Below are 72,089 nucleotides of genomic sequence, written 5' to 3' on the forward strand. Positions count from 1 at the left end.
AAAGGCAAGCGTGCTACCACTCAGCCATGATTAACCCTAGCACACTCAGTATTTATGGAAAACTGTGATGGAATGCCCTAAGCCTTCTATATATGAAGGGAATCTCTTGAAATGCAGTAGGCAGAATATCTTTCTACACAGGATTAGGTTGTCAGTGAGTTAGTGCTTATTAATTTGAGCTTGCAGCACTTATACTGCAGACTTTGTTGATTTTTTTTTCTGAAATAATTGCACAGAGGCCAGTACTTCATCACCAAGTCACCCTCTACTTACATGAGCACAATTGACCACTAGCTCAGTGGCAATCCCTAGAGTGAGGAGATTCTGAGTCTCCAGTTTATATCAGTCAGCCGCTGATTGGTCCCACATTAACAGCCCCAATCAGGGATCGCATACTCAATGGATTCACCTGGCCAACATTATTCCAATCACTACATTTTCCCTTCAATACATAGAATGCATGTTAATTGTTCACTCAGCTTAAAGCCCATTGAGCTGCTTGTGTTTGTATTCACATTTCGAATTGGCAGGATCTTTCAAGTTCCTGACAACTTTCTTTTAACTGTTGGCTTCCTTTTGTTGCTTCTCATGGTAAACACCCTCATGAAGGATAGAACTGGCAAGGTGTACTCATAAAGCTACCACTCAGTGAACTTATCATAAACAAGGAGAAATATATCTCAGACTGCACTTGCATTTGTAAACCTGTCGTGCATTAGAGAGCTTAGGGCCTAGGCAACTGAAGGCACAGCGACCAATACATGTTATATTACATTTGCCAACTATTTTCCCTCCAAATTTGGTAGTCTTTGCAGAATAGAACATAGAAGAGTACAGCACAGTACAGGCCCTTTGGCCCAAGATGTTGTGCTGAACTTTTACCCTAATCCTAAGGTCTATCTAACCTCCACCCCTACCTTACACTATCATCTGGTAGAAAACAGAGCAAGGAAAACTATTTAAAATGGAATTTTGTTAACAGAGCCTGTTTTCATACAAAATCTAGTAACTAAAGCCTAAATGTTATGCTTCAACATTTTGGAACGCAACGTGGTAATTTTTTGGGATTATGCCCATTGGTTTCTAACTACTAAGTTTTCTGCCAAGAAAATTGCTGAACCAAGGAGACCAAGCTTCAAGTCATTCATTCTTTTTTTTTGAGATTTTAATATATCATTTAATGGCTTTAATATTCCGTTATGATGGGAACTTTAAAGCCTGTTCCATTGCACTAAGTGCATACATGGAACATTCAATGAATTTGCCTGATATTAGAGCTTTCTCAGAGGCAAATTTCAGTATCTGACTCTAAGATTCCAGAAAATTTAGCATGAATACATGAATGGAACTTCCTCCAAGAATGTTGGCCGCTCTGATTTCCTGCTCCTTGTACATGTAATATGAGTTTTGATAGAATACTGAGAATCCACAGAACATTTGTTTAGCCATGGCGGAGCCCGACAAGTGACTTTCCTGTGGGTCAGGACCTTAATTACCTTTGAACCACAGTTGACGGACATACATGAGCTCTCGCTATGCTCACGTTGCAAATTGCTTTCCTGACGCCCCGGGGGTCGAATGTCTCTGTGATCCTTTAGACGTTGATTAAATAAATGTAATGTTAATGGGGTTATAAGGCAAAAAACTGGAATTGGAGCTGGAAATGTTCCCAGTCTATTCAGTCCATGCAGCACACAGCCTTGACCAATTCGTAAGAAACTTGTCCCTAGACTGTTTATAATAAACCCTGTCCTAAATGTGCGAATTGGTTGCAGGCAATAAATGACTCCTATCTGTGGATTCAACTTGTATATCATGAATGAACCTGACTGGTTCACGTGCATATTGTATACGTTGGCAGAATTATAAATTATACAAATATTTTAAACCAACTCACAAGACTTTTGTTTTACAGTTGGTAACGCGTAAGCTTATTGATATATTGAGACCAAAATTTTAGACCTTATTGTGAGTGAAATAAATAATTAGAGCAAAATCTCTATTGGAAGAGGCAAACCTGATAAATGAGGGACAAACATGCATTTATACATAGCTTGTCAGGATCTTAGAAAATTCTATATGCTTTACAGCCAGCATAATAGTTTTAATGTGGAATCACTGTTGCAATATAGAAACACAGTAACTAACTAATGCACAGGAATCTCCCAGAAACAGTAAAGTGATAATGATCCAGACACTTTGTTTTTGGTCCCATGGAATTCTTTATGTCATCCTGAGAGGGTAGTTGGGGCTTTGGTTTAACATTATCTAGAAGGCAACATCTCTGACAGTTTTCATAGTACTGCACTGGGACCATCAGCCCAAGTTATGTACCCAAGTGTTCTGAAGTGGGGTTTGAACTTATGACCTTCTAACTCAGGCCTTGACAGCACTGAATCATTTTCTTACCTTTCTGTCCTGAATGAATGACTGTCTAGTAAGAGGAATTCGGGGAAACCTGTAAATGTGAGAACATGTATGTGATGGAGTTATGTGAAGAAGGGCTTATGTGCAACCTGACTGGTTGGATGATGGTGCTTATCTCTCACAAGATTGGCAGCTACTCAATGAATTCTAGGCTGACACAACAAATCTATTAATTATAAAAAAAATCTGAAGATAGTGCTGAATGGCACAGAGGGTTAGCACATTGTCCCTTTACTTCTGTGGCCTGAGTTCAAATCTATTCAGATTGATGGATTGATTTCCTCTGTAAGGACTACAACGGTCCTAATGATGTGAAAATAAAACAAACAACTGCGGATGCTGGAGATCTGAAGCAAATGAAAGCAGAAATTGCTGGGGGAACTCAACAGGTCTGGTAGTATCTGTGGAGAGAAAACAGAGTTAACATTTTGGACCCTGTAACCCTTCTTCAGAACTAGATGCAGCTGTGAAAAGGTGATAGTTATGCTGATGACAGGGTATTGGGGTGGGGGTGGTGAGCAGATAGATGGAGAGGGAGCCCTGAAACAGAGACAGAGAAGAAAGGATAGACAGCCAGGATTGTTGATAGTAAGCCAGGGATAAAGAGAAGGTAGATAGTTAATAATTGGGACTATGAGCTTTTTTGCCAAGGAAAATAATTTTAGTTTGCAGAGTCTCAACTGCCTCTGGTCTAACGGGTAACTGGGAGTCTTGCCACGCAATGACTGGCAAGCACAATTGATTTGAATTTTGAGAGAGAGCACTGCCAAGATACATTTATTCTGTGTTAGACTGGCAAATGTACTGAACATTGTGAGTAACCAACACTAGAAAAGGAAATTTATGTTCTCTTTTACAGGTACTACAATTTCATACACACACACACTATATATATATACACGCACAGAGCAGGCTATGCTATTATTGAACTCAAGTGGTCTAATACAATTTTGTTTAGAAATAAAAAACATAATTTTCTTCATACTGATTCTTTGACTCAGTGGGTATGGCTCTACTTTTCTCTGGAATGCATGCCTGTGCTTGTGCACGGGTTAGCACTCTTTATGCCAGTTGTGATTTAATAGATGCGGTTTTTTACTTACACTGAGAAAAAATTCACTGCATGAACTTTTCTGAAGGATACAAAGATTTACTTGAGACGAATGAGACATCATCAAGCTAGTATCAAGCTTAAGAGCCAAACCTTCCAGACGAACACCCCTCCAAATGTGGTGCATATAATATTTGCAGCAATTGTACCAATGGAAATCAGATAACAAAATTATATTTGAAACAGCAGTTGCTCCAACATCAAGAACAATAAAGCATCTGTGAGAACAACGTATACGATGTTCCATTTTCGTGTACAGCACTAAAGCCTGCCAAGAAAGAACCTTATGCTCTCTTATTGTCAGATTTTTCATAACATATTCAGAATTGATGGAACAATATTGTTGGGAGATAAAGCAACATAATTGCTGAGCAAAGCAACTCACAGAGCAAACGTGTTCCCATTGTCTCTAGATACAATGCAAAGCAAAACAGATAATCATCAGTCAAAGTTTTCTCGGTTGAAGGCAACAAAGATCATTGATTTCTATAATAGTAATTACACTTCAAAAGTCCTTTGACCGTAAAATAGCTTGTGACGTTCTGAGATATGAAAAATGCCCTTTAATATAAATCTTTCTTTCTACTGTACAGACTTTGGTGATGTGGGAGTGACTGCACTTGACATCAAAGCTGCACTTAACTGAATTTGGAGCCCTTGAAAAACTGAAGTCAATGGGAATCATGGGAAAACTCCCCACTGGTTTGTAGTCATAGTTAGCATGAAGGAAGATGGCTGTAGTTGTTGGAGGTCAATCATCTCAGTTCCTGCACTTCACTGCAGGAATTCCTCAGGGGAGTGTCCTAGATCCAACAATCTTCGGCAGCTTCATTAATGACCTTCCTTCCATCTTAAAGTCAGAAGTGGAAATGTTCACTGATGATTGCACAATGTTCAGCACCATTTGCAACTCCTCAGTACTGAAGCCGTCAATATCCATGTGCAGAGAGACTGGGACAGGATAAGTGACAGGTAACATTCATATCACACAAGGGTCAGGCAATGACCACCTCAAACACAAGAGAATCTAACCATCTACCTTGACTGTCAATGGCATTACCATCACCGATTCCACCACTCTCGGCAGGGGTGGGGTTTACCAGTGACCAGGAACTGAACTAGATTAGCTATGTACTGTGGCTACAAGAACATGTCAGATGCTGGCAATTTTGCGATAAGTAATTCACTTCCTGGCTCCCTACAGATTGTCCACCATCTACAAGGCACAAGGCAGCAGTGTGATGGAATAATCTTCAGTGCAGATCCAACAACATTCAAGGAGCTTGACACAATCCAAGACAAAGCAGTCCACTTAATTAGCATTCCATCTATTATTTTTAATATTCACTCTGTCTAACATTGATAGTGGCAGCAAGATGTATCATCTACAAGATGCACTGCAGCAACTCATCAAGGTTCCTTCCACAGTACCTTCCCAACCCATGACCTGGAAGAACAAGAGGCATAAGAATACTGCCTGCAAGTTCCCTTCCAATCACACACCATCCTGTTTTGGAAATAAATCACTGTTCCTTCATTGTCACTCCCTACCAACAGCACTCCTACACCACACAACACTGCAGCGATTCAAGATGGCTTGCCACCACCTTCTCATCAGCAATCACAGCTAAGCTGTAAATGCTGGTCCAGAACCACTTACCATCCATCATTTCTCTTCATCCTTTTTGCCTCTATATTCTCAAATTTCCCCAATTCCGTACATTCTTCCTCCTTCTATCTGTCCTGCATCCTTCTCTTCCTGTCACCAATTTCAAGTACATCTCTCTCCACGTCCTGATTCCTCTAACTCTCTGTCCCCAATTCTCGGTCCGTCTCTGTCCATCCTCAGTTCAAAGCTCTGACTCTTTCTGTCCCCTGATTCTATTGCTCTGTCACCATCTCCTGTTTCTCTCTTTATCCATTCTCAGTCCCAGCCCACTCCCTCTCAATGTCCAGTAAACTGATGGTCTGAATGACTTGGAACAAGAGCACATCACTGCTCAACATCAGTCTTTAATCCTTATCTTGAAGCCCGTTTTTTTTGCATTGTCCTCTATGTTAATTTTTTTTTCTTTATTCATTCATGGGATGAGGGCGTTGCTGGCCAGGCAGCATATGTTAAAACACATTGCATTTCTTACTGAGAGTCTTAATGATCCAGATGACTGTAGTAATTTAAATAGCAGCTGGATAACAAGCAAGGAATTTGAGGAATGGAGCTGACACAGCTGTCTAGAGAAGAACCCAAGGTACCATGCATCACCAAGAAGAGGGGAAACTGCAAGGGGCTGCCTGGGTACTGAGGTCTCTAGAACGGCTGGATATGTGCATTACTCTCACTAACGTCATATTCTGAATAAAACTGCTTCCTCGCTTAGTTGCAAAATGGTGAATTCCTTTCTAAGGACTATTTAATTTGATCAATGGAGGATAGTGGAGCTAACACCAGAGACAGATTATTACATAGACAGACAGTTCAATAATACTTTATTATTTCTTTCAGTTCAATTTATTTCCTCTCTCCAACTTCCTGCCTGTAATCCCAATTTTCAGCTCCAAAGAGCATTGACTCAGGTCTCACTACAGTTGCAGGAACATCCAGGTGACAACTTTTTAAGTGTGAGGATGACTGTGGCGCACAAACCCAATATCAACACATGCACAGCAACTTTCTGACAATCACCTGAATGGTGATCAGGAGAGGTGAACCAAACAAAACTAATGAGACTTTCAGCACAATTTCAATGGAGATGATTGCACCAGAGCTAAGGGATTGAGGAATAGATGGGTAAATCCCCTCATCAAATGATCATACCATCATTCTCTGCCACCTTCCGAAGCCAGAGGAAGCCTGGTTGCTCTTAAAGCACATGGTCCCTCCTGCCCCTACCTCAGCAATTTCTTTTATAATCATTTACATCTCCTCTTGATCCATCGTTTGCTACTTTACTTGTGCCATTAATGCCCTCATTTCCACCTGGCATTAAAATCCCTTTTTGTCATTCCTACCCGCCACCTTATCAGTGACCCTCCCTTTCGATTTTTCCCTCTTCCCTCCTTGATTCAGAACTTCTTTAAAAGCTCTCAAAGTTTGCAGCAGCTCCCACCATCCAGAAAACACGAACTGCCATCCCATTCATCAGTTTAAATATTCACATCCTCCTCTAACCACACTGCATAGTGGCAGCAGCAATGTATATACCATCAAGCTGCACAGCAGCAACTTGCCAAGACACCATCAACTGCACCTTTCAAATCTTTGCCACCTAGATGGACAAGGCCAGGAGACTCATGGAATGCAACCTGCTCGTACACCCCCACTAGCCATGTACACAGCATGTTCTGCAGCAGTTCAAGAAAGCAGCTCATCATTACTTTCTCAAGGGACAAAGTAATGAGGGACAATGAAACTGCCAGGAATGCCACTCATGCGTGACAGAATATGTTTCTAAAATTGAATAGTCATTGTTTCCTTCTCCACAGATGCTGTCTAACCTGCTGTGTGCCTGTTCAAACTGGGGCTTTCTTCAGCTGCACAGGCAGTGCACCAAGCCAGGAGACTATTGAGAGATCACTCACCTCTTACATTCTAATTGGAAAAGAATAAACAACTATTGTGTTGTGTTATCAAAAATATTTATTCATGTAGGAATCATAACTTTATCTATTACAATCTGTATTTTGGAATATGTTGCAATATTGCTTAAATAAATACAGGCAGCTGGGTTAACATTCTACAGTGGATGATATAGGCTACGTAAGACTTTCAGATGTTTGTAAATTTAAGAGATTTAATGACTTGCATGTACACTTTTGGTTATTATTTGCAATATCATGTCAAAAATTATCTTCTAAAAAGAAATGTAATAATGCTGAATATATCAAGAAAGTTACCATTCATTCTATTTACTTCAGAAAATGAAGTCAATTCTACCCAGGAAATGTAAACAAAATTTCAACGTCTAGCAGACGCAATATAGTTACTCATAATCCCAGATATAAACCTATGGATTCCACCTCTTACTAGAGTGTCTTGTTCACTTATGACAGTATGTTCACAAACTTTTTTTATTTCTAGAGACAAGCATGAGAATCTCATGTTTCTTTAAAAACATCATTGCAATGTTGTCATCAGCATTTAATATTTTCAGTTGCTATTATGTGTGTTACGCCCATAAATGTGCTGTAGAAATGTCAAGTCGTCACACAGAAGTTGAGGGGACTACAGCTGGCACCATGGCTATTGACTGTATTGTCTTGCCATATATCATATAACATTTTTTCTAAACTAACGCTTCCTTTCTCATAGTGGTATGGGATTATTCCACAACAATCCATATAAATCCATTCATATTTTTCAAGACGTTGGAAAAGAAGAATCACTTTGTCAAAATTGGTATTAGGTTGGCCCACAGGATTTTTGCTTTTGCATTTTCACTTTACTTCAGCAGACAAGGGTATGTTGAAACAGACTAAGGCTACAACATCCTTCCCATTATAAACTCACACTTGCAATAGTGTGAAGGAAAGCAATTTTGATTCTTCCCCACATCCCCTTTGCTCATCCCTTGACAAGTTGGGAGAGCTGAAACCCCCATGTAACACTCTGCAGTCTAGCCAAGATATGATAAAGCTCATCCCACTTGGAACAGTTAATGCCAAGTGGCAGTTAACAGTGGGATCTTAATTTCAATTGCCTAGCTTGAAATCTATCACAGAACCTGGCACTGACCTCTTTCTAATAGCCCCTTTAAGAGCAAAAAAACAAGAGACAGATCAATCACAAAAATGTTCTCTAATTCCACTTTAGTCCACATCCAAGGCCCATTATTCTCTTGTCGACACTGGACATTTCTTACTGCAATATGTCAAAATTGTCATTGGTATAAAACAATTCACATTTTCATTCACATATTCACATAAGTCACTCAAGGAAAAGTTTAATAATGACAATAAATCTTTGGTTTGATTATTAAAATAGAAACAAACAATCATTAAGATAGGCAGAATTCAGTCTGCTGGTTCCCGTGAAAATACAAATATAGGTAAACTTACACAAAATACTACAGCGTCAGCCTATGTTCTGAAAAACATACATTAAAAAAGAGTCAACTTCCAGGCCTGAAAGCCAATAGTTGTGAAGGAGGAAGTAAAGTCAGGCCCCATTTACTTGCACACAGTCAATATGGCTTGGTTCGAAGAGACATCAGCTGAGGTTGAAGAAAGGAGTGGGCAGGAGGATTGTTTCAAGAGTTCAAATGTTAAGGTTCACCCTGCCATCCACAAGCACTGCCGGTGAGGTATTCAGAGACACCATCAAGCATTTTGCCCAATGAAAGAAAAAAAAGTGCAGACATCAAAATGGTCACAATTGTTCCACACAGATTGGTTCCTTCAGCCTGAATTGTATGGTAGATCAAAGGTACTTTTCGTTTCTTTGGCACAACCATATGAATTCTTATTGCATTTCTTTGAAGTGACAGCAGCAATGATTCATATCCTTTGGTGACAACCACCTGTTAATGGCACCAGATGCTCGAGATTTTGTGATGTGTCTTAAGAATGATACATGTGCATGTAAACATCATACGTCGAGAACCATGTCATATTGTTGCTCGCTTCTCCGCCGGCAACATTTGGTGATAAGCACGACGTACAGAGTTAACAGCAAGACCCAGTAGCAGGCATACAGGATTGCCCCAATAATGAGAACCGTCTGCTCAGAATCAGAGAAGGGATCTCGGGTCTCGTTGTATATCGTATACATGACCCCTCCCAGAAGTATGCTGAACCACACCGAGACAGGGATCAGCCCAATGAAATTCACCACAATGGTCTTCCTTCCCGACGTCCCCCAGCCCGCTTTGTTTATGGTGGCAATTGCAAACATCTTTGCCGGCAGTAAGCTGGACATGTACAGTACTGAGTAGAGAGACATGAAGATCATCACAATGTTGCCCCGAAGGCAGCTCGCAAAAGAAGACTTGATGAGACCCACGAGCTGGACAGTGAGGAGAAACAGAAGAATATTCCAAATCCTTCCCCTGTAAAAAAGTTGGATGACAGTGGCTATGAGGAAGAAAGGGAAGAATCCAGTGATTACTGCTTCGTACGTCATCCACAAATGATGCTTGTGGAACCACAGGGCATTGTACAGCCATTCCCTGAAATAGGATTTACTCCAGCGGGTCTGCTGGTTTAACCACCTCAGGTATTGTGTCGGGGTTTCAGTCAGGCATTTCGATCTCGCTGTGTATTTTGTGGCATATCCTAGACTGAGGACACGGTTTGTCAAGTGCCTGTCATCCCCAAAGCTGCACTGTGAACCCAGGAACTTCTGGTTGTACCAGTCCTCCATAAATTCATGGAGTAAGTCATTTCTGTACATGCCTAAGGGACCACTAATGCACTGCACACAGCCAAAGTAGGACTGACAGGCTCTTTCAATGTTAAACGCCATCCAATACCTGACGCTACTAAGGAATGAAATCCAGGAGTCATATTTGTTGAGGATCTGTCAATTGATAAAGAGAAACAGAGGTTATTAGGTCTGAAATAATTTATTTGAAGAACAATGTTACAAGAAAAGGCACAAGAAGTAGGGGGAAATTATTCGTCCATGATTCTCCATTTGTTCTTTTTTGGGACAACAGATTGACTAACACCACTAGCCTTACACAAATAATCATGGTAGTCTTGGATGCTTCTGTAAATGACAATAGGTTTTGCTGTCAGCAGTATTATAAAAGCCTATCAGGTGAACAACAATGATGGCATCCACAAGAACCAAATTATCCACTTCTGCAGCTTTTGGCACATCTGGTTGGCAATATTTGTCAGAAACTTGTTTTCTCTCAATTCACCTTAAGACCAAGCAGCATCATAGGAGCAAAAAGGCTGACATTTCGGGCCTAGACCCTTCATCAGAAAATGATGAAGGGTCTAGGCCCGAAACATCAGCCTTCTTGCTCCTATGATGCTGCTTGGCCTGCTGTATTCATCCAGCTCTGCATCTTGTTGTCTCGGATTCTCCAGCATCTGCAGTTCCTACTATCTCTCACCTTAAGACCAGCTGCTTACGAGTCACACAGCTTACAAAGAGCAATTCAATTTTATTCCCACTTTCACCCTGCTTTTTGTTCCCCATATCCCTGCAATTTTTTTCCTTTTCAAATATTTATTCAATTCCCTTTTGAAACTTGCTTTTGGACCTACTTCCAGTATCCTTCTGAGCAGTGTATTCCAGATTATTACAGTTTGTGCAAAAGAAGAAATCTCCTCTCTGGCTCTTTTGCCAATTCTCTTGAATCTGTGTCCTCTGATTACTGTCCCTCTTACCACTAGAAACATTTTCTCCCTATTTGCGCTGCCACAATTATTCACAATTTTGAACATCGCTGTTGAATCTCCCATAACCTCCTCTGTTTTAAGGAGAACAGCGCTAACTTCTCCAGTCACTTCACAGAACTGAAGTTCCTCGTTCCTTGTACAATTCGAGTAAATCTCTCTCTGCAATCTCTCCTAGGCCTTAACATCCTACTTACACCCTTCAGGAAAGGATAATGGTCAAATATAATTACATATCTGCCGACTCATGAAAATTCAATTGAATCGTCCGTAGTCATGATATGCATGTTTTACTAGAGCAATTTGTTTAACAATCCTAATACTTTATCTAATTATTTCTTAGTTATGGTACAGGAATTGGACACATACTCCAGCTGAATTCTAACCAGTCATCGATAAAAAGGTTAGTTGAGTTTACAAAGAGTTGAGTTTAGTAAGTTTCAGAACAAAGGGGAACCAATTTAATGCTGAGATGAAGAGGAATTTCTTCTCTCACAGAGTTGTGAAACTTTGGAACTCCCTACCACAGACAGCTGTGGGGGCAAAGTCCTAATATACGTTTAAGGCTGAGATAGATAGATTCTTAATCAGTAAGGGAAGCGAGGGTAACTGGGAAAATTCAAGAAAGTGCATATGAGGAATGTCAGATCAGCCACGATCCTATTAAATGATGCAGCAGGCTTGAGGGGCTGAATAGTCTCCTGTTGTCCCTATTTCTTATGGGCTTACGGTTTTATTATCTGCTGCAAATATCATAACTGTATCTAAGTGTCTGACTGAGTAATGATAAATTGCAGCCTGAAATTTGGCTTCATCTTTTTACAGGATGATCCAATGCTGACCTATAGAAATGGCATCGCAAAATGCAACAGTGCGCTGCACTCTAAGTACCTAAAACAGGAGGTCTGCCACTTCCAGGAGCCATAATATGGTGAATTCAGGGCTAGGGGAGCAGATAGAGAATGGGAGTGAAATAGGTCAGCAAGATCCCAGCAATCTTGTGCTTTGTGTCTCCATGCCCATTCAGCCTTGCCAACACGTGCCATGGGCTGAAATATTAACCTTGAATCTCTCCTCAGCTGTACCGATTTCTCACTTTTCACCTCCCCCCCCCCCCCTCCCCACATTCCAGCACTTCCCTTCTTAATCATCTTAATCCATTTAACATTCATTTTCCCTTTTTAATAATTATTGTGGCTCTATACATAGCCAAATCAGCACCGGGAACTATGCATAATTATTGCAATGAGCTAAATATGGAGATGTGGGTCATAACAGCACACTTTCATTTGAATCAGTATTGAACTCATTTTAAACAGGTTAAATGTTGGAAAAATGAAGTCCCTTCAGGGTCCAACATTCAATAACAATAAATTAGAGGCTCCATCTTCCCTATACTTACATGTTTTCCTGCAATGACTTCTAAAATTCACCCACTTTCTTCTCTAACTTACAGACAATTTCACAATGAGCATAACCCAGTTTTAGGAAATAGACGAAGTCAGTGCTCTATACCTGAACATCACCACCAACCCCTCCAACCATTGGATCCTCCTCCAGAATTTTAACCATCTCCACAGTTGCTGCAGGATCTAGCATTGTATCTGAGTCGCACACCTAAAGAAAGAGATGCAGGCATGTTATACACTTAAAGTAGACCCATAAAATGAATGCACCTTTTTACTCTGATCCAGATCAATCTGCAGCTACAGAAACTAACTGGTCTATGCTGGCACTTATGCTTCATACAAACTTCCCTTCAGCTATCCAACAATTATCTGAAATAATGATTTATAATAACATACTCTGTGATTTGCAAGGGGGTGAGGTGCGGGAGTGGGTTTTTTCCCTATTGATGGATCCACTGATAACTAAGTTGTGATATTTTGTCCATATGTTTAAATGCACCCAGGTCCATTTCACCTCAATCCTCCATTAGAGAAAGAGATTTAAATAATAGTAAAAAAACATAAATCACAGTGTTAATTTATGTTCTGCCTCAAATATTTCTGCCTTGATCTTTATTTTTAACAATTTCTTTGTTGAATTTTACTAAGATTTCTCCATGGTTAAACTACACTATTACCCTACTTTCAACTCACATGAAAGCATCACAATCCATACAAATTTGACATGGGGCTCTTATAGATCAGCAGGTTAAAATGCCTTAGGATTTACAGTATACTGTTCTGGAAATAACTGAGTAAAACATCTAAAAGGTAAGACTGTAATATCTTGGAACTTGTCAATAAAAGGAACCCAACCCACTCCTGATCACTGAGATTTCCATGGTTAAATCTCATGAGTTAAAAAGATGGAGCATCAGAAAGAATTTTTGCTCATGATTCCTGATGGAAATTTGAGTGCAAGTGGGTATTGGGATGCGGGAAGAATCAGGAGTATCTTACGTGGCCTGCAATGTCAGAAAGGTTCCCAATGCCTTGGCTTCCATCTGAAGAAAATCCATTCAGGTGAGCACTATCTCAGTAGCTGTGTCAATACTCACTCCCTTCAGGAAATCATATGGGATAATCATAATATTGTACCTGATAATTAAAGACAATTGAATTGTATTGTCTGAAATTGTGATGTGTAAGGTTTTCATGAACCACTTAGGTTAAAATTCTCAATAATTATTCTAATCGTTGCTTCTTAATGAGGGAAATCTAACTTTTTGGGATACCCCAGAAGTCTTTCCTTACTTGCGCTAGGCTCCCTAACACTGACTTCCCTCATCCTGTGGGAGTTTCGGTCCATCTTTAATAATGTAATGGATGCCCTATTTTTACAAAAATGCCTGGGTTGAAATCACTGGGGGCAGGGCAGGGCGACGTTTTTTATGCATTTATTATTGTTCTCTTGCCAATTGTGTAGCTGAAAACGTTCTACGGTGCCTCGCTGTGATGAGTCCTCCCTGTGGTATGGTTCTACAAATTCCACCTACCATCTAGCACCTTTTGTAATGACTATTATTCATGACTACTGGGAAGCAATTCAATCCATAGGAGCATCACTGATCCTCTGCATGTTCACTCTCAGCACACTGATCCTCTGCATGTTCACTCTCAGCACAGAGACACTAACTGAAGGCTGGTCACCAATGACAGTCTCAATTCATCTTTTTTCAACTATTTTATACCTGTTCATTCACAGCAAGTGGGTACTGTTGGCTAGGTCAGCACATTGCCCCTGAGAAGGTGGTGGTGAGCTGTCTTCTTGAATCACTGAAGTTGATGTGGTCAGGAATTTGACTCAATGACAGTGAAGGAATGATGATATAGTTCCAAGTCAGGATGGTGAGTAAGTCACAGGGGAACTCGCAGCTGCTGTTCCCATATGTCTGTTGCCTTTGTCCATTTAGTGAGTAAAGGCTGTGGGGTTTGGAAAATGCTGTTGAAGGAGCCATGCTTAGCTACTGCAGTGCATCTTGTAATGGCACATACCGTGGCGACTGAACAGTGGTGGTGGGAACAGTAAATATTTAAGGTGGTAGACATTACAGTCTTAAATTTTAGATGTTTTACTTAGCTCTTTATAGAACAGTGTATTGTAAACCATACGACATTTTAACTCATTGATCCATCAGAGCTCCTTGCCAAATTCCTACAGATTGTGATAACTTCACGCGAATTTGAAAGTAGGGAAATAGTGTAGATCAAGTGGCTGGTAGATTACATTGACCTTCTTGAGTATTCACACTCCACTCTTCGAAACAAATGGAGATTATTCTGTCAGACTCCTAATTTCTGCCTTGTAACTGATGGATAAGATTTCAGGAGTCAGGGGGTGAGTACTTTTTTTTGAACCAATCTTTTCCAAGATGTTTATTACATACCTTAGGAGAGGTGGGACTCAAAACCAGGCCCCCGAAGATGAGTTATTATCTGCAGAATGCTAATGGTATGCTAATTACATTGTTAAGATTTACAGATGAAGGGTATTGCTTTATTAAGTACTTACAAGTGATAGAGTTAGGGTTAGAGTTAGGGTTAGTAAGGGTTCTTGTGGTGCAGTGGTAGTGTCCCTACGTCTGAGCCAGGAGACCTGGGTCCAAGTCCCACCTGCTCCAGAAGTGTGTAGTAACATATGAATAACAGGTTGATCAGAAAATATTTTGGAACACCTGCCAATGGCTTAACTCAGTTAGTATGTGGTTCAGATTTATTCCAATAGCACAGGGTTCAATGCCCAAACCCACTGAGATAATCTCAGGACATTTCCCCAGACTTACCTGTAATAAAAATCTTGGAGAACTTACCACGAAAGATTTCTGGGATACTAGTAGGAAGCAGACATATTTAATGCTGCATTCTGTGCCAAAATCCATTATCAAGAAAGGTATTAGTGCCTTGCCTCACTAAATGACTTGGAATTAAATTTAGCACAGAATTCCTACCCTCTGACTTACTCTTGTGGCTACAAAATTTATAAAGCTGGTCCAGTTATATTTTGGATGAACTGTAACTCTCAGGATGTTGATGTTGGGGATTTCAGTTCTCGTTGAATGTCAATAGAAAGTGTTTAAATACCCTTTGTTAAGTTAGAGAACTAACTTAACAGAAACTAAGGATGAAACTTTGTGACATTCCTGGTCTCTGGAGCTATCTACTCACCAAACAAATTCCTCAAGTGTTTGAAGGAAGTTTGTGGGTAAAATGCAATGAAATGTTCTGCAGAAGTGGTTCAGAGTAAGGAAACTGGGTTTAATTTGTTCATATTGAACTCTGGAAATTGGCTCCATAGTGGCATTACAGGTTGAAATCATCGACAAATCAGTGATTGCTAAAATTGAGCCTTCAATCTGACTATCTTGTACTACAGCTGCTGACAGAGCCAACCTGGAATGCATTACAGCAGCGAAGAATCATTTTTGCTACATCAAACATCTTACACATGCCTCTGTAATTCAGTGTAAGTGAGCAAGAATGAGCTCACTTTACTTATGACAGTACAAGCAGAAACTTTATATGAGGAAGTAGAAATTTTACTACCTGAATATCAAGGCAAAAAGGAAATGTTTTCAGATCATGTTGGAATTCTTCCAAGATCCAGATGCATTTTTGTTGAGGATCTGTATACCTTGTAAAAAGGAAACAGTCTAAAAAGCACTACCTGGGTCTTGATTCAAGTATTATGTCCAATTCTGAGCACTGCACTTTCAGAAGGATGTGAAGTCTTTAGAGAGGGTTCAGAAAAGATTTATAGGAGTTGTTCTAGGAAGAAGGGACTTTGGTTGCATGAATAAGTTAGAGAAGCTATGGCTATGCTCTTAACAAAAAAGAAGATTGAGATTTGGCAAGTGTTCAAAATTAGGAATGGTCTGGAAGGCAATTGGGAAAACTGTTCCCTTTCACAGATGGTATGGAAACCAAAGGACCTGTTTCAAGTGTATGGCAAAAGAACCATCAGTGAAATGAAGGAAAGCATTTTGCAGTGAGTCGTTAGGATCTGGAATTTGTAGTTTCAGTGCACTGGGGGCTTATTCAATAACATATTGTGTCTTTCAAAAGAGAATGGGACGAGCACCTGAAGGAAGTAAAAACTGCAAGGTTACCAGGGATGGGGCAGAAGACTGGAGAGGCTAAATTGCTGTTCCAGAGAACCAACAGGCTTGATGAGTCAAAAGACCTCCTTTTGTGCTGCAACCATTCCATGATCCTGCACGTATCTGCAATTCTCCAGGCAATTAAATAGACCAGATAAAACAGAAGTCAAACAATGGAATATATACATTGAAAGTCTTCTGACAGTTAGAAATGTGTAACCTTCACAATTTCTTTAATAACACTATGATCATGGCAAGGAAATTACAAACACACTTACCTTCTCAGAATTGTCATGTTACATGTACTGATCTGAGTGTCTGAACAACCTCTTAGTAATTTTGAACAGAATAATGGACACTTGGGAATGTTTGTAAGGCATTGTATATGCCTGGGGGTTTTCACATGCTGTCCCTGCCTGGAAGAGGAAGCTGAATGGTTTACAATGTTTATCTGTGCTCTCATGATCAACTTATTATTTTGAACTCATATCAAAGACTATCGTTGGTTAGATGTCAGTGCTACTAGTTTTGTTCAGAATCAGTTCCATTTTTTCTACCTTAATACTAATCCTAAATGTGTTGTGTATGGTGCCATCCGTAAAAAGGGAGACATTGCTATGAAGCAGTTTTCACAATCTATTCAAGAAATCATTTTGAGCTGTTTCCTTAAGGATCCAACAGTCCTCAATAGCATCATTATAGCGGTGAGAGAAAAAACAGATTATAATCATCAGGAGTGACTGACCAGACAGAAGCTCCATTTTCTAGAAAATAATCTGAGGTTGTTAAAAGATTATACAAGTATTCAGTAGGGTGGAGGTAGTGAAGATATTTCCACTTGTGGGCAAGCTCAAATGTACAGCCCATACATATACATAGATCGGTAACAAATACAATAGGAAACTCTGGAGGAAATTCTAGCGGTGAGAATGTTGAACTCACTCCGACATAGTGGCTGTGCTAATAACACTAAAGAGAAAACTATATCAACCCATGGGGGAGAAAGAAATAGAAGGATATGCCGATACAGGGAGATGAAGAGTGGTGGGAAGAGGCTCATGTGGAGCATAAATACTGATATAGACCAGTTGGGCCAAATGACCATTTTCTGTGCTAGCAACTTTGCAATATGAAGTTCATTTTGTGAGAACTGGATCACATTGTTTCAATTATTTACAGGCTCCAAGGTCAGGTACAATTCAAAAACGAAACCATTTCAGCTGGCCTTTTTGTCATGGTACAAAACCTTGTGAATGTTACTGGTTCTGTGGGTAAATATGCTGCTTATGCAGGCATAGGAATCCAAAGATCGCAGCATTGATCCTTCATATGCAAGGGATTTCAATTCAAGATTTACGAAGGGCCTGGGGGTTAGTGGAGGTGAAAAATGAGCGCCATTTGCACTCCTGGGTATCCTTATCCAACAACTTCAATTGGACAAGCATGTTAATCAACGACCAGGCGCTGATGCTGCCTATTAATCAGTATTCTGCATGCACACTGTGTCTAGACCCATAGTGCACAATGACCACATGCTTCAGGATGTAGGACGGAAACTGAAGGGAGCGAATTTCATTTCTTTCATTAAGAAATTACACTGTGAGAGAGACGGATTACAGCATGTTCAATGCTTTCTGAAACTGGTTTCAATCTCAGTTTAAGGAAAGATTTCCAATCAGTGGCTATGATTATTGAGTCTACGTGGCAATGGGCCACATCTTGGATGTTTGGCATGGAATGTGCCAGGATTCTTTCTGAGGCAAGTGCTAGAATTCTTGCTGAAACCTTTCCATGGGGCTTACATGACACGACTGGCCTAATTTAAAGCACCTCCATTCCTGTAATTTATTTCCAACACAGTACAGGGCAGCCCAGTTTACTGTGCTGGGTGTATAAGATCAAACTTTGCTTTGTAATCAGCAGAATTTCATTAACTGCATAATTCATTTAACTGTGTGTACATGAGGGAGGGTTTTCCTTTAAACATTTACTAAGTGGATATAAGACATTTTATTAGAACATATACAAAGCATATATATATTAGACTCCTTTTCTGTCTTTACTGTTAAAGTTGATGCTTGGACTCACTACCTTGGAACAATTTGAAAGTTCGAGAGCCTTACTTGCACATAATCCACAGTGCGTCCCAGTGCCTTGAACGCAGTGTACATCACTTCTCGCTTGCCTCCCCACTTCTGCATTACACATACGCTCTTGTTAGACCTGATCAGCCTTGTGAGATATTGCATGCTCTCCCCATGGGACTCGTCACTTTCGCCTGGGCCCTTCTCATGGAAGTTGCTCTTCCATACAAAGCTGGCTGATCGCTCCCTCCCCATGACCTCACCAAAAATGTCCATCATGTACAGATCGTCTTCACTGTTCCCATCTATTACCATGATGACATTCATTCCTGGGTAGGTCAGCCTTTTGACAGACAGCAAACACTTCCTTAGGTAATCTGGATCCTCTTGGTAGGCAGCAATGCACAGAGCTACCGATTTGTTTAATTTGATGGGGGTTTCCAGGGATCGCTTCATTTTCCGGTGCTCCAAGAATGCAAAGAGGCTTTGAATCAGGAGATGCAGGGCTAGGATTGCTCCATAGAGTCCAAAGGAAAAGTAATAATTGTCTGTGGCTATGAACTGATATCCTACGATGTAAGCAGCTGCGATTCCCAGCAAAAGAGCAAGACCGAATAGAGTTGTCCCCACGATCCGCAGGATGGAGGTCAGGTTTTTACAACGCATCTGCAAGATCACAAGTCAAAGGGAAGAAAAGAAAATATTAAAGTTTAGATTTTTGTAAATTAAATGTCATTGCTTAAGCACTTTCTCATATTTAATACGAAAGCCAGATGCTAACACTTTATAATGTGACCATTGGCAAAACAACTGTCAGATTAGGTTCAGCGTTCCTCTGAATGAATAGACCTTTGTTCCAATCCATTTGCAGAAGGTCTCTAAATAAGATTTGTAAGCAACCTCTTCAGACACGTTATGACATATCTCAGTGCAAGGTGGAACTTGAACCCAGACGTAAGGACACTGCCACTGCACTGTAAGACTCTCTTTCAAAGGTCTCCCTATATTGCCCCCTGGCCTGTCATCTTATTGTTACTCCGAAGACAATTGTTAATTGCTTAATTTCATACTGGAACTACTACTGTTACTAAAGGGTTAAATTACATGAGCAGGTTGCATAGACTAGGCTTGCATTTCCTTAAATTATAAAATTAAGGGATGATCAAACTGAGTTATGTTTTAAGGTGATTAAAGGAGTTAATAGGATAAGCAGTGAGAAACTATTTCATCTGTGGGGTGGGTGTCTTAAAATTAGAATCATGCTGTTCAGCTAGGAACACAGGAACAGGAGTAGGCCATTCAGCCCCTCAAGCCTGTTCTACCATTCAATCAGATCATGGCTGATGTGTGGCCTACCTCCATATACTTGCCTTTGGCCCATAGCCCTTAATGTTTTTGCCTAACAAAAATTACCTACCAAAGGTTTAAAATGAACAATTAATTTGGCCATTTGAGGAAGAGAGTTCCAAACGTATACCATCCTTTATGTATGAAAATGCTTCCTAACATCTCTCCTGAACAGTCTGGCCCTAATTCTCAGACAATGTCACCAAATTCTAGAATCTCTAATCAGTGGAACTGTTTTGTCTTCATCTACCCTGTCTTTTCCTGTTAATATCTTGAAGATGTGATATCATGATCCAATTCCTCATGCAAAAAGTGGTGGGAATCTGGATCTCTCTCTTCTCCTCCTCCTCTCTCTCTCGCTCTCTCTGTCTCTTTTCCCCCTCACCACTCTACCAAAAGCTTCTGAGGCTGGGAGTCAAGTCACCATTTATATTTTAGTTAGATGAGGATCTATTAAGGGTTAAAAGTTAAATGGAGCCATTTTACAGATCAGCCACGATTTAATTAAATGGTGGGAGAGACTCGAAGGGCCGAATGGTCCATTCCTCTTCCTACATTTACACTTCAGCAAAAACGATAGCTGGAGCTGTGAATAGCAAAGAATTTCAGGGTACATCATTGTTTACCAACGTGAGCATTTACCAGCTGGAGGGGTGGAAGATTATCATGATGAGCTATTCATGAACGATTAAATGAGACAGGAAGACCAAAGTGCTATTTTTGCTCCACGTGTGTCAATGAACTGCAGAGTGAAGAGGAGGGACTGTTAGTATAGTAACAGCAGTCTGAATTGATTCCATGTCTGGCCGGGTATATTTATTGCTTGTTGGCCAGTACTTTATGCACTCGTGTTTGTTTTTCCATTTGTCTCTGTTTATGTTACCTTCGAAGGGACAGTACTCTTTCTGTTGGCTCACACACATTGCGTTTTAAAAATGTTTCAGAATTAAACTAGTAGATGTCTTGCAGTCATGTAATACATTTCAGGGTGTATGTTTTCATGACAGTGGTGACTGTTCTATTCCAATTTCAGCTGTCAGGACAATCTTTTCAGGTCGCCTTTTAGCCATCTCTTCAACTGAACTTCTGGTCACCTGTCTGAAAGTCTTCTAATGTCAAATTTAGTTAAATAATGATTCTGTGAAGGGGCTTGGAGCATTTTTACCATGCTAAAGGCATTGTATAAATTCAAGCTGTGGGTTCAGGCAGTAAACATAAGTAAAGTTGTAATAAGCAATGTATTCTTTTACTTATTTTTACAAGGAAACATGTATAGCTCTTACGGCTAAAGGGATCAAGGAATATGGAGGGAGGGTAGGATTAGGGTATTGAACTCGATGATCAGCCATGATCATAATGAACGGAGGAGCATGGCCAAGGTGTCAAATGGCCTACTCCTGCTCCTGCCTCCTGATTAGTGAATGCATTCACATTGTGGACTTAATATTGGAAGCCAGTTAGTTCTTACTTTGCATTAATCCTTTAAAGGGTCAAATATGACAAGGTCCATCCTACAGTTATATAGCACCATTAACATTGTAAAACAGGTGCTTCACAGGAGCAATGATCAAACATAATTTGATTGTGAGCCACAATGGGAAACTGTAGGACAGGATCCAAAATCTTTGTCAAGGAGGCAAGTTTTAAGCCGCAACATAAAGGAGGATAAAGAGGGAGAGGGGTGGAGAGATTTAAAGGTCAAATTTGAGGGCTAAGGGCCCAAGCACTTGAAAGTACAGGCACCGATGTTGGAGAGGTGTGAACTGGGGATGTGCAGCAGAGCGTAGCAATCATGAAGAGTTGTGGGTTTGGAGGAGATTAGTGATGGGGAGATGCTAGGCTGGTTTGACAACCAGGATGAGGATTTTAAAACTGTCAGACTCGGCAATAGCACAGGTCAGCAAGTACAAACGGTGTTAGGTGAACAAACTTGGTGTTAGTTAGGAAACAGGCAGCAGTACATACACAATGGTGGATACTGCATAATCCCTCAGTCTACTTTTTTTATTCATTCACAGGATGTAGGCTACGCTGGCTGATCCAGTATTTATTACCCATCCTTTGAAGAAATTGTTTGGGGAATAGGATTTTCCTTGCCCCCTCGTAAACATTTACCTTTCTGTAATTGGAACAGGCAATTCAGCACCTTGAATTTGTTCCTCCATCCGGTGAAATCAGATTGCTTTGTACTCTAACTCTTTCCACCCATCTTGGGTTCACATTTCTTAAAAAGGAATAAGTGTTGGCTTCTGTCTTTGTCTAGGTGTTTGGATGTTGCAGTCAGGTAGAAACCAGGTACTGTAAACAATGGGAGGCTGACTGTGTGGATCTAATGCAAATTGCAGCCACCCGTTCTCAAGATTGTGCCCCTGCACCATTTTTTTCCAAACAAAAAATAAAGCTAGCTCAGCTGTACATTTACAAGTCAACCTTTAGCAAAACAACAACTTTCATTTTTATAGTGCCTTTCATGATTTCAGGATGTGCCTAGCGCATTGCTGTAAAGAAGTACTTTTGATATTATTGCTGTAATGTAGGAAATCTAGTAACTAAATTGTGAACAACATTCCACAAAAAGCAATGTGATAATGGCCAATCAGCTCTTCTTGAGGGTTGGCTATGGGATAAATCCAGATCCCAAGACACCAAGGAGCTGTTCCCATCCTACTTCTTCAAAATAGTGCCATGGGATCTTTTTAAATTTAGCCAGTGATCAGACTAAGCCACAGCTTATGTTCATAATTAGTAATATGGTGCTGATTCTATACTGTACACCTAAATTACAAATGGTGCAACTGTGTTACAAAATAATGAAACCCCATTTGGGCTGCAATGAATATTCCTGCACATTGCTATGCTAATCCAAATCACCTTGGATGTATCTGAATGTTTCGGCCTTTTAATCATTTTGTTTGAAACTTTACTAATCCTGAATTCTTAAGTTTTATAAATATTATGAGGATGCTTGTTTTTTTTAAATGAAATGACTGATTTCCTGCAATTCATAACTGGGCCAACTAAGAATGGTTTATATTTCATTGGCTTCCCCCAACATCCCCATCAAATGAGGGCATCTCACCCCACCATCAAATGGGGGCATCTAACCCCACCATCAAATGGATTCTGGACTTAATAATTATTCAACAGAGGCTACATTTAGGCAAACATTTAATTTTCCACTTTTTTTTGCCCACTCGGATTGTTTATTCATGTGTTGCTGTGGGAATGGCTTGCACTGAAATGTCATCACCCCCATCTGGTGGCCAGGCCTCTGCTCCAAATTGCTGCCCCTCTCACTTTATTTGTTGATGAGAAAGAAAATCACCTCATGGTTGTGAACATGGGAGTGTGTTACTCCCAACTGTTAGTCCCTTGTCTCCCTGACCTCTTGTTAGTGAGAGAATATTAATCATGTTGAGTGTTGATTCTTTATATACAGGAACAGCTTTTCTCCATTACCTAATGCAGCTAGGACTGAATTTGTATTCATCAATAATCTTATATTCAGATGAGGAAAGACAGAGGGTGAGATATGCTAAAATACAACAGAAATTGCATGCAGAGGAACTAAAAGCTGCAAAACTCATTGAACAAATGTTTTTATTTAATGAGCTCTGGATTAGTCCTCTTCAGTGTTCTCTCATTTTTTCAAGATGCTCCTTTAACATTGCCTCTTTTACTAAGTATTTCATCACTAGTCTATCTCTTTGTGTGGCTCTGTCACACTCTTGTCAAAAAAAGACTTGCATTCATTTAACACTATTCTTGGCCCCTGGATGTCACAAAATGCTTTACAGCCAGTGTAGTACTTATCGTTTGAAGTGTTACACTGTTACTTTCAAACTGCTATAGTAGCAAATTTACACACGGCATGCTCCCATCACAGAAATGTGATTAATGACAAAACAATCTCTCCTCTCTGTGATGCTGATTGAGGGATTAATATAAACATTAGGCAGCATATGGAACAGAATTCCTGTTCCCTTCTCCAAAATAGCACCAGAAGTATTTACTCCCACCTCAGAGCAGATATATAAGACAATAGTGGAGTATCAGCATTGATTTTGTTTTTACACGTAAGAGTGGGACTTGAATCTAGAACTTGCAGAGTAAGGAGGAGGAAGTTCTCCTAACTGAGCCTCAGCTCACGTGCTTCAGAATAGCTTCAGTGTTAAAGTTGCAATATGAATCCATATCATTGTTATTATCAAACTGGTAATACATACAGCTGGGTTCTTGCTTTATCGAAAAATCCTGTCAAGAGCATCCAGAAATGATGGAGATGTTTGAATAGATGTTGTAGGGTTAATGGGGGAGGCAGCTTTTTCCTTCCTTAAAGGAAATGAAGGAAATGGAAACAGACAGTAGGTTGACGGGTTGCCAATAACTGGGGATATCAGCAAGTGAAGTTCACAACCTCTCCACTGAGTTGTTTAATAAAGCAGCTCCCTCTCTTATACATTATTTGTGTAAATGACCCTTGAGAGGAATTATTCCAGAGCTTCTCCAACTTTTCAGCTCCCCTCTCATTATTTAATGATTCAATAAGACCAAAATAATGTCAGATTTTACAGCAACCCAACTACTCCATACTATTCTTCATGCTGCACAAGTCTCCTCTCAGCCGTATTCATCTCACCCTGTTAACCTTTCCTTCGACTTTATTTCTCACCCACATATTTATCCAGCTTGCCGTTAAATACTGTTCACTTCAACCACTCCCTCTGGTACTGAATTTCTCATTCTCATCATTCTCCTCATACATTACTCCAGAATTCCCATTGGACTTGTTAGTGACTATCATATATTTATAGTCCTTAATTTTGGACGCTACTAAATAACTGACAAATATCACTTAATAGAACAGACACAAGCTCCTTAAGAATTAAGATGAGTAGCCAGGTCCATGCAGATCAGGTAGGGCCTTTAACAGTAATGCTGACTGACTTAGTTGACCTTGAGCCAAGTAAATGATATTCTGGATCCTTAAGGGGGAGCCCATTTGTTTCCCCAGTTTGATCCTTATGAAGTGCTCCCCCCCCAACCTTATATTAGAGGTTAACATGTTACACAAAGACTGGCTGGGGTTTCCCATGGTTGAATATTGTAATATTTACTATCTAAATTCATGAAATATGTAGAACTGAAAAGGATCTAAGAACATGTGAAATAGTAGCTGCAGTAGGCTATTCAGCCCTTCAAACCTGTTCCTCCACTGAGTAAGATCATGGCTCATCTTCTTCCAACTGTCTTTTCTCAACCTATCTCCATAATCTCTGAAGTATCGTTGTGTTCAAACTCATCAGTCTTGAATATATTTAACAACAGAACATCCACAACTTGCTGAGATTGATAATTCCATTGACTTACAACTCAAGAGTGAAAAAATTTCATGTCAACTCAATCCTAACTTGTCAACCCCTCGTCCAGGGATTATGATCCCTTAGTTCTGCCCTCTTCATGCCCGCTGCACCTGCCCTATCAAATCCGCACATCCAGGTGAGGCTTCTTTCACTCATTTGTGGGAATGGCCAACATTTACTGCCCATCCGTAGTTGCTATTAAGATGATGGTGGTGAGCTGCCTTCTAATACCACTGTAGCCCGTATGGTATAGGTACACCCACAGTGCTGTTAGGGATGGAGTTTCAGGATTTTCACCGAGCAACAGTGATGTAATGATGAATAATTTCTAAGTCAGGATGGGTGTGGCTTGGAGAGGAACTTGATGGTGGTAGTGTTCTCATGCACCTGCTACCATTGTCCTTCTAGACTGTAATACTTGTGGGTTTGGGAGGTAATGTCTAAGGAGCTGTGGCGAACTACTGCAGTGCTTCTTGTAGACATACAACACTGCTGCAACTGAGCATCAGTGGTGGAGGTAGTGAATGTGGATGTGGTGCCAATCAAGAGGGCTATTTTGTCCTGGAAGATGTCAAGCTTTTAGTGTGGTAAGCAATGGGGAGTATTCCATCACATTCCTGACCTGTGTCTTGTGGTGCATAGCTCAGCAACCATATTCTCCCAGAATCAAATGTTTTGGAAATGAAAAAAATTAAATTGGACATAAACTCTTATTTAGAACCCGGACTATGAACATTGAGTGCAATGCAGTGATTGGTAATGCGTACAATTATGTTGCATTTTTTCAATTATTTGCATTGTTTGACATGAACCGGTCCATAGCTTAAGTCAATGAGGTACAAACTCTGAAAGACAGCAAGAATATTGTTGCATGTCATTTCATTTTCTTCTTCGAGTACTAGCTATAGACTGTGTTCAATCAGTTGCGATTTTGGTACTGTTTGATCTTTCAGTTTATACACCACCAAACTCTATCCAAAACTTGTTGAACTAGTGCACAAAAATGTTATTCAAGTGGTGAATGCAGAACTTAGAGTTTATGATGTCACACAGGTCAAACTGAAAATAAATTTGTCAAGGTTAAATACAGACTCATCATTTAAAGGGACACTCTCTCCATGAAATAGTAGGCTTGCTAAAAAGGTAGCACTCTTGTTCATTGCTATCAAGCTCAACAGGCAATGAAGCAAAGTTACACAACAAATTGCATTTTTATAGCATTTTATACATCACAGTAAAACATTCCAAAGTGATTTACTGGAGTATTATCAAACAATTTAGTACAAAGCCAGATTAAGAGATGCTAGGAGAGATCATCTTTTTTTCTCTTTTTTTAGAAGTATGACTTAAAGGACAGGAATATAGGGGAGATGGAGAAGGTTAGGGAAGGAATTCCAAAGCTTAGAACCCAGGCATTTAAATACATAGCCCCCAATGGTACATCAGCTGGAGGCCAGACTCGGATGTGTGCAGAGATCTGGGAGGGTCGTAGGTCTGGAGGAGATTACAGTGAAAGGGAGAAATGAGCTTGTTGAATGACATGAAAACATGGCTGGGAATGTTAAATTTGAGGCATTGGTCAGCCAGGAGCCAATGTAAGTCAGGAATCACAGGTGTGGGTACTTGGTGTATTTAGGATGTAGACAGTAGGATTTTGGAAGATTTAGTTTGTTGTTCTTTGGTTTGGGAAATAGCTGTGGTTCTCCTTCTGCTTGCAATCCAAGATTTAAAAAGTTAATTTGGTTTAAGCATACTGTATAAAATTAATCTCTAGTATAGAGAATATATACAGTATACATCATAGAGACAGTCTTGCAGATTTGGACTCTGTTTCTGATTAGTGGTAGCTGTGGTTAACACTTTTGCTTCAATGCCAGGGGGCTATGGTCTGTAGTCCTACTCCTGTCATTTGGAACTGGCATTGCAATGGAATGGGGTATTGGTGAAGGTGCCCTCTCATCGAGTCACACAGTATGGAAACAAACTCTTTGGTCCATCCAGTCAATGCCAACCATAATCCCAAACTAAAAGATCTCTCTGCACTATTTTGAAGTTACGGGAAATACACCTGGTGATGTGGCTAATCACTAAAAATTGATTATCTGATCATTACCACATTGCAGTTTATGGGAACTTGCAATGTGAACCCTGGGTGCCTAACTTCTGATGTTGGAACACTGATTGACTATCTTATCTTTTCTCCTGAATCTCATTCAGAGTGTTTGGCCGTGGACTTTCACTGGACTGTTCCGGACTCGCAGGCAAAGTATTGCTGTGGTTTGTCACTGCCTTCTGTGGGATGGCTGACCAGGAAACTCTCCCACTTTTACTGCCTGCCTTCACGTCTATTGAAAGGATTTACAGGCTGATTGTTGACCATGTTACCAACATACCTCCATGGCCAATACCTCCTAGACTGCAACTTGAACCTGAAGCTTCTGGCCCAGAGATAGTAACATTACCCAGTGTACCACAAGACCTCCCAAAACATTGATCATACTTCTGAAAAAAATGCAAAATGCTTCAGGATGTGAATGCTGCTATCTAAATGTTGGGCTTACCAAGGGTGCTTTACTGAATTTTAGGCCATTGTAGCTTGGTTGAACTGAATCATGGCCTTCTGATGCCAAAAGTGTTATTAATTTCTTAAAGAGTGGAGTAGGGATGGCGTCTCTATAGTTGAACAGGAAAATGATTATCCCCAAATAATGAAGTCAGATGACCTCTGACGTGCTGCTTTATTTCATGTGGTTACTGTAGGTTATCGCTCCCGTCCCGACTAAAGCCAAGGGAAAGTCGTCTTTTTTAATAACATTCAAATCATGTTCCACAGCTAATCACGTCCATCTGGGCCCAGCAATCCTGACTTCACTGAGTCCCACCCTGCAGATGCACGGTGAAGGGTTACATCTGGAATTGGTTTACTGAACTAACCGAGCAACTGTATCTAACAATCAGGACACTATACCTTCTTGCTAAAACAATCCCGTATAATTTCATCTCCAGATAAGGCAGCATTTGACTTCTCTCAGCGAACTGAAGAATGGTCCCTGTTGTGAGGGAGAATGCTAGAGAGGTTCCATGTCAACATTTAATATAGGGTTAGCTCCACGGTTGATGGAAGCTAGGATAAAGAAAGTGGGTGGGATCTGGGGAAGCCCCGTGGTGTTGGAGAGCTGGGGGAGAAACAGTGGCTGGTCTCTCTGAATAGGCGCTTGTATGTGAAATAATTCTATATTGGCATGTTGTTTAACCTGACCATATCTCAATGATGATTTTAAATATATATATAATTGAACCAGAATATTTTGTCCATTGCAGTCATGGCGATGAAAGGATTAATTCAGATTTTTTTTTTGCTGGAGATGTTATAGGACACGGGCTTCTGCACATTGCCCGCGCCTTACGGATCTCGGGTCATTGTTAATAACACCATCCTGTGGTTTCTCGGCCTTTTTTCTGTCAGGTAGCCAGGAGGGTATTTAAAGCTTCACCAATATCAGCGGCTTAGAGAGACTGCAAACACCACCCAAAAGCAAAGTCAGAAGGCCACAGAATTCTAAAACGCTGACGAAAAAGGAAAGACGCGTCTCCAACTTTTTTGGGATGTACACAATTGCATCAATGTTTCACTGAACTGGCCTCCACATCTACACATCCCTCTCTCGCTTTTCGGGAAACAGGGCTTTCTTTGTAACGCCTTTAAAGCCAGCAACAAAAAATTCATTTGACAGGGGCCGAGATGGTTTGTCAATGCACAAGGCGGATTTGGTAAATGACTTGACTGTCTGAGAGCAAGTCACAAGTTAAACCATTCACGGTTCACCAGCACCTGACCAGAAAGTGATGCCAGCTTTGGCTTACCACTCAACCCAATATTTAAATGCCATTTCAAGTGGACTATCTCTTAAGTACACAAATTTGACATGGAAGATGGAAAGTGCGTTCTCTTCCAGCGTGTTGCATCTTGCAAAGTGTTTAGGGTCAGTATCGAGGAGTTATACTGATGTTCCATTTCCCCAGGGGGTGCCACCTCGCGAGCGAGGCGCGTCACTCCCGGGGAGCTCCCACATCCCCAGGGGAATCCCTCCCCAGCCAATCGGTGCGCCGCGCGTGACGTCAGCCGGTATTGTGACGTAGCGGAGGGGGTGTTTCCCCTGGCCGCCGCCACGAGGTTGCAGTCTCCGAGAGTCTGGGAATTGTAATGTAGCCATTCATTCCCCTCAACCCAGTGCACAACAGGAGCAGAGGACTCCCATATAAACCAGGACCAACACACGCACACCCCGAGTCCTCAACTTGTCTTGTCCCGCGAAACTAAAGCATCCAAACGTAGCATGCAATTTATAATTACACCGTGCTCCCTTCCTAAACAAACATTAGGCTTCAACTTAATATTGGCCATTCGCTTTGCCAATTGCAGGATGTAAAGGTTGCGTCTGAAATGTGTCGTTCATTCAACACAATTTCTCCCAGCAACTGAGAGACGAGATTTCTTTCGATGAGAAAGCATTGCAGGGTGCAGTGCCGCGTGCGCTACCTGCGTAACTTGATCCTCAACCCCAAAATTTACCACAAATGCACACTTCAGCAATTTGGTTTCGGGACAAGGGGGCCACATTTCCCGGAAAAGTTGCCTGTGCCAGCTTCTGCTTCTTGGCTTGCATTGTGACCTTCGGAGTACATTGTGCTTTGAGAGGGCAGTTTTGTTAAGATCAGTCCCAGCAGTAAAACTAGCAGCGAACCATCTTCATCCACCGTTCAGAAGTTAACCCAAACCTTCATTGAAACGAAGGTTTCGCCGTTCAGAACGCCCGTACTCACTTTTATTAATTGTTGTATCTGGCACCGATTTCTTTCCAATTCGTCATTTGGAATAATATTTCAATGACCCACCAATACAGCATTTTTTTGCAATGAAACGCCATCTGGTTTAACGTGGTATTAAAAAGGTTTCGACCTACCTTTGATACTGCGACGTTGGATTTGCCTTGCTCCTGTTGTATTTTAAGCTCACTTGGCCCCGTGTGTGTGGTCTACAGTCTGTTCTGTCTCAATGTTCAAGTCTTCAGGATAAAGTCAGTGCTTCATCGTCTTTGCAAGGAGTACTTGCAGAGGACTACAGCCGATCGGAGTTTATGCAGAAATAAAGCAGCCAGTTCCAGATTTTTTAAAAAACTGCAAAAATCTATTTTAAGGAAAAACTCTTGAGGTCAAATCTTCAGTTTGAATATCAGCTTTTGTTTCAAAAAATACAAAATTTCCCCTGTCCTTATTGCAGTAGAAGGCATCACTCCTGAACACCTACCTTGCCTCGAATAAATAATTAAATATCGTTTTTCAAAAAACAAATTCACTTGCACAAGTTCTTATTTTTAAACAAAAAATCACAATTTTAGCTCCTGCACGTACTGGAGTAAAACCAGCTCTGATGTGGAAAGTAACTGCTAGTTTCCTTACGCTAACCGGTGTGCAATTCCTCACGCACGCCCAATCTTTCCTTTTTTTTTGGTTGGGGGGTTCGACTCTACTTCTGTGCTGGGAATTTTTTTCTAACTCAAGTGCAGCCCAGAGGAAGTTTCGCGGACTTTTATAACAAGGCTAACTGTTTTTTCTGTTAATGAATAGAGGGGGTTACAGGGGAGGAGGGGAAGTTTAAACCCGCCCACTGAGCTCAGATAGGCGAACTCCCTTGAAAACTCACTCAGCCGGTTCAGTCATCCTAACACACATGGCTCCAAGTTTGAGGCAACCACTCCCACCCCCCGCACCCCAGACATTTCTATTTCAGCCACATTTTACACACTGCTTCATTTCCAAACGTACAAAGGCTGGTATTAAACATAATCCCTGTGTCTTGGACCCAACCTCACTTGCATTTTTTTAAAAAAGCCCTATGGCTCTTTCAAAGAGCCAGTCTTCTCGCGATGGACCGAATGGAGTCTCTCTACTCTTTTCCCATTCTGTATTGGTCTTCCTGGATCAAAACGGTAAAGAGAATTAAGTGTTTTTTTTTCTCTCTCTCACATAGAGGGGGGCATACATAGAATCTCACAGCAGAGAAAGTGGATATTTGGCCCCTTCGTACCTGTACGGCGCTCACTGTTTCCCAATAACCATGCAAAATGTTCTCCCTTGATTCATACAATGGATTTCAATGGTTATAACGTTTTACCAGCTTTTCATTTCATTGTCTATTGTCTTATTTTGGGGGCGGCTAAGAGCACGATTCTATAAAACAACAATAAAACTAGATTGAGAATCCGGGTGCCCCAGCTCATTTCTATCGGGCTTGACAGTCTGTCCTGGAACATTCACTCAGTATTGATCAACAGAGGGCGCCGCCGGCGGTCACTGCAAACAGACTAGAAACCAGCATAGGAAGCAATGTTCCGAAAATTGGTTTCCAGCAGAAAGTCGTCAAATCGAATTAACACTGTAATGCTAGCCACGAAGTGAATTGCATTGAATTACATAGAATGTTACAGGCCATTCGGCCTGACTGGTGAATGCTTTCGTTAATGCTTCGCACCAACCACCTTCTTCACCTCATACTATCAGCATGTCCTTCCATCCCTTTCTCCCTCATTTGTTTATCCCAATACCCCCAAAATATATCTGTACTATTTATCCAAACCACTCCCTATAGCTCCATATTCTTGCTACTCTCTGGGTAATCAAGTTTCTCCCGAATTCTCCATATGATTTTTGAGGGACTTTCTTCTTCTTTCCCCTAGTTTGAGACTCCCAACAAGTCATAGAGTCTTACAGCATGGAAACAGGCCATTCAGCCTAGCTTGTCCACACAGACCAGGTTTCCAAAACTGAACTTTGCCTGCATTTGGCCCATATCTCTGTAAACCTTTCCTATCCATATATCTGTCCAAATGTCTTTCAAATGTTGTAATCATACCCATCTCTACCACTTCATCTGGCAGATCGTTCCATATACGCACCATTCTGAAAGTTGAAAGTGTTGCCCCTCAGTGCCCTTTTAAATCTTTCCCCTCTCAACTTAAACCTATGCTCTCTAGTTTTGGACTCCCCTACTCTGGGGAAGAGACCTTGGCTATTCATCTTATCTATGCCCCTCATTATTTCATAAACCTCTACAAGGCCACTCCTCAACCTCCTATGCTTCAGGGAAAAAAGTCCCAGCCTTTCCTTATAACTCAAACCTTCCAGTCTTGGTAAGATCCTCGTAAATCATTTTTACAAGATCCCCCCTTGACTTTCTAAACTAGAAACATTATCTCTAATTCCATTGTATTGCACTGCCTTTGTGCTTATAAAGTGTATTAACCAAGTCACGATTGCAAGATGTCTTCAGTGTGTCATGGGTAAAGAGTGGTTAATGAAAGAAGGTATAGGCTTTTTGTGATTCCTTCCTATTCAGAAAGCTGTGGGGAGGATAAATAATCCAGAATGAAACATGAAATACATATTCCCTTTCCATCTTAGAACAGCCACACTGAGGACAGCATGCTGGCATCATAGAATCATAGAATCAATTTTCAGCATTCTGACAAAAAAAAAGGTTTCTTGTGATAGTCCACACAATTGTTACAGTTTTGTCAAAATATTCAAAAGCCACGTTTTGCAGGAATGCTTCCAAAGCACTGGCATTGATGATCAAATCACCGAAGAAATGGGTTTGAAGTTTAACATGTATCAGCACTGATGCTTACAAAACATTAATTCTGCTGGAGTTCACAAATTTTCAATAATTTAAATCAAATTTTACAATACAAAAGATGTCATTTTTTAAAAAAACTATGAATCCATAACAGTACATTCACTGAAACAAGTACTGCTTACATTTGCTTGGCAACACTGTGTATAATGTAGGTGGAATTCTTGGGTATAATTCAGTTCAATTTAGGAGAGAAATGCTGCTCAAAATCTTGCTTCACAGAATCTTTTGAAAATGCTCAGAAAATGTTGAACATAATTCAGCCAGCAGTGGCCCTGGTTCAAGGAAAAAGTCCTCTGACAACAGGAGCAATAGCTTAGGATCTAATAATGAAAAGGAAGTGCAGAACGTTTTACAGGGTTTCCCGGAGTGCGCTAGCCTTCTTTTCAAAGGACAGTTCTAATATAATTGGAGCTGTGTTTGGTAGCCTCTCACTACAGGGCTGGGCACTGGGATGACTCTGTGTTTAAAGAGAGTCTGGCATTCACTAGCCTTTTAAAAAACAAAACTATTGCAAAGAATCCTGATTAACAAGGAACCACAGTGTTTCTTGTTAAAGAGGGAAATGTTCACTTGACTCACCTAAGCCCTTCTACTCATCAATATCCAAGAACTAACACCCTCTCCATTACCATCTCCAATCCCTTTGAATCTCTGTTTCCCTAGGATTTCATTCACATTTAGGGGAGGCGATGGCCTAATGGTATTATTGCTAGATTGTTAATCTAGACTGATAACATTCTGGGGATCTGGGTTCAAATCCTGCCACAGCAGATGGTGGAATTTGAATTCAATAAAATATCTGGAATTAAGGATCTAATGATGACCATGAATCCATTGTCAATTGTCAGAAAAACCCATCTGGTACACTAATGTCCTTTAGGGAGGGAAACTGCCATCCTTACTTGGTCTGGCCTACATGTGACTCCAGACTCACAGCAATGTGGTTGACTCTCAGCTGCCTGCTGGGCAATTAGGGAAGGGCAATAAATGCTGCCTAGCCAGCAACACCCTCATCCCATTAACAAATAAAGAAAAGAAAACTTGCATATCTCCAATATTAAAATCCCCAAAACTTTTCACCTTTCTGTTCCTTTCAGATGAACCTACCACTTTTACCAAGCATTTGGTCACCTACTCTAATGTCTCCTTGCGTGCAGCGATGCAGTTAAATGTTATCAACAGCAACACAATTAAATGAGAATTCTCTGGGTGAATATAAGTCTGAGAAAATGATGCCAGTAGTTTATGTAATTAAACTGGACTAAATCAAGTTTACCTCTGTTTCTGCCTCTTTCCTCAAAAGCCCTTTTGGTTTGGGGTGGGCTGTGGTGGAAGGAATGAGGACCCCATAGATTTTTATTGGTAATGTGGGCATGATCAGTCTTCCCAATCTCTTTGCACAGGCTAATATTCAAAATAATACTGCACTTCAGATCATTTTAGGGTCATGTCCAAAACATCATTGAATAGCTTTAAAGCCAGTGACAAAATGATCGAGAAATAGAGGACACAGATTTAAAGTAACTGGCAAAAGAATCAATGGTAATGAGAGAAAAAAAAACTTTATGCTACAAGTGGTTGGGCCTTGAAAGCACTACATGCGAGTGTAATGGAGTTAGGATCAATTGTTGCTTTCATAGGGAATAGGATAAGCTCCTAACAGAATTTAAATGAAATGTGGGAGGTTACATTTGGTCAGCACTTCTAAAGTGGATATTTAAATTGGGCAGATTTGCTTCTGAGGAAAATGTTTGCAAAAGTGCTTCTTCTTGTTCTCTGAGAAAAGGAATAGAAGTGTGTCATATTATTGACAGGATAAAACTGAGAGTTCCCGTAATTCCTTATTTTTTCTGAAGATGATGAAGATGAAGATTCTGATCAGGCATCAACAAATTGATGTTCAAGTGCCTAACTCTATTGGGTATCTTTCATGCATGAACATAGAAAGCCGATTCACCCTATGAGTGAATCCTGAGCTGTAGCTCATGGTGTAGTAGCATTACCTTTGGGATAGCATGTCATGGATTAACAGTCCCACACTGGAATTTGAGTACTTACTCTAGGCTGACACTCCAGAACAATATGGAAGTACTGCTGCTGCAGCCATCAATTTTGCAATAAAATATTCTACATCCTGTGGATACTAATCAAAGAGAAGTCAGGGAATTTTGCCCAGTACCTTGGCAGTATTTACTTAGAAAGCAGCTTATCCGGCCATTACAGGGATAGGGTAGGGGCATGTTTCTGGGTGGGATGCTGTTCGGTGGGTTGGTGTGGACTTGGTGGGCTGAATGGCCTGTTTCCACTCTGTGAGATTCTATCATTATCACATTGTTGTTTGTCGGAGATTGCAGTATGTAAATGGTGTCCTATGTTACAAATGTGACTACACTTCAAATGTGTTTCATTGGTTGTAAAGAGCTTAAAGTTTGTGAACGGTATCATATTGATGCAAATCTTTTCCTGATTTCAATGGATCATGTTTTCCAAAGAGTACGATTGATCTATGATCAGGACCAATAATGCTGTCTGGCAGTTATCCCTCTTTTACCTAGGAAGGTTGAGGCAAGTACAGCTCCTTCAGTAGGGCCAGATGATAGATCATATCAAGAAAATTGACAAAGACTCAGACATTGTGTTACTGACCAGTGATGCAATGGACGTTGAAACAACTTTTGGCCTAGATTTTGCTCACCACAGACATCTGCTGAGGGGAGCCAGTGCTGCTGACAGATCTTGCAGTCTCTGCGGAGAGTGTATAACTTCTCCCACTGCGCAGTGGATTGCAGTATTCTTTAAAGGGGATTCCCAGCATGGAGCTGTAGTCTTGTCATCAGGCAGCTAATCACATTAAAGCATTCTCATAAACAGCAAACAAGAAAATGAAAAGCACTAAAATCAAATCACTTTTTACAGGTTTTGCAGACAGCAAAATAAAGATTGTGGTGTAAATATGCGGTGAAGATGAAAGATGAAACATCACTAATGGTCATTAAATTGAAAAAGACTTTTAAAAATTAGTAATTAATCTTTAGTGGTGATATTTACCAACACTCAACAAATAATTTTTCGCATCAGATCTGTTCTACAGCAATACTTGTTCCTCAGATTGCTGTTTAAAATTAATCCATTGCCTGGGAGGGTTTTGAGGTGGGTAACCTCACCTTTTTAAAAAAGTACTTGGGTGAACATGTGAAGTGTCATAACATTCAAGGATATGGGGTTAGTGCAGGGATGTGGGACTCGTGTGGGTAATTGTGTATGTTTGGCAGTACAGACTAGATGCGCTGAAGAGCTTATTGTATGCTATATGGCACTATAATTCTATACAGCTGATAGAATGAGGTATAACCTTTTATGGGATTTCTAACAGTGGTATGACAATAGAAGGGGTAAGGTTTAAGATAAGTGACAAAAGAAACAATTTCAGCTTTAAAAAAAAGCTTTTTTATGCTGTGAGTGGTTAGGATCTGGAAAGGACTGCTTGAGGGTGTGATTGTGGTAGATTCAATTTTGGCATTCAAAAGATAATTGGATAAATATCTGAACAGCTAAAAAACTTCAAGGCTATAGAGAAAATGCAGGGGAGAGGGACAAACTCTTCCAGCAAGTTAGCACAGACATGACAGACTGAACAACCTCTTCCCGTGCCATCACCATTCTGTAATTCCACAATTTTGGGTTTCTATGGTGTACACTGACAATTTACTAACAACAACTTACATGCAAAATCTAGGCCCTGGCGTGTAATAGAAAGTTAAGCCACTGCAGTATTTCAATCAAAGAAATGTAAAATACAAGTTGGGGATTGATTTCAGGAAGCACTTGTTCATGCAAAGTACGTGTTATAACTGGAATGGTCTTTTTGGGAAGTCAAATCTGGAATCATTAAGTAGATTGTTGGATGTAGTGACTGTGCAGATTTCTTTGAAAGGATGAGGCAGAGCTGAATGGCCTTCCTGATCTGTTCTCATTTTCACTTTCAGTGCGAAACAAACTATGAACATCATCTATTCTGGTATGTGTGATTTATCTCTTAGTTTTTTGTGTTACTTCTGTCTCAAAGGTCTGATTTATTTGGGGAGTATGGTTTCTCAGGCACCAGCTGTCCCCTGACACATTAAACAATGACCCATTCTTTCATCTTGCTCTTTCTACTGTCAGTTTTTTTTAACCCACTTCCTGCTTCTCTCCTGAAGGTGTTGACTCCCTTCTGCAGTACAGCTCCCCTGCAGTTCATCATCCAGTGAAAGGACAGACCTTTGCTTTATACCACACCTTTCAGAACATCGCAGTGTTCCAAAGTGCTTCACAGCCAGCATTGTACGTTTGTAGTGCAGCTACTGTTGCATTGTAGGATTTAGCACTTTGCTCAACAGTGAGTAGTTGCAAACAAGTCGAATTCCAATGCATCTCAGGAAAATACAGATGCAGGAAATCTAACATAAGACGGAAAAAGCTGGAAATACTCAGCATGTCTGGCCAAATCTGTGGGAGAGAGAAACAAATTAATGTTTCAGGCTGATGACCTTTCATCAGGTCATTCACGTTTCTGAAATATAAACATGTTTCCGTCTCCACAAATGATCCAAAACTTTACCAGCATTTTCTGCTTTTAGAGCTAACCTTACAATATTGTCTGTGACATTCACATGCACAGTTTTTCACCAATGGTATGTTAGCAGTTATCAAAGTTTCTCCATCTCAACTTAACAGTGTTAGTGTCAGTTGTAGCACCCATGATGCTGCTCTATTTGGCAGCTCATTCTTCTAGATTGGCTTCAGGTTCGCATCTTTCTTTTGGCACTGATGAAGTTTCGGTGTCATTGGCTGGGACAGATTTATTGCTCATTCCTAGGTGCCCTTGAGAAGATCATGTTGAGCTGCCTTCTTGAACCATTGAGGTCTATTTGGTGTAGGTAGAGTCACAATACCATTAGGCAGGGAGTTTCAGAATCAGCAACACTGAAGGAACAGCAATACATTTTTAAGTCAGGATGATGCATGGCTTGGAGGGAAACTTGCAGATTTTGCGTTCCCATGTATCTGCTGCCCTTGTCCTTCTACATGACAGTGGTCATGAGTTTGGAGATTCTGTCTGAGGAGACTTGGTGAATATCTGCAGTGCATAGAGACAGAAAGGACTGCAGACGCTGAAAGCTACAGTAAAAAAAATGTGAAGCTGGAAAAGTACAGCAGGTGAGATCATCCGAGGAGCAGAAAAGCCAATGTTTCGGGTCGGAACCCTTTAGTGCATCTTGTAGACAATGCACATTGCTGCTACTGAGCATCAGTGGTGGAAGTATTGAACTTGTGTGGATTTGGCCAGTACTAATTAAGCGAGCTGAATTGTCCTGGATACTGTCAAGCTTCTGGAGTTTTTTTGGAGCTGCACTTGTCCAACAAAGTGGGAAGTATTCCATCACATTCCTGACGTGTGCCTTATAGATGGTGGACGCCGTTTGGGAAGTCAACAGGGGAGTTACTCGCTGCAAGATTCCTAGCCTCTGACTTGTTTTCATAACCACAATATTTATATGACTAATCCAGTTCCATTTCTGGACTATGGTAACTCCCAAGATGTTGATACTAAGGTATTCAGTGATGGTTATACCATTGGATATCGAGGGGCAGTGGTTAGATACTCTCTTGTTGGAAATGACCATTGCCTGGCATGAATTTTACTTGCCACTTGTCAGTCTAAGCCCAGATTGTGGCTAGATTGTGTTAATTTTCATCCGAAAGGTGGAACCTCCAATAGTGCTGCTGCTTTGGTACTTAACTGGATGTTTAAGCCTGGAATTTTGAGCAATAGTCTCTGGATCAGAAGGGAAAATGTGACTAATTGAGTCAAAGCTGAACATTGTGTGTCTTGATGATTGTAGATGATATCAGACTCTCCAAGTTATTAATGATCTGGCTTTTGTAGTAGTTGCGACGGTGGAACTTACATGATCAGTGAAACCGATTACAACTTCAGGAGTCTGCACATACAGAGAAGTCCAGATCTGTAATTCCATACTTTTCCAGAGGGTGTGCTATTGATGCATTCTCTTGTATGTAGACAGTACCACTCTTGTCTGTAACCAAGTCGAGATAGCTCACAAAAATGTGCCCGTTCAATGCACTATTAAAACATTTGAAACAATTACACTTTATTGAATCAGGTTTTAATGAACTACTAAGTTCATCATTCTTACTAAATTAGACCAGAAAGCTAGAATCATAGAATCCCTACAGTGTGGAGAAAGACCAATTGGCCTATCGAATCTGCACTGACACTTTGAAGAGCATCCCACCCAGGCCCAACCCCCTACCCAAGCCCCGTAACTCCACATTTACCATGGCTAACCCACCGAGCTGCACATCCCGGGACACTATTGGCAATTTAGTAGTGGCCATTCCGACCTGCACATCTTTGGACTGTGGGAGGACACCAGATGAACCTGGCAGAAACTCTTGTATAGACACAGGGAGAACGTGCAAGCTCCACACAGACGGTTGCCCCAGTTGGAATTGAACCCGGGTCCCTGGTGCTGTGAGGCAGCAGTTTCATACTTGCAGAATGTCTAATTCAAGGCTTTTATCTTGATAACAGAACAAAAGGATATACTTTTTAAAAGCATTTTATGAAAGTTTGTGTATGGGTTTTCAGCATCTACCTAAATCCCATATTTCCCAAACATTTATATTGCATTCTGTAAATTGTAATTAAAGATGAAAGGTAATGAATGGACCTAAATTCTGGTTTTCTGAGTGTGAGACTACTTCAGAGTGATTGGTTATTTAACATATAGATGGAATTTACCCTGACTTGGTGCTAGACTTAAACAATGTCAGGAAAATGGAAATCCACACCACAGATACGATTAGATCTTGGGACAACTTTCTTCAAATTCTGCAGTTAAGTTCCATTATTTTCCTGCTGACCATGACATTTGCACCCTAATTAGGTTTCCACAGATGTAGCACTGCCTTTTAATCTGGAAGCTAATGTACCTGGTGAGCATCAGTTGTAAATAATTGTATAACAAAGACTTCTCCAGAACAAAATTGCATTGAGACAATGCCTGACCAAATTCTGCTCTCATTTTATGATGAGATCTGAAACAAATAACTAGAGTGGGAGTTGACCAGAATAAAACATGAAACCAGAACTGTAGGGGAAAATTAATCTAACTTCTTTGTAAAATAACAAAACCCATCATATTAACTACAAAGATAGTAGGAACTGCAGATGCTGGAGAATCCGAGACAACAAGGTGCAGGGCTGGATGAACACAGCAGGCCAAGCAGCATCATAGTAATCTGGTTATTCATTGCAATTTCACATTAAACTGAGCATTATTGATGTGAGCATGTTTTGTGTCCCAAGGAAGCAACTGAGTTTAATCAAAATAACAATGTCATAGTTGATGAACTGCCACTGAAAATCAGAGGTGCATAGTATGTGTTAGTGGATTTCTTTCATTATATCATAGATTTTTGGAAAATAAAAATCCATGGTAATTTACGTAGAATGTGAGAAAAGTTTGAAAGCAACAATTTACAAGCAAGTTGCCTAGGATATGGGAGGATTGGAAATGGGTGTATGTTACTTCTGACAAATTTTAGACAAACTGCCCCATCATCACAGTATGTGGTCTTTTATTAACTTCCGCTTCACTTGGTCTGACTGGTCTATGTTTTCTTTGTAGTCTTGCACCTTCATTGATTGCATTCAACAAACACATGAGAAACCCTTTCCTCTTCTCAACTCTTACCAGGTTAGGGAGGGAGGTGTCAGTCATGCTCCTGCTCCCAAGGAACCAAATCTTGACTGCGAAAACAGATTGTGGCTGTGTTTGAGTTTCTGCATCAGCAGCTCTTCAGTTTTGTTTTGCCTTCTCAGCCAATTATATTCAACTCTCCCACCACCATCCCCAAAGCCCTCCTACCCTCCTGGAGGTGTTAACTCCCACTGTCCATCGATCAGTTTCCAGTATCTCCCTCAAACAGCCACTATTAACATATGAGCTGTTGGATCTTAGAATGCACAATAGCCAAACCCAATTTTATTTCCATTCATGACGGACTTTGGCACTAGTCTGACACATTTCTGCTACAGCTAGAATGCTGAAGGAATGCTGCACTATCAGAGGTGACCACTTTCAGATGAGAGGTCTATATAAAGCTCTATCTGCCTCTTCAGGTGGCTATGAATCATCCTATGACACTATATCAAAGAAGAGCAGGGGAGGTATCCCTGGCGTCTTCCACCAACATAATTAAACAGATGATTTGGCCAATATCACGTTGTAGTTATGGGATCTTGTTGTGTGGAAATTGCTCACTCTGTTTGTTGCAACAGTGACTACACTTCAGAAAGTGTAGTTGTTGGCTGCAAGAGGCTTTGGGACGATCGAATGCTATGAAAGACAAGACATACAAGTTCCTTCATTCAGTAACCAACATACATGCATGTCTAGAAAGGGCTGCAGGATCACATTCAGAAGTAAACCATTGTCACGGTTTTGTTTGTCTCTCCTGGAATGTTGAAGCTACCCCCACAACAAACATTACATGAAGGTCAAGCCTCCGAATGGCCCCTATTGCTTACTAAATCGTTTTCTACCATTTGAAAATATAAGATTTGTGTATATAGAGAGTCATACAGCATAGAGCCCTTCAGCCCACCATGTCTGTGCAGCCCAACAAACATCAAACTACACTATTCCCAATTACCTGCACTTGGTTCATAGTCTGCTGTGACCCGGCATTTTAAATGTTCATCCAGATGCTTCTCGAATGCTGAGCATCTGTCTCCACCACCTTATCAGGCAGCACGTTCCATATTTCTATCACCCTCTGAGTGAAAAAAGTTCTCTAAACCACGTGCTCCTCATCTTAAACTTATGCCCTCTGGTCTTAGGCATTCTCACAATCTATACTGCCTATGCCTCTCATAATTTTGTACACCTCATTTCAGGCTCCTCTGCTCCAAGTTCACCCAGCCTACAGTCTCTCCTCGTAACTGATACTTTTCATCCCAGGCAACATCCTGGTGAATCTACTCTGCACCCTTTCCAGTGCAATCACATCCTTCTGGCGCTGTTGATGACCAGAACAGCATACAATATTTCATCCGTGGCCTACGATTATTTTATAGAGTTTTAACAAGACTTCCTTGCTCCTCTATTCTACAACCCAGCTAATGAAGACAATCATCCCATATAGCTTCTTCACCACCATGTCTACCTGCTCTGACTCTTTCAGGGATGTATAGACTTATATACTAAGGTCTCTTTTTCCTCTCTACTCCTTAGGGACCTACCATTCATTTTATATATCCATCCGTTATTAGACGTCCCAAAATGTATCACCTTGCACTTATCAGAATTAAATTCCATCTGTCATTGCTCTGTCCAGTTTACGAACTGATCAATATCAGTCTATAGCCTGAGACCATCATCCTCACTATCAACACCACCACAAATTTTCATATCATCTGCAAATTTATTAATTAAACTTTCTATATGCACATCCGAGTTGTTAAAGTACATAACAAGCAGCAAGAGTCCCAGCACTGTAAACTACTTCTAATTCTAACTACTTCACATTGCACATAACTGCTTATTCTTTAACTACAAGTTTTCGGTGACTCATACAATCTCTGCTTGTTGTATTATTTGGATGAAAATCTTTTAGATTTGTTAAGATTATCGTGACAAACATGTTATGTCACCTTTGAGTTTCCAATTAAATGAAGCCAGTTAATATATGAACAACAAGTGATTCAATATTTTATTTCAAATATTTTCAAACCTTTTTATTGTAGTTCATAGAAATATACAGACAGAAGGAGGCATTCAACCCATTCTGTCAATTCTAACTCTTTGAAAGAGCTATCTGATTAGTCCTACTCCCCTGTACTTTCCCTTAACCATGTATATTTCCCCTTTTCAAGTTTATCGAATTCTTTTTTCATGGCTATTATTCAGCTTTCACTGCCCTTTCAGAGAACATATGACAGATCACAACAACATACTGTATATCTAAAACATTCTCCTCATCTCCATCCAGTTTCTTTATCATTTCTCTTTAATTTCTGAGACAAAATCAAATTTTGCTTATTTTATCAGAAAAATCTGTGCTTTAGAAATTTGGAAACTCTCCAAATGATAAAACTATCAAAAAGACAATCATTTTTGGCCTTTACAACATAAGGAGAATTTCAGCCTGTACTTTCTACTCAAGTTTCAATCTTGAACCTATAACCTTCTGACTTAGAGGTGAGAGTGCTACCAACTGAACCATGTCAGACCACCATAGACCTGCACCGCTTGGCATGACATTTGCATGTGGAAATGATTACAATGTAAAATTGATCCCAAAGGTACCATAAGAACAACATACCACGGAGTTTCAATGAAGTGAAGCAGCACTCGGTGGGAAATATGATTCAATTTCTTAAAAAAGTCAATTATTCACTTCTACTTTAAGATGAAGCATATCTGGATAAATGACCTCATATATGAATCAGTGGGAGGGGAGTGGGGCTGATGAATTAAAACTCTGGAACCTGATGAAAGAACAATGAGGTTATGAAGTGACAACAGGGAGAATATACTAATGCTGTAGTGGAACATTCCTCATCTGAATGCAATATGAAGTGTCATAATAAAAGCACTCACTGATATGAGGGACTCAGTCGCCTATTGAATGCAAACAATTGTCACTGAAGTTATTTATTTATTGATTGATTAATTAAAATAATGTAGTGTGCCAGCAAATCTCATTTGGTAGCATTCTTGCCAATGATTCAGAATGTTACAGGTTCAAGTCTCTCCTCCAGAATTTAAGCTTCAAAGTCCAGGCTAAAACTCCCAGTTTGGTACTGAGGGAGTGTGCATTATTGGAGGTAACTGAAGGATTCAACTGAGGCTCTGTCTGTCTCAAACTCATGCCACTATTTGAAAGATGAACAATTATCCCTTGCTTTCTGACCAATATTCATCCCTCGATGAACCTAGTCATGAAAGATGCTATATAGATGTAAGATTAAAAGCTGGATGAACACAGCAGGCCAAGCAGCATCAGAGGAGCAGGAAAGCTGATGTTTCAGGTCTAGACCCTTGTCTGCTGTGTTCATCCAGCTCTGCACCTTTTTATCTCAGATTCTCCAGCATCGGCAGTTCCTACTATCTCTGATATAGATGTAAGTCTGTCTTTTACAAAATTAAGGCACAATATAGGGTAAATGCATTGTTCCAAAGTGCATACTGAAGATATTTGTTTAGAAAAACATACTGAGTTTAGCTTAAGTACCAGTTCCCAAATGTGTCAGTATTAAATGAAAAGCACTAATTGTCAAATAAAACAAGTTTTGCAAAGCTTGCAACTGTCAGTGTTCACAGTCATTACTCCTCTGAGATTGACCATAAGTTCAGGATTTAGTGCACAAGGTAAAGGAAGAAGCTGAAAGGTAGGGTAATTGATTTTATATAAAGGCATTTAAACACAGGAGAACATTCTGCCCATTAAATACATGTGTAGCTTGAATTTTAAAATGGAAAATAATCAAACTTACCAAACACATTTTTTATGGTCCCATAGAAAACATTAGTAAAAAACAAGATTACTTGAACTTCGAGTTACCAGCTGAATAGATATCATGACAAGATTTAACATTCTAACAGTAACAGTCTCAAGATGGGATTAATTGAGCACTGTTGTTGTGGACAATTTATACTTTAAAATACTTTCCCTATTTATTCTAACACCACCAACCATTTCACTTAACAATTTTACATTACAGTGTCCCTTAGGTAGTTTCAATTTTCCCAAAAACAGTCCAAGATGATTATTTGTTTCCAAGGGTTTGCTTCCTTTATTTTCTGTTCCATCCCTGATAACATTTAACCACAAGACTTTCTTTCATGTTGAGGGCTTTCCATGGAGTTTCTGCCTCTAGCTTCAGCTAAGTGAACCTTCTAGCCTTGTTTTAAATCCTCAATAACTTGGTCTTTTTAACTGAGTATGAGCTCTCATCCAGGTTCCTGCATGGTGAACTGTGGAGAATTTTTGCCTTGAGATGCTGTCTCACCAGCATCTTGGCAGATTAATTTGTAAGATTCAGTGACATTTTAGGAAAGCCTGCAATCTGATACTTCAATGGTTTTATAAGGACTCTTCCCCCTTTCGTCATTCATTAGTATGGCACTGAGAATCATATAGATCTTGTATTAGAATAAGAATGATGATTAGCTATTCTTTAGGCTACCATTCTATCTTGGAAGTAAGTGGGCAGCTTAAAATGTAACTGTTACAAGACCTTCCTGGGACTTTGGAGACTGGCAGCCTAACCACCAAACATAGATTCTGTTGCTATTGTCTATAGTTGTAAACACCTTACCCCTTTTTATCCACTAAGGAGCAGTTACGGTGAGGAACCTGAGACAAGCAGTCAGCATCTCTGAGAGGAGTGGATAAGACGTGAACCCTGAGACAGTCACTAAAGAGACCTCGCGTTGGGCAGTGGCTAAGGAGGCCTAGACTTGGCCTTCACTCACTCTGGAAGTAGAGACAGATGGGCTTGAGGGAAGCACCTCTACTTGGGACTGAGTGTGAAAAGAAAACTTCAAGAGTACCATCTTTGGGAAACTAAAGGCTTATTCATTGGTGAGAAGCTGCTATTTGGGAGTAAGTCTAAATAGTTCAGAAATAGAAAATCCTTTCATTTATAAAGAAGAAGTAACTACTTGGATTTCAGTCAGAAACGCTAGCAAAGGGGTGGTTAAAAACTAAATCAAGTCAACATGAAATAACTTTATTTCCTTTTGGTTTACTTTGTAATTTACTATAAGTGAAGTAAAGTTACATTATGAGTAAGATTTTATAATATTCATTTTCAGAGTTATGGAAGGAATATCACCTGGGCCAAGTGGAATATACATCCTGTTTTATGTGTGAAGTCATGGACAAAGTTAAAACACATGGGATTACGGGTAATTTAATGGCATGGATTGAGAACTTTTTTCATTCATTCATAGGATGTGGGTGTCACTGGCTATATCAGCATTTTATTGCTCAAACCTAATTGCCCAGAGAACAGTTACAAGTCAACCACATTGCTGAGGAATTACATGTAGGCCAGATCAGGTAGGGAATTAGTGAACCAGATGAGTTTTTCCAACGATTGGCAATGGTTTCATAGTCATCATTAGATGCTTAATTCCAGATTTTTTTTATTGAATTCACATTCCAGCATCTGCCTTGGCAGGATTTGAACCTGGGTGTACAGATTAATAATCTAGGCTATTTCCTCCCCAGACACCCAGGAAACAGATTGGGAATAAATAGGAACAAAAACAGAAATTTCTGGGAAAACCCAGCACCATTTCGGTATGCATATATACCAACCTTTTCCTAGCTATGACCAGTTGTGAAGAAGGGTCACTGGACCTGGAGTATTAACTCTGTTTTCTCTCCACAATGAGTTTCTCTAGCAATTTCTGTTTTTAGCTTTGATTTCCAGCATCCACAGTTTTTTGTTTTCTTTGGGGAATAAATATGTCATTTTTTTGAGTTGCAGGCAGTGACTAGTGGAGTATTAGTGCATGGTTCCAATTGTTCATGATATAGATAAATGCTCCAGAGCCAAATAAGCCACTTCCAAGTTTGCTAATCACACAAAACAAGATGGGATCATGAATTATGAGGAGTGAGTGGGCATTACAATGAGACTAAATGTGAAACGAAACACTTTAGTGTTAAAAAACAGAAAGGAGGAGTTATTATTGAAATGGTGATAAATTGGGAAGTGTGGATGTACAAAGGGATCTTGGTGTCTTTGTACACCAGTCAGTGAAAGTAGTCATGCAGGTACAGCAAGCAATTAGAAAGACAAATGGAATATTGTTGCAAGAAGATTTGAGTTCAGAGTCTTAATGCAGTTGTACAAGTCCTTGTTGAGCCCACACCTGGTGTGTTGCGTGCAGTTTTGGTCTCCCTACCTAAAAAAGGATATACTTGCCATAGAAGGAGTGCAGCAGCAGAAGTTCACTCGGCTGGTACCAGGGATGGCAACACTGGCCTGTGAGTCATTTGAATCATTTATTGTCATGTGTACTCAATATAAAATACAGTGAAAAATGTGTACCATCGCCATGCACAGCTGCCATTCTCATTAACTTTAAATGAATTTAAAAATAATGAAAGAGAACTTAAAGAAAGTCCAACTTTTCCTTCTCCGCTGCCCGAGTCCCACTCCAGGCTTCTCCAGCCCATGCCGTACTGCTGCCAGGGACCCATTCCAGCAGAAGCAAGAGTCCTGCTCTGATTTTCACAGGCCGGCCAACTCTGTAGCTACACTGCCTCTGAAGACACCGACGCTACCCCAGAACCCATCAAAGCCGCCTGCCTACCTTACAGCTCTCTTTATCAGGTGCGTTTGAGCTGAAACTAAATAAAACTGAGAAAAAAGTCAAGGGGAAGAAAGGAAAACAAAAAGAAAAAGTGGACAAAGAGGACAAACCCAGACACAGGAGCCCAGACACTGCCCACTCCGCCACTGCCATCTTGGATGCCTTAAAAGGAGGGATTGGTTCCACTACGTGTGTATTCTGTGGAGTGCAGAAAGAAAGATGATGTGAATCAGATGGAAATGTATAAGATTCGAACAGGGGCCAGGCAGAGGAGATTCAAGGTGCATGTTCCCCTGGCTGGGGAGTCAGAACCAGGGGATACTGTCTGTCGGTTCACTGTCAGAAAACCCCCACAAACTCCGGGCCCTTAAAAGTGGAAGACTCCTGTAATAATCTTTTCCAGCATCATAAGAATGAATCTGACATTAGGCGATGTTTGACAAAATTTAAAAAAATAATTATTATAGCGGACTGTCCTGTCAGAGGCACAGACAGGAGATTCTGTGGCATTGAGCGTGAATCTAGGATGGTGTGTTGCTTTCCTGGTGCCAGGATTAAGGACCTCTCAAAACGTTTGAAACATATTGTTAAAAGGGTGAGAGAGAAGCTGGAAGTTATTGTACGTATCGGTATGAATGCATAGTTAGGGAAAAGATTAAGGATTTACAGAGTGAATAAAAGATGTTAGGTAGAAGATTGAAAAAGAAAACCTCAAAAGTAATAACCTCTGGTTTACACCTGGTGCCACACTCGAATGAGGAAGGAATAAAAGGATAAAGGAAATAAATCAATGGCTGGAGAGGTGCTTTCATATTCACGGTTTCAGGTTCTTGGATCATTGGGATCTCTTCTGGGACAGAAAAGACATGTTCAAAAAGCATGGGATACACCTGAACTGGAAAGGGACCAGTATCCTAGCAGGGAGATTTGCTAGTTCTATTAAGTGAGACTGTGAATATTAGAGAGGGGGTTAGGTAGCATTGTAAATAGAAAGATATATGAGGATGGTTATGAATCAGAAAAGAGCAAGATAATTAGAAAAGACAGGCAAGAGCAAGTCAAAGAAAGAAGTAATTCTGAAGTATTAAACTGCAATTATTTCAATGCAATGAGTGTTACAGGTAAGGCTGATGAAGCCAGGGCATGTTTGGGAATTTGGGATTGGACCATCATAGCTAACACAGAAACTTGGCTGATGGATGGACAGGACTGGCAGCTCAATATTCCAGCCAGGTTTTAGTTGTTATAGGAAGGATAGAATGGGAGGCGAGAGCAGAAGTGGGTGATGAAGGAAAACATTACTGCTGTATCTAGAGAAGACATTTCTGGAAAAAACATCCAGAACAAGTAAAAAACGAAAGAACTGCGGATGCTGTAAATCAGGAACAAAAACAAAGTTGCTGGAAAAGCTCAGTAGGTCTGGCAGCATCTGTGAAGGAAAAATCAGAGTTAACATTTCGGGTCCAGTGACCCTTCCTCAGAACAAGTATATGGGTTGAAATTAGAAATAAGAAAGGAATGATCACCTTGATGGATTTGTATAATAGGACCCCCAACAGTCAGAGGGAAATTGAGAAAAAAATATGTAGAGAGATCTCACATATATGTAAGAATAATAAGGTTGTAATAATAGTGGATATTAACTTTCCAAACAATGACTGGAACAATCATACAATGGATGAATAAAGATACTGAGGTTCTAGTCAAGAATAAAAAAGAATCATATGTTAGATGTAGACAACTGAGTTCAAATAAATGTCTTGAACAGTATAAAGAATGTAGGGGCAATCTTAAGAGAGAAATCAGGAAGGCAAAGAGGGAATATGAGATAGCATTGAAAGTTGAGGTTAAAGATAATCCAAAGAGATTTTACAAGTACACTAAGAGTAGGAGAGCAACTAAAGAGAGAGTAGGGCTCTTAAAGATCAAGGAGGTCGTCTTTGTGTTGAACCTCATGAGATGGGCGAGATATTAAATGAATATTTTGCATCAGTTTTTGCTATGGAGAAAGAAATGGAGGCTGGAGAACGTACAAAAATAAGTATTCATGTTTTGAAAACAATTCACATTGCAGAAGAGGATGTGTTGGAGGTCTTAGAAAATATGAAGGTGGATAAATCTCTGGGACCTGACCTAGTGTATCCCAGGATGTTGTGGGAAGTTAGGTCAGAAATTGCGGGGCCCCTTTCAGAAATATTTGTATCATCTCTAACTAGGGGTGAGATGCTGGATTACTGGATAGTGGTTAATGTTGTGTCTTTGTTTAAAAAGGAATGTGAGGAGAAGCTTGGGATTTATAGACCTGTGAGTCTGACTTCAGTGGTGGGTAAACTGTTGGAGGTGATTCTGACAGATAGGATTTAAATGCACTTGGAGAGGCAAGGAATGATTGTGAACGATTTATGATTTAACAATGATATATTGTCACATATATCTTGAAGATAAAGTGAAAACTCTTTTGTCACCACAATCCAGTGCCATTTTGAGTTATAATAAGCATAAAGAAAAATTATTCAAACAAGAGTTCATCTTCTATCCAAATTGGGGTCTCAAGCACAGCTTCAGGACTTCTGCAAGGTCTCTGTAAGGTGCTCTGGTCCTGAAGGAGTCCTGCTCTGGAAACAGCAATGACAACACCGATGCCTCAGGGCCCCATTAGGGATAGTTAACATGGTTTTATGTGAAGGAAATCGTGTCTCACAAACTTGATTTGAGTTTTTGAGGAAGTAACCAAAAAGATTGATAAGGGCAGAGTGAAAGACATTGTTTCCTTGGACTTTAGTAAAACCTTTGACAAGGTTCTCCATGGTAGACTAATAGTAAAGTTAGATCACGTGGGATTCAGGGTAAGCTTGCCAATTGGATACAAAACTGGCTTAACAGTTGGAGACAGAGTGTTGATGGAGGATTGTTTTTCGGACTAGAGTCCTGTGACTAGCGGCCCACAGGGATCAGTGTTGGGTCCGCTTTTATTTGCCATTTATATAAATGATTTAGATGGAAATGTAGAAGGCATGGTTAGAAAGTTTGCAGATGACACCAAAATTAGTGGTAGAGTGGACAGTGAAGAAGGTTATCTAAGATTACAAAAAGGTCTTAATCAATCAGGTCAATGAGTTGAGGAATGGCAGATGGATTTTAATTTGGATAAATGTGAGGTGTTGCATTTTGGTAAAACAAACAAAGGCAGGACTTATACAATTGAACGTAGAGCCTTGGGTAGTGTTGTAGAACAGAGACTTGACGGTTCAGGTACATAATTCTTTGAAAGTTGCGTCACCGACAGGATGGTTAAGAAGTTGTTTAGCACACGCCTTCATTGCTCAGATGTTTTGAGTATAGGAGTTGGGAAGTCATATTGTACAGGACGCTGGTGAGGCCTCTTCTGCAGTACCGTGTCCAGTTTTGGTCGCTTGTTATAGGAAGGATATTATCAAGCTGGAGAGTGTTCAGAAAAGACTTACCAGGATGTTGCCAGGAATGGAAGGTTTGAGTTATAGGCAGAGGCTGGACAGGCTGGGACTTTTATCACTAGAGTGTAGGAGGTTGAGGGGTGACCTTATAGAGGTTTACAAAATCACGAGGGGCATAGACAAGGTGACTACCACCTTTTCCCTAGGGTGGGGGATTTTAAAACTAGGGGACATATTTTTAAGGTGAGGGCAGAAAGATTTAAAAAGGACATGAGGGGCAACTTTTTTACAGAGAATTGTTCCTGTGTGGAATGAACTGCCAGAGAAAGTGGTGGATGCGGGTGCAGTTACAACATTTAAAAGACATTTGAATAAGTACATGAATAAGAAATGTTTTGGAGGGATATGGGCCAAGTGCAGGCAGGTGGGACTAGTTTAGTTTGGGACAATAGCCAGCAAGATTGGTTGGACTGAAGGGTCTGTTTCTGTGCTGTATGACTCTATGACTCTATTTCAGGGCAATCACTTTGTTAACTTGGTACAAACGAAGATCCATCTATTCACCTGATCGGATGGAAAGCTCCAAATTGTCGGTTGTTAGTAAATGTTCCAACATGTCATTTCCTGCCAACAATGTCTCAACAAAGCTGCAGTAATGGCATCAAATTCAATGAGTAGATGCTGCATTTTCTAAACATGGACTGCACTGACGATTGATGCTACTATAAATGTGAGCGGCAGCTCCTTCGGAAGATGAAACAGGTATTACTTTGTCATGTTGAGGGAGATTCCAAAGCTGTAATCATCTTTAGGTAACAGTATATTTAACAGCTCTCTCAGTTTATATCGTTATTATCCCTCCCTGAGGTTACTGCTTACAAATTACTGAATAACAGTGAAGTACATCTAAAGAAACAACTTGGTTAGGAATGTCAGTCTCCACTGATGGCCTAGAGCAAGACAGCCAAATCTTTTCTTGTGTTACATTGTTTAAAAAGCCAATTTGCATTTCTACAGCACCTGTCATGATTTCAGAATGTCTAAAGTACTTTACATCCACTGAGGCATTTTACAAGTGGAACATACCGTTGTAATTTAGGAAATGCAACAGCCAATTTGCATACAAGATCCCACAGACAGTAATGTGATAATAAGCAGATCATCTATTTTGGAAAAAATAGGGGTGGCACAGTGGCTCAGTGGTTAGCAGTGCTAACTAGTGCTGCTCACAGCACCAGGGACCCAGGTTCAATTTCACCCTCAGGTGACTGTCTGTGTGGAGTTTGCACATTCTCCCCATGTCTGTGTGGGTTTCCTCCCACAGTCCAAAGATGTGCAGGTTAAGTGTAGTGTTCAGGGATGTGTAGGTTAGGTGGGTTATAGGGGGATGAGTCTGCATGGGATTCTCTCTGAGGGTCAGTGTGGGTTTGTTGGGCCAAAAGGCCTTTTTCCACACTGTAGGGATGACATCATTTTGAGGAATAAATATTATTCAGGACACCAAGGCTGACTCCCATCCCCACATCCACACTTCTTTGAAATAATGCCACTGGATCTTATATGTGTGAGGGCAATGGGGTCATTGGGTTCCAACATTGTAAACATTTCTGAAAGTGGTATAGCTGACAGCTCAGAACTCTGTGTCAGTACTACATTGGAGAGTTACCTTAGATTGTTGATGTTTCTAAGGTGGGGCTACAGTCTGAGCCAGAGGTAAGCTTGCTACCTACACAACCACAGCTGAGGATATAAAGAGGGGACCAAACATACCTCTTTGAGGTAACAAGGTGTAGAGCTGGATGAACACAGCAGGCCAAGCAGCATCAGAGGAGCAGGAAAGCTGATGTTTCGGGTCTGGAGGCTTCTTCAGAATACCTCTTTGAGGTATTCACTTCATACTGTAGTTTAGATGCAAAAAGGAAAGTCACTGGCTGATGTGTGGTGGGTATCATTAAATGGATTTGAGTGAAACTGATAGAGAAGGGGAGCTGGACAACAACGCAGTGAGTGGTCCTGCATATGATTCACTGAGATACAAGATGGAGTAAAATCTGCAATCATCATATTGCAGGGAGGCCCAGTTTATGAACGTCTGACTTACAAACGCTTATTCTTATGAGCATAATCTCATGCAGGGATGTAAGTTTAAACACCTTACATATGAACATTTCCTGTACTTATGAATGGCAGCTTTATATTGTCTTCCATTGTGTTCTGACTTGCATACAAATTAATTTGCAAACTGACTCCCAAATGGAACCCGTTCACAACCTGGGGACTGGTCTGTAATCTTCAATCCTGTTGCTCAAGCAAGCTGTCTCTACTCATCTGTGATCATGTTTCTTAGCTTCTTCTGAACCACCTCCAAGTAATCCGAGTTCCTGTTGACTTGCGGGCCATAGCCTAGTGATGACTGATGACAAACAGTGAAGCCCAAGGCAATGAATTCATGGAACAGTTAATCCAATGCTAATATTATTAGAATGAATGTTGTGAGAGTCTAGTGGGCTTCCAATATAAGCAGTGTTCTGATTAAGGTGGGAGGCAGCACGAATAGGACATAAAACAGAAGAGGTCAGACTTGCATTTATATAGCACCTTTCATGTGCTCAGGATGTCGAAAGCACTTTACAGCTAATGAAGTACAGTACTTTCCTAAGTGTAGTCACCCTTGGAATGTAGGAAATGCAGCAGCCAGTTTGCACACAGAAACCTTCCAAAGACACAAATGTTATCCTGACAAAATAATCCATTTTGATCAGGGATAGGTATTAGCTAGGACACTGTTTCAAACTCACCTCTCCCTGCCTTCTAATAATACTTTTTTTTACTTCCAACTGATGGGGCAAATGGAGCACTGGTTTATTGTTACATTTGAAAGACAGCACTCCAAACTGGATTTTTAAAAAATTCATTGACAGGGTGAAGGCATCACAGGCTGAGCCAGCATTTACTGTTCATCCCTAATTTCCCACAGTGCAGCTAAGAGTCAATCACACTGCTGTGAGTCTGGAGTTACATGTAGGCCAGACCAGGGAAAGCAGCAGTTTCCTTCCCTAAAGGGCATTAGCAAACGTGATGGGATTTTTCCCTCAACAATTGGCAACAGTTTTATGGTCATCAATTAACTATTAATTCTAAATTGTTGTTGAATTCAAATGTTATTGTGGAATTTGAACCTGAATATTACCTGAATCACTGGATTAGTAGTCCAGTGATAATACTAATCTAACCATCACCCCTTGACATTCAATGGCATTTCCACCACTGTCAACATTGTGGAGATTATCATTAACCTGAAACTTATTTGGACCAACCATATAAGTACTGAGGTTACGAGAGCAGGCCAGAAGTTACCAAACTTCTGTATCCTGAAAGCCTGCCTACAGTCTACAAGGCAAAAGTCAGGAGTTTAATGGAATACTCTCCACTTGCTTGGATGGGTGTAGCTCCAAGAAGCTCAACACTACTCACAACAAAGCAACTTGCTTGATTGGCATCCCATCCATTATCTTCAAAATTCACTCCCTCCGCTACCGATGCAGATAGCAACAGTGTGTATATATCTACAAGCTGCACTGTGGTGATTCTCCCAGATTCCTTAAAAAAAAAGCATCTTCCAAACCTATCATCTGGAAGGATGAGGGCAGCAGATGCATTGGCCAGGCCAATGCCAAGAGCAAATACAAGTAAAGGTTAATGAATCACAAAGCAAATGGGGTCCTGTTGAAGCATAAGTTGAGGCATAGAAAAGAATCAGAAAGTTATACTAAACCGAGATAAAATACTAATTCTTTCTCATCTGCTGCATTGTGTCCATTTAGTAAGGACATGAAGATTTTGGACAGGATACAGCAGTGATATACTAAAATGATTCTAGGGATGCGAGGTCACATCAGTGGACTGGAGAAGCGAGGAATATTCTCCTTAAAGTAGAAATTAAGAGTAGATTTGATTGGAGTTTTTCAAAGTCATGAGTTTCTTTTCCCAGTGACTGAATGTTTAATAACCAAAGGGCATAGATTTAATGCAAATGGCAAATGGATCAGAACAAAAATGGTTTATGCATCAAGTGACGAGGATCTGGAATGAGTTGCCTGATTGGGTAGTGCATATTTTTTTCTGTATTCATTTGTGGGATGTGGGCGTTGCTGGCTGGGCCCAGCATTTCTTGCCCATCCCTAGCTGCCCTTGAGAAGGTGGTGATGAGCTGCTTTCTTGAACTGCTGCAGTCCTTCTCCTGTAGGTTGACCCACAATGCTATTAGGGAGGGAATTCCAGGATTTTGACCCAGCAACAATGAAGGAATGGCGATATATTTCCAAGTCAGGATGGTGAGTGGTTTGGAGGGGAACTTGGAGGTGGTAGTGTTCCCACGTGTCTGCTGTCCTTGTCCTTCTCGATGGAAGTGGTCATGGGTTTGGTAGGTGCTGTCTGAGGATATTGGTAGTAGCTTTCAAAAGAGCATTAGATAAATGCTTAAAGGAGAAATGTTGCAAGAATATTGGGAAAACAGGATGGTTGTGATGAATGGCATTGCACTTTGGAAAACATTACTAGTGACATTGTACTGTATTATAAGCATCATTCATTTGTCATTCTTGTGCTGTCTGAACTCTATCAGGTCCCAGTTTTGCAATCATATTATAAAATTCTCAAGCTTGTTTTTAATCCCATCCTAGCCACTTGATGCATAAACACATTTTTTTCTGATTCATTTGCCCATCACGTTAAATCTAAGCCCTCTGGTTATTGGACATTCAGTCATAAAATAATCTCTTTCAGCTCTATCAACCTCCAGGATCTCTGTTCCTCCAGTTCTGGCCTCTTGTGCATACCTGATTCCCATTGCTTTACTTTTGAAAGCTACCTGAGCCTTAAGATCTGGAATTCCCTCCTTAAAACCTTTCCACATCTCTCCTTATTTGAGGTAACTTTAAACTTACTGGGTTTCTTCAGCACTTTCTGTTTTTGTTTGATTTATCATGGCCTTGTGGAGAGTTATGAGGCATTTTACTGCATCAAAGGTGATACCTAATATATATTTCATAAGTCATTGAATATGCTGCGGGTGAGTGAGGCTATGCATTACTAAATTATCCTTTATGCATTAACACTGATGGCAGTATAGAAACAGTGACATTGATGTGTTTGAACAGGGCAGGCCCTTTCTCAGTCGGGTGTAAATGAAAGTGTTAGTCTTCACTTTAGTTATTTCAAAGCATGGTTTACTTTAATAGTTGGCTTTACTTTAGTCAGTATAATTTTAGAGTGAATATATCATCACAATATGTAATGTATGCAGATCTGATAAAGGTGAAAGGTACTTTTGCTTTTCGTTCGGCTCAACAACCAATACTTTGCAAAATACAAGGTACATCAATATGGCAGAAAAACACACAGGACAATCAGTTATATTTCCTGCTTCTCTGCCAGAAAGTAATCAAACTGTAATTATGTATTTGCAGGGAATGCTGTAAAGTTTTATTAAGCTTTGTCAATCCATTCATGAGGCACCTAGAAAGGATTTTGTTTCTGCCGCCTAGACTCTTAACTCTTGCTGGGTTGGCTACATTGTCATTGGGGAATCCAATACCTTCTGTTACGCACTCAAATAGCTGTTCTCTCATTGTCACCATAAAATTTGTCACTGTGCTTTATAAAATATTTCAGACTTAGACATTACAGAAAGTTCAGTAACATTCAACTTTTCTCCATACAACATGTTGCATTCTGAGGTGCCTCAATACAATTTCAATACTTGTGATATTTGTTAGGGATTCTGCGCAGTTTCCAGTTCTTCAATGACCAAATAGCAGGAAGACCTTAGCTGATGGCCTTTGTCCATTTAGCCATGGTTGTCCCGAATTGAAGTCCATTGCCAGCACATAGTCCTGGACCTTGGAGTATGTCTGTCTGCAACTTTCAGTGACAGACTACCATTTTCACTGGAAGACCAACTAGTCTCCAGTAGACCAAATAGCATCTGTCATTGAGTTGATGATAACTTCCAGCCCTTGATGTTTGCCTTGATATGTGGATGAGACTCAACAAAAACCCCATTGCATGCCTTTCCAGACTTCTTAAGGCACGTTCCAAAAGGAGCTGAGCAACTATCCCTTTCCCAATACAGCCACTTTGCAGGCAGCATGTGGTGGTGCTGAGAATTTGGGTGTGCATGATGGATCAGGCAGGGCCTTCCCTTCTCATCACCTGTCAAGCTATCTCTTTCAGGCTATCAGTTGGTCCCACTCCCTTAATGGCTCCTTCCACACAATCCTGCATTAATTTTTATGCTTCAGATATACAACCAACTTCCTTTTAAAAGTTACTGTTCAATCCATTTAGACTGCTGCATTGCTTTGTAAGGACTTGCTGTCACAAATTGACTGCTGTGTTGCTGATATTATAGCAGTAAGTACACAATAAAAAAAATGCAATATGCAATGAACTTTGGGATAGCTTGAGATTGTAAATAGCAATGATCAGGCCAATCCTGGCCCATTATTTTCTCTTCACGCTTCTAACAATTGACAAAAATCAACGGTCAGGGTGGCACAATGGCTCAGTGGTTAGCACTGCTGCCTCACAGCGCCAGAGACCCGTGCTCGATTCCACCCTTGGATGACCGTCTTGGTAGAGTTTGCACATTCTCCCTGTGTTTGTGTGCAGTTTCTCCAGGTGCTCTGGTTTCCTCGCACATGTCAAAGATGTACAGGTTATGTGGATTGGCCAGGCTAAATTGCCCAGAGTGTTCAGGGATGTGCAGGCTAGGTGGATTAGCCATGGGAAATGCAGGGTTACAGGGATAGGGTAGGGGGTGGGTCTGGGTGAGGTGCTCTTTGGAGGGTCGATGTGAACTTTATGGGACAAATGGCCCGCTTCCACAGTGTAGGGATTCTATGATACTATTCTATGCGACACCTGATTAGGCTGTTCTGTAGAGTGCATTTCCATTTTACCCACACCTCTAATAGCCAAGGCAATGACAGAAGCTAATATCAAAAGGACTCCAATGCTTAGGAAAGACTACTTGATTGTGCGTTATGTAAAATTAAATCTTCTCAAATTATGAAATCAGCAAATATACTTTACATACCTCTTTCCTTTTTGGTAGCTATTTGTTGCATGTTAAAGTTAGCGACAGCACTGTCTTGATGGGCCAAATGGCCACTTTCTTTAATGTGCGCACGGAATTCTGTGACTCTAGATAATAAATGTTGAACTATAAATTTTACGCGTCAATGAACGTTGGTAGCTATTACCCAATGAAAAATGGACATTTAGTAGGTCTTCCTGGTATTTGAAGACTCATGAGGGTTATTTGGTCAACAAAAATATAAACTTCAACCCTGGGTGAGGTGGGTGGATGAAGTTTGGCAGTGAAGCATCTGAGATGAAATTAACTAGAATGGCTATTATAATATGGGCCACACTGAAAGAGAGAGCCAGTATACAATTTAATTAGTATTTTGTATTTTAAGGGAAAATCCATGATGGTACAGCCTTTCAGTTATTGAAAACTACTCAGCAATAAATAATGATTCACTTCATAAATGTGTCTCATAAATGTAAATTTAGACTTCAGTTTATATTAAGAGAAATGTTAAAATCCCTAGGATCCTTGCATTTTTACTTTGCTGTTTTAAAGCTTGATTCAGTGAAATGCTGTTAAATTATTTGTGGGGGTGGGTTATAACCTGGTTACATTAGAGAGATGCTTATTTAATTGCTTTCTTTGGATCAGAAAATTGTGTTATTAAATGAGATCCTTCATTGAGTGTGGCAGGGAAGGTTGAGAAAGCAGTCAAAAATATCATATGCTCGACCTGTTAGAAATATGAGTACAAAATCAAAGAAGTTATGATGGAACCTTTATGAGTCACTTGTTCAACCTCATCTACAGAACTGTGTCCAGTTCTGGGCATTGTACTTCAAGGAGGATATTGAAGGCAGGATGCAGAAAGATTGGCAAGAGTTGCTTCAGGGATAAGCAGTTTCTGTCAGGAGGATACATTAGAGAGGTTAGGGATGTTCTCCGAAATGAAGACAAGATTGAGAAGAGATTTGATAGAGGTGTTCAAAATCAAAAGGGGTCTGGGCAGAACAGAGAGAGAGAGAAACAGCCTGATTGAATTGTATTAACTATAAGAGATGGTTCAGGGACAAAGAGCTTCCAGAGCTGAAACTAAATCAAGCACCAGCATAAAAGAAGCAATTTGGCAACTGTGTAGGGGAAGGAGATTTGAAAGTCACGAGAAGTAATGTCATCCTCCTCCCCCAACAGAGATGATCTCTCTTTGAGTCTCTCTTTGTAAAGCAATTTGATGCTGGCCTTTGCAGGAGCCCATTGTCTATTCCATTGAGTCTTTTGGATGCAAGTCTTTCCCTTTTGCCTTTCAATTGCAGCCTAGTCGCTTTACTGAGCAGATTACAAAGGTCTTCATTATCATGAAGCATTATAGAGAAGTTTGACGTTTAGCACCTCATTCTCTAAAAGATTTCTGATGTCAAAGTGCAAATATTGACAGCTTTGCAATTAAGGTTTCCAGACTTAACACACAGACAGAAACTGTTAACTGAATGGCTGTGATCTCCATTTCCACCTTTGTCTGCTTCATAAAGAGAACAGACTTCCAGTGCATTCATTTCTCAAGATGCCTAAGCCTTCAACTTCTGAGACAGAGATAAAAGACTTGTATCTAGAAAGCACTGTTCATGACCATGGAGTATCACAAAGTGATTTACAGCCAATTAAGCACTTTTGAAGAACAGTTGGTGGTACTAGTAATGATTCTGAGCACAACAAGCTCCAATACAGAGCAATATGATAATGATCATATCTGTCTTGGTGATGTTGTTGGAGAGATATGTAATTTCATGTGGGCAGAATTTTAACCCCCACGACTGGAAGGAAAATCTCTCAGCAGTTGACCAGCTGAAGTGCAACCTACCTTGGAGCCATAAAGTGCTAATGTCAGCAAGGTTGATGGGTATTTCTACCCCACCCTCTGGCCAGCCCAATAGGAAAGTTAACAGCATGTTATTGTTTATTGCGCTGGGAATTGAAAACAAAAGTTAGAAGGTTATGCTTTGGTTATGCAAAGTATTGCTGCGAACACACGTCTGCAGATCTCTATTTTTTGGTATCCTTTTATAAAGAAGGGTGTAAATTTGTTGTAAACAGAGAAGGTTTATAAGTCTAATACATGGATTGGGCGAGTTGACTTTTGAGGACAGCTAGGCTTATATCCGCTGGAGTTTAGAAGCATTAGATGTAACTTTTCTGAAACAGAAAAGATCCTGAGGTGAATAAAGTAGAAACTAAATAAAAATTAAAAGAACTGAGGATGCTGTAAGTCAGAAACAAAAACAGAAATTGCTGGAAAAACTCAACAGGTCTGGCAGCATCTATGAAGAGAAATCCGAGTTAATGTTTGGGGTCTGGTGACCCTTCCCCAGAAGAGAGTGCTGGAGAAACTCAGCAGCTCTAGCAGCATCCGTGGAGAAAGAAACAGAACGAACATTTTGAGTCCAATATGACTCTTCTTTTGAACATATCCTGACGAGTCTTTACAGAGAAGATGTGGAAAAAGCTGTTTCCTCTTGTAGAAGAATCTAGAACTAGGGGTCACTGTTCAAAAATAAAAGGTCACTCGTATGACAGATGAGAATTTTTTTCTCTCAGAGGCTGGTGAATCTTTGGAACTCGTTTTCTTGAAAAGTAGAGGAAGCAAAATCTTTGAATATTTTTAAGGTGGGCTAAACAGATTCTTGATAAGCAAAGGGGAGTGAAAGATTGTTGATTGCAGGTGGGAATGTGGAGTAATGCAATCAGCCATGATCTGATTGAACAGCATGGCAGAATAGCACAGCATTGCGGGGTTGAGTGGTTTTCCGTTTGATTGGATGACGGCTCCAACAGACTCTGAGCTCTTTGGTGAGCACTGCCAGAACACCAGAAAGGAGAATGAGGAAGGTCTAGTGGATCATAGAGTGAGATCAGTTGGAGTACTGGACAGTGAGGATTTGGTTCTTTTAGGGAAGGGCAGGTAGGAGGGAAGTGGGAGTACTATTTATATGGGTGTGACTCTGACATGTGAGGGTCAGCCCACCCTCAACATAATTACCCACTTTCTCTCTGCCCTTCTAAAACCCTTTTTTTAATAAAATGGGCTGCCCAGTCCCTTTAATTCTAATTATTAATTTAAATATGTCAGGTAGATGACTGATTTTCTTGCCCAGTCAATTATTGTGATTAAGGGGTGAAGTCAGGGCTGGGTGAGAGTGTGGTGGCCATGTGGTATTCTAATTGAAGGAGGCCTGGGTGTAGCTAGGTCCTATTTTACTTGCTACCATCCCCCTCCCCAAATATGACCTCATAGAGGTTTATAAAAGCAGGAGGGGCATGGATAGGGTGAAGACTCAATGTCTTTTCCCCAGGATAGGGGTGTACAAAACTAGGTTTAAGGTGAGAGGGGTGAGATTTAAAAGGGACCTAAGGGGCAACTTTTTACACAGAGAGTCGTGCATGTATGTAATGAGCTGCCAGAGGACGTGGTGGAGGTTGGTACAATTACAAAATTTAAAGGGCATCTAGACGGGTCTATGAATAGGAGGGGTTTGGAGGGATTTAGGCCAAATGCTGGCAAATGGGACTAGATTAATTAATTTGGGATCTCTGGTCAGCATGGACAAGTTGGACTGAAGAGTCTGTTTCTGTGCTATATATCTTTATGGCTGTATGACCTTAGGTGTTCTTGCAGGTAATTGTAAATGTATGGATGTATAGCGTGTGTGTATGCAGACTCTTTTGTGTCTGTATGTGGGTGTCAGTGTGTGAGTGAATCTATATCTGTGTGAGTCTGTGTGCATGTACCCATGTTCTTGTTTATGCCTTGTGCGTATGTTCCTTTACTTGCTAAAAGAAATTTGCTGACGTTTTCTAAATTCTGGGACATCATAAAGCTTAAACCCTTCATGACATCATAATCTTCAAAGAGATCCCTAAACGACAGCACTTTGAGTAACTCAGTTGTGTTGACATGTCTGTCTGTTTAAAATTAGACAACGCGTTCTCATTTACTGAGTTTTTTTTTCCACTGCTGTCATGTCATTACTTCACAGACAGTCAAGTTGTAGGTTTTGTTAGGGAACTGAGTTGTGGAACATATCGCAACATTATTCTTTATCTTTTGTGAATTTTAAATCTAAACTTATGCATCAAAATTTCCTCACTCAGACAACAATGAACCTAGGAACTTCTGGCTTAGTACTTACTTAGCGACAACCCAGCATTAAACTGCCTTCCATCGATACAGTTCATACTAAAGAGACAATAAGAATGCAAAGATTCAGAAATAAAAAGCTCAGTGGAATGAACGTCGAGGTTTTGATACACTACTTAACACACCTGTATTCACTGGCCTACAATGACTTCTGGTTAAATAACATCTTGATTCTGAAATTCTCATTGTTGTTTTCAAACCCTTCCATTGCCTTACCCTTCCTAATTCTGTAATCTCTTCCAGTCACATAAGCCTACTGAGGTCTTAGTACTTCTCTAATTCTGGTCTCTTGACCATTTTAATTGCTCTACATTTTTGGATGTGCCTTTAGCTGCTTGGGCCTAAGCTCTGGAATTATCTGTCAATCTTGACCTCTCTACCTCACTTTCTTTCATTAAGATATTGCTTCAAACCTACTTCTTTGACCATGGTATTGGTCACCTGACCAGTTATCTTCTTATGTGGCATGGTGTCGTAACTTGCTTTATAATGCTCCTGTGAATCACCTTGGGTACTATGTAAACATAAGTTGTTGGGATTAGTGTTAATGGAAAGTGATCTCTATTTTGCATCTGTTTCTGTCCTGCTGGACCTGTGAGTGATTCAAAAAAGAAAGATTGATATTCATCCCGCTAGTAATTTATCCTTGTTTGTTATAATCTGCCTGTACTGCTCACAAAACAAAACTTTTCACTGTACTTAGGCACAAATGACAACAATAAGTTAAATCAAAAAGCTTCCAAAGTGTCCACGACAGTCCAAAGAGAGGTTAATATTTGGAGTGGTGTGTGAACAAAATAGGAACAAATGGGTCTAATTTAAAATCCAGGGAGGGCTGAACAAGAAGAAGTGGGATTTGCAAATGTCAGCTGGGGACCTTGCCCACTGGTAATACATAGTGAGGCAGCCGAGGTGATGGCTGATTGGTTTATCTAATATAAAACAGCACTTCCCTCAGTGCTGCCCTGACAACATAGCGTAAGTTACACTCTGAAATTTCTGGAGTGGGACTTGAGTACCTCACCTCCTGATCAAGGAACTGAGTGTGCCAACCACCGAGCCAACATTCTGGAAGCTACACCCAGGCCTGGTTCAGTTAGAATATCACATGTGTATCTGTTTAACCACAAAAAGTATGTCAATAGACTATAATTTCTCATGTTATGGTCAATCTATAATTAAGTTACAATTGTGTGTGACACAACTTTGTCCTGAGCAATTAATTCTTACACATTATAAATTTTAGGTGGAGCGGTTGTTCTCTGATGGTATCTCATGCCGTTCTGACCCAGCGGGAATTCTCATCCTTGTACATTCAAACCTTGCATTGTAACTTGATGAAGTTTGGTTGTGATGCCCTCACATAGGAATACCTGGAGACTGATTTTAACTTTGGAGTGGTTGCAAAACTCGTGAGAGAGCAGATCAGCAGCTGTTGTACACCAGAGTCCAGTTCTCTGTCAGCTGTGTGCGTGGCATTCTTGTTGTCGAGTCAGAAAGCTCAGAGTTCAAGTCCCATTCCAGAGACCTCCAACCCTGGAATCTATGTGAACCCTCCAGTGGTATGCTGAGGGAGCTCAGCGCTTTCAGGGGAACACAACAGATAGGAACAGGAATGGACAGGATGGCCGATCAAGCTTGCTCTGCTGTTCAATACAATTCACCTCAACTTCACTTTCCTGCTCTCTTCCACCCCAATTCCCTTAGAGGCCAAGAATCTGTCTCCCCAGCCTTAGCTGTATTCAGTGATGCAGCATCCAGATCCTTCAGGGGTGGAGAATTCTAAACATTCACCACGCTTTAAGTGAAGACATTTCTCATCTCCTCAGTTCTAATAATCAGTCACTGCCTCCTTGTTTTGAAAAAAGGCCGGGACTAAATTTTAGGCCATCCAGACATGGGTCCAATCCAGTGAGGTCGGGGGCTCCTGGTTGCAGGGCGAGTGTGGGTCCAGCATGGGACCTGGCACTGGCAGTCTGTCGATGAGGTGTACCCAGGCACAAAGAGATGGTGCCTGAAGACTGGCAACTCTGAGATTGGTGGGTCTGGTGCAGGTGGCAGCACAGCTGTTGTTGGTCAGCTGGCTCAGGACCCATGCGGAGGCAGGGCAACGAAGATGGACTCTCTTTCAGCTATACCTTTTTATTATTTTTATTAGAGCCATAGAGTCATGCAGCACAGAAACAGACCCTTCGGTCCAACTCGCCCATGCCAACCAGGTTTTCCAAACTAAATTAATCTTATTTGCCTGCTTTTGGCCCATATCCTTCCAAACCTTTCCTATTCATGTACCCGTCCAAATGTCTTTTAAATGTTGTAATGGTACCCACCTCTACCACTTCCTCTGGCAGCTCATTCCATACACGCACCACCCTCTGTGTGAAAGAGTTGCCCCTTAGGTGCCTTTTAAATCTTTCCCTCTCAGCTTAAACCTATGCCCTCATGTTTTGGACTCCCCCACCCTGGGGGAAAAGGCCTTGTCTATTCACCTTATCTATCTCTCATGAGTTTATAAACTCCATAAGACCACTGCTCAGCCTCCTATGCTCCAGGGGAGAAAAAATCCCAGCCTATGCAGCCCATCCTTATAACTCAAACCCTTCAGTCCTGGTAACATCCTTATAAATGTCTTTTCTGCACCCTTTCCATTTCAATAGTGTCCTTCCAATAGCAGAGCGACCAGAACTGTATGCAGTATGCCACAAGCGGCCTCACCAATATCCTGTAGAGCCGCAACATGACATCCCAACCCCTAAACTCAATGCTCTGACCAATGAAGGCAAGTATGCCAAACGTCTTCTTCACCATCCTGTCTGCCTGTGGTGCCACGTTCAAGGAACTCTATACCTGAACCCCTAGGTCTCTGTGTTTGACAACATTTCGCAGGGCCGTATCATTAACTATGTAAGTCCTGCACTTGTTTGTTATACCATTCACTTTCCTCACTACCAACTGAATCTGCATGTTAACCTTCAGAGAATCCTGAACCAGGACTCCCAAGTCCCTTTGTGCATCATATTTCCAAAGCCTTTCCTCATTTAGAACATGGTCTGCACCTCTATTCTTTCCTCCAAAGTATATCAGCTCACACTTTCCCACATTGTACTGCATCTGGCACTTTTTTGCCAGCACTCCTAGCCTGTCCAAGCCCTGCAGCCTTCCTGCTTCCTCAACACTGCCTGCCCCTCCACCTATCTTTGTGGCATCTGCAACCATAGCAATAATGCCCTCAGTTGCTTATTCCAGATCTTTAGTGTGTAATCTAAATAGCTCCACTAGTCATTGGCTGTCCATCCTGAAAAAGACTCTTTTATCTCCAACTCTTTGCCTTCAGTCAGTCAGCGAATCCTCCATCCATGCCTGTGCGTTGCCCCTAACACCATGGGCTTTTTTCTTATTTAGCAGCTTCCTGTGTAGCACCTTGTCAAAGGCCTTCTGGAAATCCAAATAGATCATGTCCACTGGCTCTTGTTTGACTAACTTGCTCATTACCTCCTCAAAGAATTCTAAAAGATTTGTCATGTATGACATTCCCTTGACAAAGCCATGCTTTGCTGACTCAGCCCTATTTCACCATACACTTCCAGGTACTCCACATTCTCATCCTTAATAATGGACTGTAAAATCTTGCCAATGACTGAAGTCAGGCTAACCAGCCTTCAGGTTCCTGTCTTCTGCCTGCCTCCCTCCTTACACAGGGGTGTTACATTATTAATTTTCTAGTCCCCTGGAAACCTTTCGACCCCAGTGATTCTGAAAGATCACCAGCAATGCCTCCGCTATCTCCTCAGCTACCTCCTTATTCACTCTAGAGTGTAGTACATCTGGTCCAGGTAATTAATCCACCTTCAGGCCTTTCAGCGTCCCAATGCCTCCTCCTTAGTGATGGCTACTACACTCACATCTGTACCTGCCTCTCTTGAAGTTCTGGTGTCTTTCACTGTGAAGACAGATGCAAAGTCCCAATTCAGTTCCTCCACCGCTTCTTTGTTCTCCATTACTACCTCTCCAACCTCATTTTCTAGCAGTCCGATGTCTACTCTTGTCTCTTCTTACCTTTTATGTATCTAAAAATACTCTTGCGATCTTCTTTTATATTACTAGCTGGCTTACTCTCAAATTTCCTTTGTGTCCCCCCCACCCCCGCCCCTGCCAACACCTATTTCTTGTTTCATTATCCTTTGCTGGTTTTTCAAGGCTTCTCAATCCTTTGGCTTCCCACTAATCTTCACTACATTGTATGCTTTTTCTTTTGCTTTTATGTTCTCCTTGACTTCCCTTGTCAGCCATAGTTGCCTCATCCTCCTCTTAGTGTGTTTCTCCCTCATTGGGATGAATTTCTGCTGTGCCTCCCGAATTATCCCCAGAAACCCCTACCATTGCTGCAGTACCAGCTTCCCTGTTAGGCTCCCCTTCCAATCAACTCTGGTCAGCTACTCCTTCATACCTCTGTGGTTACCTTTATCAATTGTAATACTGTTACATCTGATTCCAGCCTCTCCCTCTCAAACTGCAGGGTGAATTCTATCATATAACAGTCCTTAAATAATTCCAAATGGCGCTGGTTTGTGGTGATAGTTGAAACTTTTCACTGTATTTTACCGTGATGTTCATTGTAGAGTACAAGTGACAATAAATCATCATTCATTCAATCCACTGTAGTTGGTTTCACAGGAATTTTACCTGAATGTTTGTAGCTCAGATTGAAGAAGGACATTAGTGTTTGTTGGATGGTCCTCCCACTAAATCAGAAGAATATGGCATATGCAATGCTGGTAGAAGTTATTCTAGAAATGCCATGTGTCAGTTATACACAGTCTCAGTCTCACTGCGATAGGGAAGTGTGGTGATGACAGCTACTCTGTCTGTACACTGGGACTTTTCTTTCCCATTGTCAAACAATCACTACCATAGTTTGCAGAAGGTGGGGCTGATGCAGCTGGTCCAGTGTTGAGACTCCTTATCGATGGTGACATTTTGTCAAAGATGGTTGTCAAGATATGAGAAGTGCTCAACAATTGCCAAAGGCTGTCCTACGACACACTTGGTAGGTGGAATATTTGACTGACCAGATGTGGGTTGGCATTATAACATTGACTGATGAGGTTTCTTGGGTCAAACATCACTGCACTCTGATGTAATCTGAGTGCAGCCCTATTTGTTAGCTCATGTAATGTATGCCATGAGAATTGGATTGTTGTTGAGACAGATTTCTTGAAGTTTATTAACAACACTAGCTATTTACCTCTGTTATTACATCTGAGATTTGTGCATAATCTGGGCTCTGTGCTTACTGTTTTCATGGTTATGTTACATAACTGTGCTAAACATAGCTGACTGCATTGACCACACCCTGTGCTGACTCCATCGCAATAAGAAACAGAAAGTACTGAAGGTGAAGTGAGGACCTCTGTACTGGAATATCACATTGTAATGTCACCTAACTGTCTTAAAGTACACTGCCTTTCAGGATCTATACATTAATATGATAGTGACTACAATTCACAAAATGTCTTTGGGCTAAAGGGCTTTGAGACCCCTTCAGATCTTAAAAGGTATTTTAGAAATGTAAATTATTTCTTTCTCTAAGAAGTCAATATCTGGTGCTTATGTGTATTTATCTGGCTGAAGAATGAAAAAGACTTGCATTGATATAACTTATTGATAACGAAAGTAGGCGGTGGTTTACATTATGTACTCAGTGCTGTGTGTACTGTCTTGATTTTGCTTCTGTGTGATTAAACCTGGTTAGAGATTCTATGGAGATAACCTTAAGCCAATAATACTATGCGTAAAACCCAAACTTGGGAAGAGGTGAAACAATCTGCATATTTTTTGATGTGAGGAAATGCAGTTCCTTCCTGCTGTAATGATTGCTACCAGGTGAAAGTCTGAAACAGTTGAAATGGAGCTTGTGGCCTTTACGCCGTGGAAAGGCAAAAAGCAAACAGGGAGAACCAATTACAAACCAGCAGTCCACTTACACTGCACTGAAAACAGTCGCCTTTGTACAAAGCACACGATGACACAATCTGAAGAACTTGTATATCAGCGCATGGAAGGATCCATCAAATGCTCATACTTGGGAATTCATTCCCATTTTGTTTTGTTGACACTGTAGGGTATATTTTAAAGTGCAGTGGATTAATTACCCTGATCTATAATTCATTGATCCCAGGAAATTATTTTTAAGTTTCCTGCTGTTTGGAGAATTAAGGATTTTATTTTTTTTTAAAAAATCACTTTATTCTTTTTTATTTCCCAAGAATCATTATTTATTTAGAATTGAATGCTAAATAATTTTACAAAATGATGTCTTTGTCCAGTTTAAGAGGTGATTAGTTGGACGGGAAAACCCTAAAGAATAACCCAAAGAATCAGCTAAAGTGATAAAACAGAGATGGAATGGGCCGAAAATGGAAAGATAAATGCAGTGACCTAATTTACCAGCTGCTAACTTGTGTTGTTTTTCAACTCCTAAAAATTGAAAAGCACTTCCCAGCGTCACACCCCAATCATCACCACCCCACCCTTTTCAGACCATTTGGCAGTTAGGCCTGTTCATTAAGTCATGCGTAGAAATGTCTGTCAACTGAATCACACTTTTCTAAAAGTGATTTTAAGACTTCTAAATCCTTTCTAACTGAGGTCCATGCTCATGTAATTCAGTCTCAGCAATAAATTGGGAGAGAAGTTCACTAGAAACAACATGTAACTTTGATAGCAATGGTTACTGCTGCTCACAACATACATCTGTCTACCAACTCTAAGGATTTCAAAGTATTTAGAAACTCCTCAAATTAAAAGAAAATCAATTCACAAATGCAGGTTAAAAGTGCTCGATTAGATTAGAATGCCTGATGTTGTACTTCCATGCCTTTACACATTATCGTGGTCTTTGCAATATCAGGATGTCCCAAAGCCAATTAAGTACCTTTGAAATGTAGGAAATGCGGCAGCCAATTTGTATATCGCAAGGTCTCACAAGCAACAATAAGATAATGGCCAGATAATCTGTTTGAGTGATATTAGCTGAAGAATAAATAATTGCCAGAACACCAGAGGGATTTTCTCTAGACCAGAAAAGGACTCTCTCACGTTGGCTTGTCTTCTTTATGACATTAACTGGCAAATTCATGAGCATATAGGGAGACCATATCTATGATGTCTGTACTAAGTGCTAATATTCACACATCCAGTTTCAATCCAGTATGACAATAGGGAGAATAGAGGGGAGCATGCAAATAAAAAAAAACTTCATAAACAGCAGACAACCCTTACTTCAGCCACCATTGGCAACCAAATTGGCAGGCAGACATGGATGATTTGACTACCTTCTCTACCAACTTGAAGTGCAATTGTGGCCTTGAGTCACAGATCATAGTACACATCACCTTGCCCATGAAAAACATCTCATTTCTCCAGCCGGAGCCCCAGGATATCATCAAAAAGAGGGTTAAAATATCCACCGCATTATAATACTTTCCCATGGGAGAGGGTGCAGAAAAGGTTTACCAGGATGCAGCCTGGTCTGGAGGGTTTTAGTTATGAGGAGAGGTTGGATAAACTCGGATTGTTTTCACTAGAAAGACAGAAGCTGAGGGGTGACCTGACAGAGGTCTACGAAATTATGAGATGCACAGATAGGGTGGATATTCAGAGGCTTTTTCTCAGGGTTGAAAGGTAAACTACAACAGGGCACAGAAAGGAGTGAGGTTTAGGGGAGAATTGCAGTGAAAGTCTTTCACACAGAGGATTGTAGGTGCTTGGAACACTGTGCCAGTGGAGAAGGTGGAAGCAGCCAAATTAACAATGTTTAAGACATACCTTTATAGACACATGAAAGTGAAGCATACAGAGGGTTAGATACCACGCATGAGCAACAAGTAATGGATTTAAGTAAGGATTAGGAATTAGTGCCAGCTTGGTGGGCCAAAGGGCCTTTTCCTGTGCTGTATTGTATTGCGTTGTATTGAATGATAATTTACTAGTAGCAATGCTCCTTCAGATAGAACAGACAATTTCCAGCAAACATCACTGGTCAGCTTTGGCTCTTTGTTTAATTTTGCCATCCTAATCTTAATGTTGAAGTGAACTGTAATGTCTTTAACAGATGCTCTAGCTAAGATAAGGGAAATCAGTGCAGACTAATGGTTGAACCTCTGACCCCTGTATAGTTGTAAATCTCAGTGCCTGAGTACATTGACTCATCAGAGAATACAGATAGAAATTCTTAGTGGTTGCACCTTTGGTTAGCTGTCTCTTAGGAGATCGAAAAATTGGGTAAAATGAAGGGCGTTCTACCTGGTTTGAGGAAGGAGGAGAATTAAGGAGAAAGTTATCTTTCCACATTCCATACTTTCTATTTATCCATTTTCTATTATTACATTTATCATCTCCAAGTTACACTTTTTGAACAGTCAAGCTGTAATAACAGAAAAAAGAGTTTTCATATGTGGTCATGTCTGTGAATGTACCACACACTTGACTAATCATTACATCATTTAGTTTTATGGCTGTTTATGGTGATTTAGATTACAGACACCAACATTTTCAGAGTACAGAATATAATGGGCTATTAAATAGCATCTTTAATGAAAGAAACATCATAAACTAGAGTGTTAAGCACTTGTTAGTCATCAAATTCCTTCGGCCAGTTGTCTTCAAACCTTCCTGTATGTATTAAACTAACCTAGGGAGCCACAGAGAAGATAGGCGATAATCAACCCAATTAGGAATTCAGGAGAACCTTAGTGGTCAGAATGGTGAGATTGTGGGACGAGCTAGCACAGGGAATGGTCAAGGAGAAAAGTGTGGATGCTCTTAAGGGGAGATAAACACAATGGAGAAAGGAATGGAAGGATGGGCTGATAGGGTTAGGCAAAGTAGAATTGGAGGAGCCCCATATGCAGCAAGCAGCATTGCAGACCATTTTGGGTGGAGTAGCTTGTTTCTTCGCTGTAGATCCTACAATACATTCACATGGTGAGTCCCTGAAAATGGCACACATTGCTAAGGACTTTCTCAAAGTCTTGATAGATAGCTGCCTTTTCAGTACAGAAATCGTATAGGGGACATGGATAGTACAGAAAACATTAGAAACATGCATAGAAACAATGTACTTAGAAGTCAGAAAAAAATCAAGAGACAATAAATGTGGAGCCTGAAATGTTGACTTTTCTGCTCCTCAGATGCTGTCTGACCTGCTGTGCTTTTCCAGCTCCACATTTATTGACTCTAGCTTCCAGCATCTGCAGTCCGTCCTGTCTCCAGGTCAGAAAAAAATCAAAATGTTAATAATGATGGCTAGAAAGTCAATGACTTTGTAAAAGATCCCACTGCACTAATTGATGAACAAGGTGACCTCCCCACATCCAGGCTAATGCTTATCCTTCAACAAACATCACTATGAAAACATAATCTGGTCATTATCATTTTGCTGTTTATGGGAACTTGCTGTACACAAGTTGGCCACAGTGTTTCCTACACTGTAACAGGGACTACGTTTCCAAAGTGCTTCACTGGCTGTAAAATGTTTTGGAATGTCCTGAGGTTGTGAATGACATGATTGAAATGCAAATATGCTTTTCTGTCTTTATCTGTTTCTTCTCTTCAGCTTTTATTCAAACCAATAGCCAGCAAAAAGTGGCAGTTAGTTACTTTGTCAAAACGTCTTGCCTTAATGCTGTTATAATTTTAGAAAATTCCAAGAACAATGTCGGAAGTTAAAATCTTAGATTTCTTTTCATTGTGGTCTTCAAATAAACTTAAAATAATATTTCAGATAACAAGGTGTAGAGCTGGATGAACACAGCAGGCCAAGCAGCATTGGAGGAGTAGGAAGGCTGACGTTTCGGGCCTAGACCCTTCATCAGAAATGGGGGAGGGGAAGGGGGTTCTGAAATAAATAGGGAGAGAGGGGGAGGCAGATAGAAGATGGATAGAGGAGAAGATAGGTGGAGAGGAGACAGGCAGGTCAAAGAGGCGAGGGTCGAGCCAGTAAAGGTGAGTGTAGGTGGGGAGTTAGGAAGGGGACAGGTCAGTCCAGGGAGGACGGACAAGT

At 40.6% G+C, this 72,089-nt stretch overlaps 1 protein-coding gene across 1 annotated transcript; it reads right to left on the reverse strand.

The window, feature by feature from the left end:
• Positions 1-7,203: 7,203 nt before the first annotated feature.
• has2 (hyaluronan synthase 2) lies at positions 7,204-30,800 on the reverse strand. Its single transcript, XM_048596424.1, has 5 exons — positions 30,685-30,800; positions 30,189-30,412; positions 18,554-19,180; positions 12,401-12,502; positions 7,204-10,052 (listed from the first exon to the last, which is right to left on the reverse strand). Exons 3-5 carry the CDS (start codon positions 19,178-19,180, stop codon positions 9,123-9,125), a joined length of 1,659 nt encoding a protein of 552 aa, XP_048452381.1. The 5' UTR covers positions 30,189-30,412; positions 30,685-30,800; the 3' UTR covers positions 7,204-9,122.
• Positions 30,801-72,089: the final 41,289 nt, after the last annotated feature.

The sequence above is a fragment of the Rhincodon typus genome, chromosome 4, assembly GCF_021869965.1.
Source record: "Rhincodon typus isolate 14 chromosome 4, sRhiTyp1.1, whole genome shotgun sequence".
In the NCBI taxonomy this organism is placed as follows: Eukaryota; Metazoa; Chordata; class Chondrichthyes; order Orectolobiformes; family Rhincodontidae; genus Rhincodon; species Rhincodon typus.

Coding starts and splice junctions, on each gene's coding strand:
- has2 (XM_048596424.1), bottom strand. CDS start 19,180: ATGCGTTGTAAAAACCTGACCTCCATCCTGCGGATCGTGGGGACAACT. Junction 12,503..18,553: donor GCACTGTGGATTATGTGCAA/GTAAGGCTCTCG, acceptor CTCTTTCTTTAG/GTGTGCGACTCAGATACAAT. Junction 10,053..12,400: donor GGGTTGGTGGTGATGTTCAG/GTATAGAGCACT, acceptor ATCAATTGACAG/ATCCTCAACAAATATGACTC.